Source organism: Mizuhopecten yessoensis, unplaced genomic scaffold (assembly GCF_002113885.1).
Source record: "Mizuhopecten yessoensis strain PY_sf001 unplaced genomic scaffold, ASM211388v2 scaffold4411, whole genome shotgun sequence".
NCBI lineage: Eukaryota > Metazoa > Mollusca > Bivalvia > Pectinida > Pectinidae > Mizuhopecten > Mizuhopecten yessoensis.
This window is the reverse complement of record NW_018405533.1, coordinates 1,171,931-1,244,019: the sequence shown is the minus strand read 5'-3', so window position 1 is coordinate 1,244,019 and position 72,089 is coordinate 1,171,931. Positions and strand designations below refer to the sequence as shown.

The following is a 72,089-nucleotide window of genomic DNA, read 5'->3' as shown; positions in this document are numbered from 1 at the left end:
ATCTGATCAGTGCTTATTTGCCGCTATCAGATACTTTCCAAGATTACATAATTCTTTAATATTCTGGTTATGAAACCATCCAAAGGAAATTCTGTAGATGCGACCTTATGTCGGTCATTTAGTCAGCGATCTCTTCCATAATCAGGTTTAGGAAAGTCAATTTCATGTCAGTACTATTTGATTGGATCTTCTAATAGCACGTTATGTGCTGTACGGAACACTAAGTAGGTAAAGTAACAACAGTTGCCTGCGGCGGCCATCACCTTGTCATGATACGATCACATGAGAGACATTTAAATGTTTCCTCAACAAGTCTACAAATGGAATTTGATTTCAGTTAAAACTAATTAAGTTTTGTTACGGTAGAGTGTCCAAGCGCATTGTATATCTCCAACGAAGAAGAGTTCATTTATTGAGGGTGGTCGGGTGGTGCAGTGGATCGCGCTTTCGCCTTTCACCAAAACGACCGGGGTTCGATTCCCCGATCGGACGTGGAAAAGTATTGGGACACCTGCCCGACCACGTGTGTTTCTCTGGGTACTCCGGTTTCCTCCCATATTAAGAGCCCCGCGCGCTAACCTCAGGACTAACAAAAGTGATTAATATGAGTTATATAACACTTGTTTCGCAATTGTTGTAAAATATATAGTTTCATTTAATTTATTTATAAAAATCGATTTAACAGACATGAGGGTTCAGTTACGAAATCGATACCAGTGAAAACAATAATAATGTAAAATATTCACAGATAAAGACATATAAGAAATATAAAATACAGACAACAGTGAGATATACAGTAAATAGTCATATAAACACGCTGCCTTTAAGTGACATAGTACATTCAAAGGCAAAGTCCAACATAAAATAGTCTCTGTAAAGGATCGCTGTCCCACTGCATTGTGGTGTTTTGTATATACAGTTACCTCCCCTTAATTTTCTTTTGGATTCAAACATTCGGGGCCAAGTCACTTCCACTTGCCAGGTAGTTCAATCGCTCGAGCGATAGTTTAACAATCTGAAGACCTGGGTTCGAATGCCGGTCTAGCCCCACTTACACTCAATACACTGTTGTTGGGTTTTTTTTGTTCATTTCATGTTTATTAGTTTTCATAAAAGTCCAGCGACATATGGTTTTCTTTTCCTATTTTTTTTTATCAAAGCAATAGCTATGCCCGAAAATCAGTTTCCTATATGAAAATTAGTTTTTGTCAGTGGTACGAGTATCTTTAAAATCTCTGATAGCACGGTGACAAATGTTGAATTGTCTGACATTTGCGCTGCTTTTTGCACAGTAAAAGTGTAACGTCTACGTTCTCCTGGCACTGAAGTACCACTTTCTCTACTAGGTACCTGGTATCTTGCGAACGAGGATTAAAACAATTGCAGATATGGGGATGCGAAGCAAGAAGAAAGACAAAATTTACTTTAAAAATAAGAATTTGAAAAATAAATCTGTTCAGTTTCAATTTTGTTTATATTTGTATTGTATAGTTTGATCATGTATATTCCGTCTTTTCGTATTGCAGAGTTATCTGCACTTGTGAGCAGGTATTCAGGTATTGATTGTTACGTCATAAGTTTATGTGTGAAAATTACGTCGTTTTCTCAAAAAGTTTATGACGTTACTCTCACAAACAAATGACGTAACAACCAATACCTGCTCACAAGAGCAGATAACTCTGCAATACGAAAAGACGGAATAAATGTTGATAGATAAAATATTTCATCAAGAGTGTATACATGTATATATGACTTACATTTAGCTTTGTTGGGTAGGATAGGAGTATCAGGGGACTCGTTATTCCTTCATCCTCGTTGGTTTGATTATTTAGTCACAGTGTTACTATTTTTAGAAACAGCAGGTTCATATTCACTTTGTGACGTCTCTCTTCAATGCTCTCCGTCAAATGAAGTACCTTACTTTGTAAAATGTCAATCTTTCTTTATTATTAAAATATTATTTAGCATCTAATAGGTCAAATTAGAAACTTTATTTCTTTGAAGATATGGTTATATGGAATATTTCCCTTCGTCGAGGTCAATATCACTTCCTGAGGCTATATGTTCATAACTGATCAATATCATTTCTCCATTCACACAGAGAGGGTGACATTGACCGAAATACCACACCAGCTGAGAACCAAGAGATCAACCGGTCAGTTTCCGGCCGAACTACCACTTCATCTGACGCTTAAAGGACAGGACATCACAATCAATTTGAATCGCCGCTCTCTCCCAAGCACACTATATTACTCGACTGATGGTGACGTCACCAGCAAGGTCGATATGGAGCGGGTACGAATCAACTTAACAATGAAACTAGTGTCACATACATGTACAAGTACAAGTACTGTTAGGCTGCGGGAACCGTAGTTTTTTATCCGATCGTTTTACATTTTTGTGTTCTGAACGGACCAGGTATACTCGGTAAATCTATTCTATCGTGTGTAAATAGATTTTGATAGCGTGCAAATGTATTGTTTGTGGTTAATTTTATAGTTGGACGTCGTTATCATATTATAAATAACTAAAGCATGTAAAAAAAAAACATTCATAATTTTCTTCAACAAAAAACAGCATCGGTTGTTTTTGGTGATTTCACATCGAATCGTGAGATCCGATTTTGTGTTTTGAGGACCCTGTTGTCTGTTTCGTTTTGTCTATTTCGTTTCGTTTCATTTCTGGTGTTAATTTTTATTATTATCAGCATTACGGCGCCTACCAGTCCAACGGCGGAGCCGCCATCACTCTCTCGTGTGACGACGACTCGCTTAACTGTATCTATGTAAGTAAAACAGCTGATACAGATAAATAAATCTGGATTGCTCGTGTGACAACGACTCACAGAACTGGATCTATGTACGTAAAACAGCTGATACAGATAAATATATCTGGATTTCTCGTGTGACAACGACTCACAGACCTGTATCTATGTAAGTAAAACAGCTGATACATATAAATAAATCTGGATTTCTCGTGGGACAACGACTCACAGAACTGTATCTATATAAGTAAAACAGCTGATACAGATAAGTAAATCTGGATTTCTCGTTTGACAACGACTCACAGAACTGTATCTATGTAAGTAAAACAGCTGATATAGATAAATAAATCTGGATCTCAAACATACAGAGGTTCCCTCGATAAGTGATGGCTGATTACCATTCTTACCTAATAAAGTTAATTTGAAATTGTGTTAAGACATGCAGTTTACCGAGTGTCTTTTATAATGTGAAATTAACCAATGGTGTTAAGATCAACACGACAACATACTATCGCAAGTTTGGAAACTTTTATTCTCCTTAGACGTTCAGATCATATAAAGGAAACCTAATGTTTCACTCAGAAATGTGTATTATTTTTATTTATGAACGGGATAAATGCTGCCATGAATCAATACGTCACAAGTTAAGATGACGTCGCAAAGCATGGTAACATGACGTCATAATTCAGGGATTGACCAATTAAATAACGGTAATGGTGTCATCCGCTAGTAGGTAACCAAATGTTTACCAATTCCAAGCAGGTTAACACAACGAGTAAGGAGTGAGGAAGCCTATAGTAGTTGTGTGAGGAATGCATTTCTGTACTTTTTGCCTTCAATATTTTTGGTAATTTTCCATTTTTGTATTAAACTGAAGCGTTAATGTACCAATCTCTGAAATCTAAGCACACATTGTCAGTAATTAGATTCCATAGCCTTCACAATAATTTGTTTGAAATTACATAAATAATTGCAGAATGCCTGAGTAAACGTATGACGTAATTTGACATGAAGTTGTGTTAAATGAATTTCATTTGTTATGGAGCAATTTTCTAACTATTTCCACGGGAAACAGACGTAATCACGTTTATTTTAAATTGTCAGGCCAGTTGCTTTACAAACATCAATTTGATCACATGACCAGACCTAAAGTAGCAGCCATTATCCGTCTGTTCCTGACTTATGGTAGCAGTCCAGAATTTTTGTAACAAAATGTCATCCGACATAAATCTGGCCAATGGTCGCAGTTCAGGCCTAGGTTAGATTTTGTTTGTGCTATCCTCATTTTAGATCACAGTCCAAACTTAATCTGGCGTACGCTCATATTAGGCCCTAAGTTCACACATTGAGTATCTCATTAATGGGAATTATATATATATATATACATATGTATATTATAAAAAGAATTTTTTTTAACAACGAGTCTTTAGTACTTTCATCTCTTCTAGGAGATTCTTCAGACTGTTTATTTGAAGTATATGCTGTGACGTCATAATACATATGTGTATATATATATAATATGCTGAGTTAAAATTTTACATAAAGGATTCAGTGTAAAGCGAAGTTCGTAGATTAAATTGCGTTAGATGTGTAACTATTTGAGAGATATTTATCTGTGATTTTTTTCGGAAATAGGATGCGAGTAATTGTGAATATATGCAAAATAATGCTACATGTATATTTGCTTTGAGGAAACTTTTCTTTTTATCAATTTTTTGAAAACCCATCATTTGCAAAAAAATACAGGAAAATGTTGCATGTTCCTTTATTGTTCTTTTATTGTTCTTTTAATTGTGTTCTTGAAATATAGTTGGAATTTCAACGTTAACTTGTAAATTTCCTTAAAATCACAATATAATTTCAAGTAATACCGCATAATGAAAGCGCAATTATTATGTCAAACTTTCTATAATCTTTGATAAGATTCTTTAACATTCGTATTGACTCATCTGTATAGTCGCTATGGATACGTGACCAGTTTAAAAAATACAATGGAACCGGAAGTGATCAATCTACTTAATGCTCTTAACTTTAACCAAGCTATTCACTGACTTGTTTCAAAATACGAATTCTTGTTTATTTACAGAGTGGAATATTTCCGTTTGGAGGTGATATGTATAGAATTCAACACCTGCGCGGTAGTGACCATACCAGCTACGAAGTTTTCCACCTAGCCAATATTGCCGACGATTCAGTGTTTCCAATGCCCTTAAGTCGTGGAGGTGATTACATATACGTAGTATCTATGCTTACACTAAGATTTCATTTTTCCATATAAGTAATAGCTATGCTTACTATAATATTTAATTATAACATATAAGTAATAGCTATGCTTACGCTACGATTTCATTATTATATATAAGTAATAGCTATGCTTACACTAATATTTCATTATTATATATAAGTAATAGCTATGCTTACACTAATATTTCATTATTATATATAAGTAATAGCTATGCTTACACTAATATTTCATTATTATATATAAGTAATAGCTATGCTTACACTAATATTTCATTATTATATATAAGTAATAGCTATGCTTACACTAATATTTCATTATTATATATAAGTAATAGCTATGCTTACACTAATATTTCATTATTATATATAAGTAATAGCTATGCTTACACTAATATTTCATTATTATATATAAGTAATAGCTATGCTTACACAAATATTTCATTATTACATATAAGTTATAGCTATGCTTACACTAAGATTTCATTACTATATATAAGTTGTAGCTATGCTTACACTAAGATTTCATTATTACGTATAAGTAATAGCTATGCTTACACTAAGATTTCATTATTACATATAAGTTATAGCTATGCTTACACTAAGATCTCATTACTATATATAAGTTGTAGCTATGCTTACACTAAGATTTCATTATTACGTATAAGTAATAGCTATGCTTACACTAAGATTTCATTATTACATATAAGTAATAGCTATGCCTACACTAAGATTTCATTATTACATATAAGTAATAGCTATGCTTACACTAAGATTTCATTATTACGTATAAGTAATAGCTATGCTTACACTAAGATTTCATTATTACATATAAGTAATAGCTATGCTTACACTAATATTTCAATATTACAAATAAGTAATAGCTATGCATACACGTGATATACCTGCTATCAATGATATATTCTGATTACAGATAAGCCCAGAGACAGATCTAGAAGGAAGAGGGCAACTCCAGATATAGGAGACTACCTCATTGAGTCCTTCATCACCATGGGACCAATCATGCGGTCAGAATTTACCAGGTGACCATATCCATTCATTATAAACTACGTGGAAATAATTGTTGCTTGTTTCATTCCACTGTATGATCATATGACGCAATTTATGTGGGAACTCTGCAGAATCGACGGATTTTGGACTTTGATAAGGGGTGGGGGGGGGGGGTAACTTAAAGTAGTCTGTTATGCCATTGATTGTAATATTTATCTTTCGCCCAGATACTCCCATATATTGCTTTCACTTCATTACGACACATGTTAACGCCTCCACTTTACGATGTTATTGACCAATAAGCAAAGTCGTTCATGTAATACTTTTTGTTTCTGCTTTGGACGAAACTTTATACAAATATTTGGGTCATTAACTCGTTAGATAAGATTTAAAAAATATCAGAAGAAAGAACAGGGGTCTAGACTTGTATTGTATTTATTCAATTTTACAAGACGAACGATACAGTTATACCTCCTTAAAAGTGATATTGTTAGAAATTTTGTAGCCATACTTTCACGTCGCTTATTTTTCGTATTTCTGTTATAAATTTTGTAGCCATACTTTCACATCGTCTATTTTCGTATTTCTTTTATAAATTGTATAGCCATACTTTCACGTCGCTTATTTTCGTATTTCTGTTATAAATTTTGTAGCTATACTCTCACGTCGCTTATTTTCGTATTTCTGTTATAAATTTTGTAGCCATACTTTCACGTCGCTTTTTTTCGTATTTCTGTTATAAATTTTGTAGCCATACTTTCACATCGTCTATTTTCGTATTTCTTTTATAAATTGTGTAGCTATACTCTCACGTCGCTTATTTTCGTGTTTCTGTTATAAATTTTGTAGCTATACTCTCACGTCGCTTATTTTCGTATTTCTGTTATAAATTTTGTAGCCATACTTTCACGTCGCTTTTTTTCGTATTTCTGTTATAAATTTTGTAGCCATACTTTCACATCGTCTATTTTCGTATTTCTTTTATAAATTGTGTAGCTATACTCTCACGTCGCTTATTTTCGTATTTCTTTTATAAATTTTGTAGCTATACTCTCACGTCGCTTATTTTCGTATTTCTGTTATAAATTGTGTAGCCATACTCTCACGTCGCCTATTTTCGTATTTCTGTTATAAATATTGTAGCCATACTTTCACATCGTCTATTTTCGTATTTCTTTTATAAATTTTGTAGCTATACTCTCACGTCACTTATTTTCGTATTTCTTTTATAAATTGTGTAGCCATACTTTCACGTCGCTTATTTTCGTATTTCTGTTATAAATTTTGTAGCCATACTTTCACATCGTCTAATTTCGTATTTCTTTTACAAATTTTGTAGCTATACTCTCACGTCGCTTATTTTCGTATTTCTGTTATAAATTGTGTAGCCATACTTTCACATCGTCTATTTTCGTATTTCTGTTATAAATTGTGTAGCCATACTTTCACGTCGCTTATTTTCGTATTTCTGTTATCAATTTTGTAGCCATACTTTCACATTTTCGTATTTCTCTTACAAATTTTGTAGCTATACTTTCTCGTCGCTTATTTTCGTATTTCTGTTATAAATATTTTAGCCATACTTTCACATCGTCTTTTTTTCGTATTTCTTTTCTAAATTTTGTAGCTATACTCTCACGTCGCTTATTTTCGTATTTCTGTTATAAATTGTGTAGCCATACTTTCACGTCGCTTATTTTCGTATTTCTGTTATCAATTTTGTAACCATACTTTCACATCGTCTATTTTCGTATTACTTTTGTTTTAAATTGTGAAGCCATACTTTCACGTCGCTTATTTTCGTATTTCTGTTATAAATTTTGTAGCCATACTTTCACATCGTCTATTTTCGTATTTCTTTTATAAATTGTGTAGCCATACTCTCACGTCGCTTATTTTTGTATTTCTCTTATAAATTGTGTCGCCATACTTTCACATCGTCTATTTTCGTATTTCTGTTATAAATTGTGTAGCCAGACTTTCGAGTCGCTTATTTTCGTATTTCTTTTATAAAGTATGTAGCCATACTTTCACATCGCTTATTTTCGTATTTCTGTTATAAATTTTGTAGCCATACTTTCACGTCGCTTATTTTCGTATTTCTGTTATAAATTGTGTAGCCATACTTTCGAGTCGCTTATTTTCGTATTTCTTTTATAAAGTATGTAGCCATACTTTCACATCGCTTATTTTCGTATTTCTGTTATAAATTTTGTAGCCATACTTTCACATCGTCTATATTCGTATTTCTGTTATAAATTGTGTAGCCATACTTTCTCGTCGCTTATTTTCGTATTTCTGTTATAAATATTTTAGCCATACTTTCACATCGTCTATTTTCGTATTTCTTTTCTAAATTTTGTAGCCATACTCTCACGTCGCTTATTTTCATATTTCTGTTATAAATTTTGTAGCCATATTTTCACATCGTCTATTTTCGTATTTCTTTTGTTATAAATTGTGAAGCCATACTTTCACGTCGCTTATTTTCGTATTTCTTTTATAAATTTTGTAGCCATACTTTTGCATCGTCTTTTTTCGTATTTCTGTTATAAATTTTGTAGCCATACTTCACGTCGCTCATTTTCGTATTTCTGTTATAAATTTTGTGGCCATACTTTCGAGTCGCTTATTTTCGTATTTGTGTTATAAATTGTGAAGCCATACTTTCCCCTCGCTTATTTTCGTATTTCTGTTATAAATTTTCTAGCCATACTTTCCCGTCGCTTTTTTTCGTATTTCTGTTATAAATTTTGTAGCCATACTTTCACGTCGCTTTTTTTCGTATTTCTGTTATAAATTGTGAAGCCATACTTTCACCTCGCTTATTTTCGTATTTCTGTTATAAATTTTGTAGCCATACTTCACGTCGCTTATTTTCGTATTTCTGTTATAAATTTTGTAGCCATACTTTCGAGTCGCTTATTTTCGTATTTCTGTTATAAATTGTGAAGCCATACTTTCACGTCGCTTATTTTCGTATTTCTTTTATAAATTGTGTAGCCATACTTTCACGTGGGTTATTTTTGTATTTCTGTTATAAATTTGTAGCCATACTTCACGTCGCTTATTTTCGTATTTCTGTTATAAATTTTGTAGCCATACTTTCACGTCGCTTATTTTCGTATTTTTGTTATAAATTGTGAAGTCATACTTTCACGTCGCTTATTTTCGTATTTCTGTTATAAATTGTGTAGCCATACTTTCACGTCGCTTATTGTCGTATTTCCGTTATACATTATGTCATTACTACCGGAGTTATCGATATTAGGACGTGACATTACTTGGATTTGAACTAGATTTACATAGCGAGTGTCATCGATGAAGCAGACGACGCTTACACTTCCGAAACACCTGGTCTTATTCTTCTTGTACTTTTTAAGGATCTCCATGTAAAACTTTCCTTTGTTCATATTTTGTCCTAGTTTTACCGATTTTGAGTTCAAATTATGGTTGTATTGCCACTTCGGTTTTTTTCTTCTTATTTTACGATTTGTAGCCAATAATACACCAAGAGATATGACAAGTAACACTACGATAACGTTGTTAATTTGTTGTTAAAGCAAAGATTGAAGTATTGTTTTGAAATACCTTTTTATTAATTGTGTTACAAGTTATTCTTTTAACATTTACAGTTTTGTCAATTCCAAGCTCGCTAAAGTTCTTTGTAAAGGAGATTTGAAATTTAAATTTTGTATTTCTCTTTTTGGATTATGTTGATAGTTACAAAAACAAAGGGGTTTGTTTGATTGTTTATTTGTACAATACATCTCCGGCACACACGCATGCAAACACACATAGGGAGATATTAGCAAAGTGGCGTAGGACTAGTAATTAGCGCCTGATAATTTGTAAAAATTGTATATCTATGTCCTGTAAAGCGCTTTGGAGTGGCTTATGTAAGCTAGATAGGGCGTTATATCAAATGTTGTATATTATTATTATTCTTTCACACGATCTGATATGTTAACACTGATTTAACTGCCTCTGTTCACTAGCATCAACGAAAAAACCGATTTTATAGCTGGGTTATCAAACGAGGTAAGTCTTTTTTTTCATTCAAACATATTGTATGAAAGGAAAACAATCAAAGGGATTGGGCACAAGTTCTGACAACTTACTGACACACAATAACACTTAAGTTATAACACGTGATGACAAAAAGTTCAGCATATATACATAGACAAACTACTTATTGATACGAGGGAAGTAAAGCAGGAGAAAGGGAAGAAGTGAGGGAAAAGGTGAAAGAAGGGACAGGATGGGAAATGTTAAGGTTGCAATAGTTGTCCACTGGTTTGTTTTAAACCTCTTCGTTGATTTTATAAATGATTGTACAGCAAGTACGATGTTGTCATTTATATGGAATGGAATATCCAGTTGTGGGACTGGTTGAATACCAATGTTTAAAACAGCATCGAATGATATTACTCGAGGATTTGAAAATTGTATACAGACAAAATATGTAAGGTAAAAGAATGGCCTTCACGTCCGTGTGTTGTTTTGAACATAGCTGGGATTTTTTAAACATTATTAAAAAATAATCTACAATTATACAGATCAGAGGAGTCTTATCATACCATCTGTACTGAAAATCAATATCCTCATCTCAGCTGATCACAAAGGGTTTGTACGAACTTAAACTCTTACCGTATGGTTGTTGAATTTCGCAGGGTTAAAATTCGCGATTTTGTGTCCAGAACTTATTCGCGGGGGTTTAATTTCGCGAATCACAATTTTTGTCTATTTCGTAACACCTCGCCAAGACTTCCGAGGGTTTTTCACCACGAGCAACGAGCAGTAACGTGGTGTATATATTTGACGTGTATAAAGCACATCGAGGTGAAAAGTTACGGGTGAAGCATCGGTGTAATGGTGGCGATCTCAAAATAGTCACGAGGGTTTTAATTTTGAGAATTTCGCGAAATTTGCGAAATTAAAACCCTGTAAAAAACATGGATCTTTGACGCTCCTTCTTCACATTTTACTTACTGCTAATCTCCTACTTTTCGCGTGTATGTTTTTTATTGAACTATCCGGGTATGTTTTTTTCGAGAATTCGCAATTGAAAATATGATATTACAATATTGGTAGTTAATACATAGACATGTTATATTCCTATTTACTTCGTTCAACCAAATATAAAATATTTATGAAATAAACTCAACACCAATGTAGGGGCGTGGCCTTCAACGGTCAAGTTGTTTTCGAATTATTGAATTAAAGATTGGAAATATAATACTTCAATAATGGTCAATTATATATTTATCAAATAATATTTGCAAAGTATTTTAATTTAAGAAGGGACCCCTTCAAAAACTATTGTGAAAATTGACCCTTCGAGTAAAGAAAAACGTTTAGTTCTGTAATACATGTATAATAAAGACATGATATGATCGGTATATGTCCGTCAAGTTCTTTTGCGCTATAAATCAAATATTCTGTCAGTATTTCTTGGCGAGTGTAAAGTCACTGCTTAATGTAAGATAACATAATATAGACTTGATATAATTGTGAAGTCATGAGCATGAAGCCTCAGTCACACCGTATCGTACGACTGGTGGCAATCTGGGGGATGTACGACCGATCGGCAATGTATACTGCGATCTCAATTGGTGATAGATAGAATACTGAGATTGCCCTTGGTGGTAGGTCATCGCACGACTGGGGGTAGGTCATCGCACGACTGGGGGGAGGTCATCGCACGACTGGGGGTAGGTCATCGCCCGACTGGGGGTAGGTCATCGCACGACTGGTGGGAGGTCATCGCACGACTGGTGGTAGGTCATCGCTCGACTGGGGGTAGGTCATCGCACGACTGGGGGTAGGTCATCGCACGACTGGTGGTAGGTCATGGCACGACTGGTGGGAGGTCATCGTACGACTGGTGGTAGGTCGTCGTACGACTGGTGGTAGGTCATCGCACGACTGGTGGTAGGTCATCGTACGACTGGTGGTAGGTCGTCGTACGACTGGTGGTAGGGCGTCGTACGACTGGTGGTAGGTCATCGCACGACTAGTGGTAGGTCATCGCACGACTGGCGGTAGGTCATCGCACGACTGGTGGTAGGTCATCGCACGACTGGGGGTAGGTCATCGTACGACTGGTGGTACGAGTTGTCGTGCGATCACCAACGATTGGACAAGATCAAACGTAAGTAATCGTGCGATTAGTCGTAGCGATCAGCGACTGATCGTATTATCCATTGTGACCACCTGGGACCACTCGTGCGAGCGATCGCAACCAATCGCAGCAATTCGCAACCGGTTGTGTGATGGATCACTCGATCAGACGACTTGAGCCAGCGGTTGACTAGTACAAATTGTGTTTTCTGGTGTAATTTCGGTGACAATTATTTTTGTTTGGGACAATGAAAGATATCATTGCATGTTTTGTTTTGTAAATACAATGATGACACAACGAAATTGAAAGTTTACTTTATAATTTGAACATTTGATAATTTCCTCAAAAACTGTGCTATATACATATTAATAGTACATTGTACATTGTGTAATACAGGAAGGTCCAAGACCCTTATAAAGCCTCCTGTATTGGAATAATGTATTAATCATAACTTTATATTTTATCTACAATATCGCAATATTCAGAAAACATTCAGCGAAAGCCATTGTGACGTCATATTTCATGGCGGGAAATATGCATAACCGGTCTGATATATTGTACTGTATCAGGCAGCATTCGCATAAAAAAAAGACTGATGGCACCACCTATCGTACAACAAGTCAGGACTGGTGGTACCACCAATCGAACAACAAGTCAGGACTGATGGTACCACCAATCGTACAACAAGTCAGGACTGATGGTACCACCTATCGGACAACAATTCAGGACTGGTGGTACCACCGATCGTACAACAAATCAGGACTGATGGTACCACCTATCGAACAACAAGTCAGGACTGATGGTACCACCTATCGGACAACAATTCAGGACTGGTGGTACCACCGATCGTACAACAAGTCAGGACTGATGGTACCCCCTATCGTACAACAATTCAGGACTGGTGGTTCCACCAATCGTACAACAAGTCAGGACTGGGGGTACAACCAAGCGGACAACAAATCAGGACTGAAGGTACCACCTATCGAACAACAAGTCAGGAGTGATGGTACCACCTATCGTACAACAATTCTGGACTGGTGGTACCACCAATCGTACAACAAGACAGCACTGGTGGCACCACCAATCGTACAACAAGTCAGGACTGGGGGTACAACCAAGCGGACAACAAATCAGGACTGAAGGTACCACCTATCGAACAACAAGTCAGGACTGATGGTCCCACCTATCGTACAACAATTCAGGACTGGTGTTACCACCAATCGTACAACAAGTCAGGACTGATTGTACCACCTATCGTACAACAATTCAGGCCTGGTGGTACCACCAATCGTACAACAAACAAGTATGGACTGGTGGTACCACCAATCGTACAACAAACAAGTATGGACTGGTGGTACCACCAATCGTACAAGTCAGGACTGGGGGTACCACCAATAGTACGACAAGTCAGGACTGGTGGTACCACCAATAGTACGACAAGTCAGGACTGGTGGTACCACCAATCGCACAAAAAATCAGGACTGATGGTACCACCTATCGAACAATAAGTCAGGACTGATGGTACCACCTATCGAACAATAAGTCAGGACTGATGGTACCACCTATCGAAAAACAAGTCAGGACTGATGGTACCACCTACCGTACAACAATTCAGGACTGGTGGTACCACCGATCGTACAACAAGTCAGGACTGATGGTACCCCCTACCGTACAACAATTCAGGACTGGTGGTACCACCAATCGAACAACAAGTCAGGAATGGTGGTACCACCAATCGAACAACAAACAAGTCAGGACTGGTGGTACCACAAATCGTATAACAAGTATGGACTGGTGGTACCACCAATCGTACAACAAATCAGGACTGGTGGTACCACCAATCGTAAAACAAATCAGGACTGATGGTACCACCTATCGAAAAACAAGTCAGGACTGATGGTACCACCTACCGTACAACAATTCAGGACTGGTGGTACCACCGATCGTACAACAAGTCAGGACTGATGGTACCACCCATCGTACAACAATTCAGGACTGGTGGTACCCCCAATCGTACAACAAGTCAGGACTGATTGTACCACCTATCGTACAACAATTCAGGACTTGTGGTACCACCAATCGTACAACAAATCAGGACTGTTGGTACCACCTATCGAACAACAAATCAGGACTGATGGTACCACCCATCGACCAACAAATCAGGACTGATGGTACCACCCATCGACCAACAAATCAGGACTGATGGTACCACCTATCGAACAATAAGTCAGGACTGATGGTACCACCTATCGTTCAACAAGTCAGGACTGGTGGGACCACCAAGCGTACAACAAGTCAGGACTGGTGGTACCCCCAATCGTACAACAAGTCAGGACTGGTGACCACCAATCGCACAAAAAGTCAGCACTGGTGGAACCACCAATCGTACGACAAATCAGGACTGGGGGTACCACCAATCGTAAAACAAACAAGTCAGGACTGGTGGTACCACAAATCGTACAACAATTCAGGACTGGTGGTTCCACCAATCGTACAACAAGTCAGGACTGGGGGTACAACCAAGCGGACAACAAATCAGGACTGAAGGTACCACCTATCGAACAACAAGTCAGGACTGATGGTACCACATATCGTACAACAATTCAGGACTGGTGGTTCCACCAATCGTACAACAAGTCAGGACTGGTGGCACTACCGATCGTGGGATCGTACGACAGGTGTCACGACCAATCGCATGGATCAGTAGCAGACTGGTGGTGCCACTGATCGTACAACAAACAGGTCAGGACTGGTGGTACCACCAATCGTCCAACAAGACAGGACTGGTGGTACCACCAATCGGAAAACAAGTTAGGACTGGTGGTACCACCAATCGTACAACAAGGCAGGACTGGGGGAGCCACCAATCGTACGACAAGTTAGGACTGGTGGTACCACCAATCGTACAACAAACAAGTCAGGACTGGTTAAACCACCTATCGTACAACAAGTCAGCACTGGTGGCACCCCCAATCGTACGACAAGTCAGGACTGGTGGTACCACCTATGTACGACAAGTCAGGACTGGTGTTACCACCTATCGCACGCCAAGTCAGGACTGGTGGTACCACCTATAGTACGACAAGTCAGGACTGGTGGTACCACCTATCGTACAACAACCAGGTCAGGACTGGTGGTACCACCAATCGTCCAACAAGTCAGAACTGGTGGTACCACCAATCGTAAAACAAGTTAGGACGGGTGGTACCACCAATCGTACAACAAGTAAGGACTGGTGGTACCACCAATCGTACAACAAGTCAAGACTGGTGGTACCACCTATGTACGACAAGTCAGGACTGGTGTTACCACCTATCGCACGCCAAGTCAGGACTGGTGGTACCACCTATGTACGACAAGTCAGGACTGGTGGTGCCACTCATCGTACAACAAACAAGTCAGGACTGGTGGTACCACCTATAGTACGACAAGTCAGGACTGGTGGTACCACCAATCGTCCAACAAGTCAGAACTGGTGGTACCACCAATCGTAAAACAAGTTAGGACGGGTGGTACCACCAATCGTACAACAAACAAGTATGGACTGGTGGTACCACCAATCGTACAAGTCAGGACTGGGGGTACCACCAATCGAACAACAAGTCAGGACTGATGGTCCCACCTATCGTACAACAATTCAGGACTTGTGGTACCACCAATCGTACAACAAATCAGGATTGATGGTACCACCTATCGAACAACAAGTCAGGAGTGATGGTACCACCTATCGTACAACAATTCTGGACTGGTGGTACCACCAATCGTACAAGTCAGGACTGGGGGTACCACCAATCGTAAAACAAACAAGTCAGGACTGGTGGGACCACCAAGCGTACAACAAGTCAGGACTGGTGGTACCACAAATCGTACAAAAAGTCAGGACTGGTGGTACCACCAATCGTACAACAAGTCAGGACTGGTGGCACTACCGATCGTGGGATCGTACGACAGGTGTCACGACCAATCGCATGGATCAGTAGCACGACCAATCGCATGGATCAGTAGCACGACCTATCGCGTCGATCAGTAGCACGACCAATCGCGTGGATCAGTAGCACGACCAATCGCATGGATCAGTAGCACGACCAATCGTGCGACTACTTGATCCGCGATCATGCGCGACTGGTCGTGCGACCATGTAGGACCTGTCTGCGACCTCTTACGGTTTGGAATCGCGGGTAGGAAGTTTTGAACATGACCGTCGACCTTGCTGCGACTGATTTCGATCGTGCGAACACCCACGAACTCTGCGACTAGTCGTACGATCTTTCTACGATTTGCCCTCGATACCAACATTTTTCAGTCGCAGCTACATATGTAGGTCGTATCCTGGTCGCAGGCCCGGTGTGACTTGGGCTTTAGTCATGCAATTATGCAGGATACAACGTAAATATGACCTTTGAAAATAAATGTCTCCAACCTGTCACAGATGTGACTCCCATTTTAGCCGAGACAGATCAACGTATCTCCTCCTTGAGAGAGTTATCCTTTTGCGGAATAGCACGCGCTAATTTATGACGTCATAAAAAATAATTGGCGATAGTGACATCATAAAATGTAATTGACTAGGCTATATTGATATACCGAATGTCAATTGCTAACAAACATGCTAGACTACTGTTGGTGGAGTTGTGAATGAAATAATAGGATGAAAGAAAAACAGCAAACCCTACCTTAGGGTAAAACAGATTGATTACCAACCCGTGGGGTGATTATTTGTTGGTTTAACCCCTGGGAGAGCCTTGGATAAGACATTCAAAACAATACCCTCTATTGTTTGAGATTTACTATGACACGTGATCAAGGTATGGACTGTGATGTTTTTACCGACAAACAAACAAACATGTGCTTTGGCAATCTCCAAGCAGAGTAATGGTTCTTGCAGTGTGATTGAAAAGCATCGACAACTCTTGGTAGAGATTGGTGCTTTGGTCCGTGGCCATTTTTAATGAATTCCACAATGCAACAGTACCTTATTTACGTGATTCTAAAACGAGCCCTGGATGAACATGCACATCTTTGAACCGACTTCACTACCGGGATGATTCTATAAGTGATCTGTTAAACCGAATCTACATTACGACGGGTGTCAAAAAGTCGTTAAATGCAGACTAGACAAACCAGTTTAAATGTATATCCAATATTCATCGAGAAATATTTTTTAAGTAGATAAATGGCAGATTTTTATTTTGTTGATGGCTAATGACTTTACATACCAGACCGGAGGCAAAGAGCAAGCAAGAAACGTGTTGTATGTTATAGGTACATGTATATAGTATGATGATATATAAATTGTTTATGTTTTCGTTTTATTATTTATTCTTATTTAAATTGTAGGTTGACTCGATATTTCAAAATCTGGCCTGGGCTGGCTTCGATGTCAGGGCGTATTTTGCAGGATTCATAGAATGCACAGCAGTCGCGGTATGTATTACAATACACATTCGGTTACCTCCCTTAACGGGTAATTAGATACACCACACATTCGGTTACCTCCCTTAACGGGTAATTAGATACATCACACATTCGGTTACCTTCCTTAACGGGTAATTAGATACATCACACATTCGGTTACCTTCCTAAACGGGTATTTAGATACGTCACACATTCGGTTACCTCCCTTAACGGGTAATTAGATACATCACACATTCCGTTACCTCCCCTTGGTTTACGAGATATGTTAAACATTTTTGATGAAAATTAGTTTTATACATATATAAACTAAATACTAATACCCATTAAGTTGCCATTGTAAAACTGTTCACACATAGATAACGTCAATGATGATTCTCAACGCATACAATGAATAAACCAATACTTTCTGTTTATGTTTAGTGTGTATCCTTGTCTGAGCTGTCTTATATGTAATTCTTTAATTGTTTAATAGTCAGAGATTTAATTATGAGTATTTTTCCTTCCAATAATAAGTTTCCTATAGAAAAGTAATGTTAATAAGGCATCAAAAGAAACCTGTTATAGAGACGAATCAAAAAGTGGCCTTACCATGACGTATACAGATATGATTTGTAGATAAAATATGAATATATACAAAATAATTCACTAAGAGAAACAGGCTTGGAATGCCTTGGGTTGGTATTGGTTACGAACACTTTTGTTTTGTAATGTACTTTTTTTTATTGTCCCACAACATTATGTTTTGGAATACTGCCAGGGTAAATAATAATAATAATAATAATAATAATGGTACTAAAAGTCAATATAAATGCCTTTGTTTATAATCGTTTTGTGTTTCCTTATAAAATATCAGGGGAGCTAACTACGTTACGTAGCCACTGCCGGAAACTGTTGTTACTGTAAGCATAATATTATGACAAAACCGTTTGGTGTTAATCTTTATATATGCAAATTCAACAACACAACATCTCTTGATCTGGGCCCGTATTCATGCAACTGTTCTCATGCTTAAGCATGGATTCTGTGCATAAGCCAGCTTTCTTTAAACCACCTAAATCATGTCAATGATCAAAAAGTCAAATTTAAATATTAAAAACAGTATTCGGCTTCAAGTTCCTTCAATTTTTGTCCAAAACTTTATCAAAATAAGTTTTTTTAAATAATTTATAACTGGAACAAGAAATTGGGCGCAAAATCCGTGCTTGAGCATGAGAACGGTTTCATGAATACGGCCCCTGAGTAATTTACCTAAATTATTTTTTCATTGCTACATGATTGGCAACATATTTTCAAGTCTTTATCAAAACATCCTGGAAAGGGGATATTGAAGAACAAATTTTATTTGGTAATAACAGAAATGTCTTCAAAAGAAATCAACTTCTTTTTTAAATTGGTCAAAATCGGATTTTACTAAAAGATTAAGGACATCTGGGATGAATCGAATAATGATTAGAGACACTATTCCAAAAGCTTGACCAAATTAATCGATCTATACCTTAAGCTTTGATAGCAAAATTGAAGACAAACGATTTTATACAAAATGACAATAGTTTTGTTATAACAGGAAACTTAATAAGGTTATAAAATAAAACTTGAAAAATATTATCAACCCAATGCTCAATAAAAATGTATAAGTTTTAGACAGGAAATTTTATTCTTTTTCATTCAGTACTACCGTCTAGTCCTAAATAGTCGAAATGATTATATGACACCAAAATGATGATATGAGGTCCTGTATCAGTTTAATATTGTCCAATCAGAACGTTATTTTTTATCACTGCATTCAAAACCGAAGATTATTTTCTGTTCAGCTACAGCGACAGTAGAATAAGTATTCAGTTACAGCGACGATAGAATAAGTGTTCAGTTACAGCGACGACAGAATAAGTGTTCACTTACAGCGACGATAGAATAGGTGTTCAGTTACAGCGACGATAGAATAGGTGTTCAGTTACAGCGACAATAGACAGGTGTTCAGGTACAGCGACGATAGAATAGGTGTTCAGCTACAGCGACGATAGAATAAGTGTTCAGTTACAGTGACGATAGAATAGGTGTTCAGTTACAGCGACGATAGAATAAGTGTTCAGTTACAGCGACGATAGAACAGGTGTTCAGGTACAGCGACGATAGAATAGGTGTTCAGCTACAGCGACGGTAAAATAAGTGTTCAGTTACAGCGACGATAGAATAAGTGTTCAGTTACAGCGACGATAGAATAAGTTTTCAGTTACAGCGACGATAGAATAAGTGTTCACTTACAGCGACGATAGAATAAGTGTTCAGCTACAGCGACGGTAAAATAAGTGTTCCGCTACAGCGACGGTAGAATAAGTTTTCAGTAACAGCGACAATAGAATAGGTGTTCAGTTACAGTGACGATAGAATAGGTGTTCAGTTACAGCGACGATAGAATAAGTGTTCTGTAACAGCGACAATAGAATAGGTGTTCAGTTACAGTGACGATAGAATAGGTGTTCAGTTACAGTGACGATAGAATAGGTGTTCAGTTACAGCGACGATAGAATAGGTGTTCAGTTACAGTGACGATAGAATAGGTGTTCAGTTACAGCGACGATAGAATAGGTGTTCAGTTACAGTGACGATAGAATAGGTGTTCAGTTACAGCGACGATAGAATAGGTGTTCAGTTACAGTGACGATAGAATAGGTGTTCAGTTACAGCGACGATAGAATAGGTGTTCAGTTACAGCGACGATAGAATTAGTGTTCAGTTACAGTGGCAATAAAATAGGTGTTCAGTTACAGCGACGATAAAACAGGGGTTCAGTTACAGTGACGATAAAACAGGTGTTCAGTGACAGTGACGATAGAATAGGGGTTCAGTTACAGTGACGATAAAACAGGTGTTCAGTGACAGTGACGATAGAATAGGAGTTCAGTTACAGTGACGATAGATGTTCATTTACAGCGACGCTAGAATTAGTGTTCAGTTACAGTGGCAATAAAATGGGTGTTCAGTTACAGCGACGATAGAATAGGTGTTCAGTTACAGCGACGATAGAATAGGTGTTCTGTAACAGCGACAATAGAATAGGTGTTCAGTTACAGCGACTATAGAATAAGTGTTCAGTTACAGTGGCGATAGAATAGGTGTTCAGTGACAGCGACGATAGAACAGGTGTTCAGTTACAGCGACGGTAGAATATGTGTTCAATTACAGCGACGATAGAACAGGTGTCCAGGTACAGCGACGATAGAATTAGTGTTTAGTTACAGCGACGATAAAACAGGCAGTTACAGCGACGATAGAATTAGAGTTCAGTTACAGCGACGATATAATTAGTGTTCAGTTACAGCGACGGTACAATTAGTGTTCAATTACAGCGATAAAAGAATAGGTGTTCAGTTAAAGTGACGATAGAATAGGTGATCAGTTACAGCGACGATATAATTAGTGTTCAGTTACAGCGACAATAGAATTAGTGTTCAGTTAGAGCGACGATAGAATAGGTGATCAGTTACAGCGACGATATAATTAGTGTTCAGTTACAGTGAAGATAGAATAGGTGTTCAATTACAGCGACAATAGAATAGGTGTTCAATAGTTGTTCAGTTACGATAGAATAAGTGTTAAGTTACAGCGACGGTAGAATATGTGTTCAATTACAGCGAAAATAGAGTAGGTGTTCAGTTACAGTCACGATAGAATAGGTGTTTAGTTACAGCGACGATAGAAAAGGTGTTCAGTTACAGTGAGTAACAGCGACAATAGAATGGGTGTTCAGTTACAGCGGCGATAGAACAGGTGTTCAGATTCAGCGACGATAGAATTAGAGTTCAGTTACAGCGACGGTAGAATATGTGTTCAATTACAGCGATAAAAGAATAGGTGTTCAGTTACATTGACGATAGAATAGTTGTTCAGCTACAGCAACGATAGAATAGGTGTTTAGTTACAGCGACGATAAAACAGGTGTTCAGTTACAGTCACGATAGAATAGGTGTTCTGTAACAGCGACAATAGAATAGGGGTTCAGTTACAGCGACTATAGAATAAGTGTTCAGTTACAGCGACGATAGAAAAGGTGTTCAGTTACAGCGACAATAGAATAGGGGTTCAGTTACAGCGACGGTAGAATATGTGTTCAATTACAGCGAAAATAGAGTAGGTGTTCAGTTAAAGTGACGATAGAATAGGTCTTCAGCTACAGCGACGATAGCATAAGTGTTCAGTTACAGGGACGATAGAATTGGTGTCCAGTTACAGCGACGATAGAATAGGTGTTCAGTTACAGCGACGATAGAACAGGTGTTCAGCTACAGCGACGATAGAATAAGTGTTCCGCTACAGCGACGGTAGAATAAGTGTTCAATTACAGCGACAATAGAATAGGTGTTCAGTTACAGTGACGATAGAATTGGTGTCCAGTTACAGCGACGGTAGAATAAGTGTTCAATTACAGCGACAATAGAATAGGTGTTCAGTTAAAGTGACGATAGAATAGGTGTTCAGTTACAGCGACGATAGTATAAGTGTTCAGCTACAGTGACGATAGAATAGGTGTTCAGTTACAGCGACGATAGAACAGGTGTTCAGGTACAGCGACGATAGAATTAGTGTTAAGTTACAGCGACGATAGAATAGGTGATTAGTTACAGCGACGATAGAACAGGTGTTCAGCTACAGCGACGATAGAATAAGTGTTAAGTTACAGCGACGGTAGAATAATTGTTCAGCTACAGCGACGAAAGAATAAGTGTTCAGCTACAGCGACGATAGAATAAGGGTTCAGCTACAGCCACGATAGAATAAGTGTTCAGTTACAGCGACGATATAATAAGTATTCAGCTACAGCGACGATAGAATAAGTGTTCAGCTACAGGGACGATAGAATTAGTGTTCAGCTACAGGGACGATAGAATAAGTGTTTAGCTACAGCGAGGGTAGAATAAGGGTTCACTTACAGCGACGATAGAATAAGTGTTCAGTTTCAGCGACGATAGAATAAGTGTTCAGCTACAGGGACGGTAGAATAAGTGTTTAGCTACAGCGACGGTAGAATAAGTTGGTTTTATTGACACTTTTGATGTATACACTGATTATCAACATTACATGTATTACATAGTTCATAAACTTTTGTAATCAAATCGTTCATGTTCCAGCTTATAGCATAGCATGTACCAGCTAGTAGCAGAACACGGTAGAATAGCATGTACCAGCTTATAGCAGAACACGGTAGAATAGCATGTACCAGCTAATAGCAGAACACGGTAAAATAGCATGTACCAGTTAATAGCAGAACACGGTAGAATAGCATGTACCAGCTTATAGCAGAACACGGTAAAATAGCATGTACCAGTTAATAGCAGAACACGGTAGAATAGCATGTACCAGCTAATAGCAGAACACGGTAGAATTGCATTCCAAATTGCTCCCGGTAATGTCAAGCGTGATGTAATTAGAATATTGCGCCAGAGATGATTAAATCCTTCACTTTGTTGGTGTAGTGATATTTCCGTCTTTGCAATTTACGAATTGCTAATCGGTCTTCTACTATGCTTCTGAATGTGTGTATGGTATTCATCTGACATTCTGCTACCAATAGCCCTGCACCACAGGGTCGCGGGTTCGAGGCCTACGTGGGGCAGTCGCCAGGTACTGGCCGTAGGTCGGTGGTTTTTCTCTGGGAACTCCAGCTTTCCTCCACCTCCAAAACCTGGCACGTCCTTAAATGACCATAGCTGTTAATAGGACGTGAAACACAAACAAACCAAACCAAAAATCAACGGGAAATCATTCAATATCCTATGTATGCTACATAGTAAACGATTTGCGTTGCCGAATTGTTCATCTTATCACGAGTTGAAAAAATGGGCCCAGATGAATTATTGTAAAAACTATATATAGAATAGCTAATATATTATCAGCAATATTACCGCTTGATGTGCATAACTGTTCACGGTCTGTTACAGAATAGTATTTAATTAAGGTCCGTACTACCTTTTACTTGTAGTCTGGTTACTGCCGGATGTTTCAATCCGATGATGATAGTACAATACCGGAATCCAACCTACAGTACGCCGAAGCGTACACGGGGCCGTTTAGTTCTGGCCAGGATGCCTATCTAGCACTGACACAGTAAGTACAACTTGCACTATATTCTGAGTATAACTCACCACTATCCGATTTACGTTTGTTTATGAAATTTGTCTGTGAATCGTACGATTTTGGGAGAAGTTAGCTTCATGAACAAAAATTATATAAGGTAGAGTCGACTCCCTTACACGAAGTGTTCAAAAAGGCGGCGACGTCTTAAAAGTAATAGTCTCAAATAATCGAAAAAGTGAGAAAAAAACAATATCGCAAGAAGCGTTTTTTCAGTTGAAACTACTTTTGCGCATGTGGCTTTCGTCATAGATTTATTTTAGATTGATCAGAATCGTTGTTGGCGGCTATTTTTTGTTTAAATATTTCTTTATCTTGTATCACTAACTGTTGTACGAAATGCTGCAAATTATATAGAAAGAAAAAGGCCATCTATCTGACTAAAATAACTGTTACATTATTCCATTTCACTCCATTTATACTCATTTAGTCAACATTCTAATCCAATTACCGTATCACAATAGGCGTGACCTTCTGTGTTGGCAGTTCTTTACCGTGACATTACCAGATCGAATCTACCTGGACAATGCCAAGCTTAGCCTTGGTTATCTGTGTCTCTATACCTCCCCCTATAGGGACCGTAGCGCCAAATGATTGCCCATAGACGATAGTGTTAACGTTTACCACTGTCCTGGTTAAATGGGGTTATCCACACTGGTTCACCTGCCCTCATTTTGAAGAATGTCATCTCACACACCTGTAAAAAAACATTTAAAAATTCCGAAAATTGACCAAAATGTACAACAAATTACACACTTCAAAAACTCCCCCCGACAAAAACAGACTTGAAAAATATTAATTTTGTTTGATACATTTTACATCTATATATATTGCTCAACCCACACATAATTTTTTTGAAACTTCTGCCACCTAAATATCCAACCAGCAGGCCCCAAGGCATTCATTTTCCTATCAAATCTGCCCAAAAGGGAAAAACCCACGTCCCTATAATTATACCATATTGCTAGGTACAGCACCGAAGTTACTCAAAAGACCAATTTAACTACTGAAAAACACAGTTTAACCCAAAATTAAACAACTAGGACAACTAGGGCAAAACCTCTTCATCTTGGTCACTTGGTCACATATCATCTTCAGTAAGTAGTTCGACATCTTGGTCACTTGGTCACATATCATCTTCAGTAAGTAGTTCGAATGCTTGTTGGAGAAAGAAAACATTTTCCTCAGAGAAAACCTCTTTTTATAACCAATAATTAAGATTGAAACTCATCCAATACAACTACTTTACTCTAAACCTTACCAAATGAAAAGTTTCATAAATATTACGGCTGACGAATCACATCCATCCTTGCTCCAAAACTCCAAAGAGCTAAATGTCACAGTGCTATATCGATGTGATATTAAAATATCCACTAAACACTGTTGAATTCTTTCTTTGACGTTTATTCTGTATATTAAAAAACACTGCAAGTACAAAATACAACACATTACACATTCACTCAAATATCTCACATAGTCTATTCACGTCAAGGGACATAACTCTCACATATATACTTAATCATGAACTCCATATAAAAATAAGATATTATTTTTACTATGTACATATCAATAATACTGAGTTTATTTCTACATATCAATACACAATTGATATGGAATCATATAATACTATTTTACAAAATATGTCTAAATTACAAAAGATCTACTTAACCCACAGATCCTGCGGGGTTTGCAGACTTTCCCTTTGTCTAACAGGCGATGTATGACTGGCAGTTCTAACACTACTACTTAAAATGAGAGAAATAAATACCTTATAAAAACAATACTAATCACTATATACTTTATAATCTGGAATAAAGAAATTGTATACATGTAGATCAACTGAAATCTTACACTCCATCCATTTCTGTATATTTAATCAGAATATTATGATTAAATAGTAAAATAAAAAATGTAAACACTACACAATACCAATATTCTGATAAAAACATTACAGAATATACATTTAAACCATAATAATAGAACATATATGGTTAAAAACTCACCCAGTTCTCTCATTCTTTGATTATCACATTGGAAAACCTCCCAATATCCAAAAGTGGTCCTTTATCCTTCAATGCCTTGATGCTGAGTGATATAAGGCAGGTTAAAAATCATGCAGTTGTTAGCTATGACCAATACAAACGTCCTTTGATGTCACGTGACTAAAAGTACTCACATTCCACCCATTCTTACATACGGGTAATACACAAACATTAAGGGTCCTCGCACCACATTCTTTCATCACACAACTTTACTACCACACAACCATTTAAGGTTCCTTACACCAAGACCTTTCGTGATTTTAAAATCCATTCAAAGTCTTACACAACATAAAGATATATACATGTATCCCTGTTACACAAAGACGGACAACCCGAAAGTATAAAACAATTAGCGAACTAAACTAATTTCTAATATAAAACCACTTCAATGGCTGTATTACAGATCATACAACGGAGTACGAGATATACGGTGAATTAAACCACTACCATACTCATACAACGGAGTACGAGATATACGGTGAATTAAACCACTACCATACTCAAACCTTCTATATGTATTACAGATCATACAACGGAGTACGAGATATACGGTGAATTAAACCACTACCATACTCATACAACGGAGTACGAGATATACGGTGAATTAAACCACTACCATACTCAAACCTTCTATATGTATTACAGCTCATACAACGGAGTACGAGATATACGGTGAATTAAACCACTACCATACTCAAACCTTCTACATGTATTACAGCTCATACAACGGAGTACGAGATATACGGTGAATTAAACCACTACCATACTCAAACCTTCTATATGTATTACAGATCATACAACGGAGTACGAGATATACGGTGAATTAAACCACTACCATACTCATACAACGGAGTACGAGATATACGGTGAATTAAACCACTACCATACTCAAACCTTCTATATGTATTACAGCTCATACAACGGAGTACGAGATATACGGTGAATTAAACCACTACCATACTCAAACCTTCTATATGTATTACAGATCATACAACGGAGTACGAGATATACGGTGAATTAAACCACTACCATACTCATACAACGGAGTACGAGATATACGGTGAATTAAACCACTACCATACTCAAACCTTCTATATGTATTACAGCTCATACAACGGAGTACGAGATATACGGTGAATTAAACCACTACCATACTCAAACCTTCTATATGTATTACAGATCATACAACGGAGTACGAGATATACGGTGAATTAAACCACTACCATACTCATACAACGGAGTACGAGATATACGGTGAATTAAACCACTACCATACTCAAACCTTCTATATGTATTACAGCTCATACAACGGAGTACGAGATATACGGTGAATTAAACCACTACCATACTCAAACCTTCTATATGTATTACAGATCATACAACGGAGTACGAGATATACGGTGAATTAAACCACTACCATACTCATACAACGGAGTACGAGATATACGGTGAATTAAACCACTACCATACTCAAACCTTCTATATGTATTACAGCTCATACAACGGAGTACGAGATATACGGTGAATTAAACCACTACCATACTCAAACCTTCTATATGTATTACAGATCATACAACGGAGTACGAGATATACGGTGAATTAAACCACTACCATACTCATACAACGGAGTACGAGATATACGGTGAATTAAACCACTACCATACTCAAACCTTCTATATGTATTACAGCTCATACAACGGAGTACGAGATATACGGTGAATTAAACCACTACCATACTCAAACCTTCTATATGTATTACAGCTCATACAACGGAGTACGAGATATACGGTGAATTAAACCACTACCATACTCAAACCTTCTATATGTATTACAGATCATACAACGGAGTACGAGATATACGGTGAATTAAACCACTACCATACTCATACAACGGAGTACGAGATATACGGTGAATTAAACCACTACCATACTCAAACCTTCTATATGTATTACAGATCATACAACGGAGTACGAGATATACGGTGAATTAAACCACTACCATACTCATACAACGGAGTACGAGATATACGGTGAATTAAACCACTACCATACTCAAACCTTCTATATGTATTACAGCTCATACAACGGAGTACGAGATATACGGTGAATTAAACCACTACCATACTCAAACCTTCTATATGTATTACAGCTCATACAACGGAGTACGAGATATACGGTGAATTAAACCACTACCATACTCAAACCTTCTATATGTATTACAGCTCATACAACGGAGTACGAGATATACGGTGAATTAAACCACTACCATACTCAAACCTTCTATATGTATTACAGCTCATACAACGGAGTACGAGATATACGGTGAATTAAACCACTACCATACTCAAACCTTCTATATGTATTACAGCTCATACAACGGAGTACGAGATATACGGTGAATTAAACCACTACCATACTCAAACCTTCTATATGTATTACAGCTCATACAACGGAGTACGAGATATACGGTGAATTAAACCACTACCATACTCAAACCTTCTATATGTATTACAGCTCATACAACGGAGTACGAGATATACGGTGAATTAAACCACTACCATACTCAAACCTTCTATATGTATTACAGCTCATACAACGGAGTACGAGATATACGGTGAATTAAACCACTACCATACTCAAACCTTCTATATGTATTACAGCTCATACAACGGAGTACGAGATATACGGTGAATTAAACCACTACCATACTCAAACCTTCTATATGTATTACAGCTCATACAACGGAGTACGAGATATACGGTGAATTAAACCACTACCATACTCAAACCTTCTATATGTATTACAGCTCATACAACGGAGTACGAGATATACGGTGAATTAAACCACTACCATACTCAAACCTTCTATATGTATTACAGCTCATACAACGGAGTACGAGATATACGGTGAATTAAACCACTACCATACTCAAACCTTCTATATGTATTACAGCTCATACAACGGAGTACGAGATATACGGTGAATTAAACCACTACCATACTCAAACCTTCTATATGTATTACAGCTCATACAACGGAGTACGAGATATACGGTGAATTAAACCACTACCATACTCAAACCTTCTATATGTATTACAGCTCATACAACGGAGTACGAGATATACGGTGAATTAAACCACTACCATACTCAAACCTTCTATATGTATTACAGCTCATACAACGGAGTACGAGATATACGGTGAATTAAACCACTACCATACTCAAACCTTCTATATGTATTACAGCTCATACAACGGAGTACGAGATATACGGTGAATTAAACCACTACCATACTCAAACCTTCTATATGTATTACAGATCATACAACGGAGTACGAGATATACGGTGAATTAAACCACTACCATACTCATACAACGGAGTACGAGATATACGGTGAATTAAACCACTACCATACTCAAACCTTCTATATGTATTACAGCTCATACAACGGAGTACGAGATATACGGTGAATTAAACCACTACCATACTCAAACCTTCTATATGTATTACAGATCATACAACGGAGTACGAGATATACGGTGAATTAAACCACTACCATACTCATACAACGGAGTACGAGATATACGGTGAATTAAACCACTACCATACTCAAACCTTCTATATGTATTACAGCTCATACAACGGAGTACGAGATATACGGTGAATTAAACCACTACCATACTCAAACCTTCTATATGTATTACAGATCATACAACGGAGTACGAGATATACGGTGAATTAAACCACTACCATACTCATACAACGGAGTACGAGATATACGGTGAATTAAACCACTACCATATTAAAACCTTCTATATGTATTACAGCTCATACAACGGAGTACGAGATATACGGTGAATTAAACCACTACCATACTCAAACCTTCTATATGCCTTACAGATCATACAACGGAGTACGATATAAACGGTGAATTAAACCACTACCATACTCATACAACGGAGTACGAGATATACGGTGAATTAAACCTCTTCCATACTCAAACCTTCTACATGTATTACAGATCATACAACGGAGTACGAAATACACGGTTAATTAAACCACTACCATACTCAAACCTTCTACATGTATTACAGAATTTACTTCAGTTTCAACTTCGATGTTCTCAAACTTGTTTTGCAATAGTCAATTTATTCGTGTTTATTAAAGAAAAAACATTCATTATCATTCATTAATTATCAAAACAATGTTTGCTCAAATGATTGGATGAGGAAAAAGTATGTACCCAAGTAAAGGCAGAAATGCAAAAACGGTCTTATCAGAAGCATTTCGACCTGACCTTTATAATCTGTCTATTTTGGAGAACGTTTTTGTTCTAGTTTTACACGGTCGAGTTAGACACGTGTACATTGTCAGTCAAAATATGTTCTACAATGTAAAGCTACGGAAGTTTTCATTAAGTTTCCAAGTATCAAGAGATTGCTACTTTCAATTGTTAAGTAATAACACTATACGGATTGATTCCATGGAAGACTACGACAGACAATGTGCAAAACGAGAGAACTGGTTATTTTTTTCAGATAGGGCAAAATTTGTCACCTTGCAATCCAAAACGGAAACGAAACACAAATCTTTATTTCGTGTCCCCGTTGCCCAAAACCTGCCCAACGATCTGAATGATAAGTATGTGGTTGTATCTGCAGACACTTAGTTTGACTGCAGTCACAATTATCACATGTTCTGCTTGCACTAAACGAACTAGACGTTCTTGATAATCAAGGAACCCTACCCATACATTTTCCAATATCTCGAAGGAAAAGTACGACTTAAACAAGTTTGATACCATGTTTCGGTATCAAGCTTTCCCTAAAGTGTCTAAAGACCGATTAATGGTAAAGGTACGGACCTGCCTCGTTTGTTATGGATTTTGAATCTTAACACAAATATGTATAAGCAGCGTTTTGTCGCTGGCTCTGCTAGTGTCTCTACTATTGCCGAAACTTCTAATTAACTTCTAATTGAATTCCTTTGTACAATGCAATCATGGATACAGTCGTATAGTGAAGCTACATACTCCATAAACGGAACTCATGGAGTGTGGGTTTTGAAGAACAAAGAAGATCTTTTATTATTCTCGAGGATTCTCCCCACAAAAATATTTCTTCTACCAGTAATTTTGATTTTGTTTCACACATTACAATAGCATGCATCATACAAACTGAAGGAACGGATTATTAGATAGTTCTTTTCGTACCATTGAAATCTTTTTGGGGCAAGTTTGTGAAAAACAAGGCAAATGCTCAGATGTGACATACTAGTACTAAAATAATCGTGAGAGTGATTGAGTTTATGGATGACAATAGCTTTGTTCAATTCAGTGGCTTCGTTTCTCAGCGAGTGTTATTTGGGGGGAAACTTTGCCCGTCTTCTGGCATCCTCGGTTATGCTCGCTCACGCTCTCTGCACCCCTGGAATATGTAATAGCAAAATTGAAGGCACAAAGACAGCTGTTTGATTGGTATCAGGTAAAAAAAAACTGACCAATCGCTAGGTTGATACCTGTCCTTTGAAGCTAACAAAGAGACGACGTCTGACTTCAAAGCCTGTCAAGTTTTACCGTTACGTGACCGCGAGATTCTTTTGATGTACATCAAAGGATCGAACTAGTCTTCTTGTCACATCAACAAGGTTGCGCACTCTCAGCCTTCAATTTTGCTATGACATATTCCAGGGGTGCAGAGAGCGTACGTGAGCGCAACCCCTTGATATCGAGGTTTGGTCTTCTGGTCGACCTGTTTTTGTTTTCATGTGAGGCTGACTTTAGTTGAGGGCTTATCAGGACTTGTAACAACAACCCTGCTGTTTCCTTCTATTTCACACTCAGCTGTATGATCAAAGTGAGGATTTCGATTTTACAATTGTGAACTTTCCCTCTCTTGATAGTAACATCACTATTTCCTCAATCAAGAGTATGTCGTGATTTTTTCGCCTTGAGAATGTGCAATTACTTAGATTTCACATAGATTTACATGGCAGGAGTTGTCGGTGAAGCAAAAGACATTCTTGCTTCCGAAACATCTTGTCTCAATATCCTCGTTCTTGTTCTGGATTCTGCATTTAAACGTTTCAATTATTTTTTAACTTTATCGACTTACAGTTCGAATGCCTGTTTATTGACATTTAGGTTTCCTCTTCCTTTAAAATGATATATAATTGTCTTCAGTCTGATTGAAATATAATTATCATTGGAGACTTCTTATATCTAAAAATGATGTGGGACGAATTCGATTCATCCAGGAAAATACTGTTCTGTGTATTTATCCTTTCTTTGTAATATAAGTAAAAACAAAGTTTACATTTCGGTTTTTGCCGTAAATTAAACAGTAAAAAAGAAAATTGTCTTTAAATTACGCTTATCATGTATACGTATGTCTGATTGTTGTCACAAGGTAAGTAGTGGTGGATCTATGGACAATACGAGTGTCTGGATCACTAGCCCTCTACCATTAGGTCGCAGGCTCGAAGCTTGCGTGGGGCAGTCGCCAGGTATTTACTGCAGGTCGGTTGCTTTTTTCCAGGTACTCCGGCTTTCCTTCACCACCAAAACCTTACACATCCTTAAATGATACAAACAAACCAAACTATATAGGTATTGTAATGGTAGTGTTTACAGTGGCAGTCTTATACCTACTTACGTCGGGACATATGTTAATGTATCTATATTTTATGAAAGTACAGTGCTTTAATAAAATCCTTAATGTTTTAGGTATGATGTCACCACGGATGCTGGAGATACAAGTATACTATGTACGTGTAAATTTGATTTTAAGATAATCTAAACATCAAATTTTCATCATTTTGCCCATCTGGTAATCGTCTTCCTTTGTGTTTTACGTTCTGCTATATAATTTTTTACATACAGATTTTGCATTTTACTTACACTTGTATGCCCAAGATGAAATTAAGATAACAGCAATTACATTGAAAGGTTTTGATACAATTTTAGAAAACCAATTTCACATTTTAACCTTTTTCTAACTGCTGTCGATACAAATGATATTTGTTTATTTCATAGATGCTGCTAATACCGACTCAATCTGTAAGACAAGTGACCCGTTTGCTATTATAGAGTATGGAAAGACTGCCTTCCCAGCCTACTCCATAGCGAGGACACTCGGTACTATGTAAGTTTCAGTGGATCTGCTTTGCAAAATTTTGATATGAAATCCAATGTTGAAGTGAGATCATTTTTAAAACAAATATATTGATATTAAATTCCTTGTTGGTAATAGATACATATTGTGATATATAATGCTGGTATGCTATTGCACGTCGATACATGAGCATATATACTTATAATACTATATACAATGTTGATATGTGGGCTCATATTTATATTGGATCACTTATAATTCTATATACAATGTTGATACGTGGGATCATATTTATATTGGATCACTTATAATACTATATACAATGTTGATATGTGGGCTCATATTTATATTGGATCACTTATAATACTATATAAAATGTTGATACGTGGGATCATATTTATATTGGATCACTTATAATTCTATATACAATGTTGATATGTGGGCTCATATTTATATTGGATCACTTATTATACTATATAAAATGTTGATACGTGGATCATATTTATATTGGATCACTTATAATACTATATACAATGTTGATATGTGGGATCATATTTGTATTCGATCACTTATAATGTATATAAAACGTTGATTTGTGATCTCGTGTTCATATTCAATCACCTATTATTTTATAAAAAAAATGCCAATTTTTATTTGATCACCTGTTGCTATGTTATTTCCATGAGGTAGGCTTGGAATTACTGATGATAGCTCGTGTGGTGAGGGCGGAACAGGCAAGGTGATGGATATTCAATCCAGCCCAGTTAGACAAGAGTTCGGCACTGGGTCAGGCAACTCGTTTAATTGGACCAGCTGCTCAGCGCAACAGTTTACCACAAGGCTAGCGTAGGTTGCTTAACTTTCGTCTATAACAGTTATGATTGTTATATATAACGGTGAATCTGATTGGATATTATTGATCAGGTGACTGTAAAAAAACGCCATATTTCGCTCGCGCGATTAAATTCCCCTGGTAATTTTTCCGTCAATGAAAGTTTCTCTAGAACAAAATGAGTAAAATGAATCACCCTTGAGTTCTGAATGACTCTTGCAGACGACAATAATTGCGCAAAGGCCTCAAATCTAACCATCCGTCATCGACCCAAGATCCCGATAACAGCCCGAGGGCTATTAGTATTTTTTACTTATGCTGGGACTTATTTTGGACTACCTTAAATGATAAATTATATCGTGCTGGGACAACTTTAGGGATATTTTAAGACATTTTCAATATTTACTTCTGCTGGGACAAATTTGGGATGACTCTAAGATGGAACCACCTTCGCATAAATTCAAGCTTGTTGTGAAAAACTGGCAAGCACTATAGGTTAAGGAAAGCAAGGCTTAAATTTAAGAGGAGAATAGACAAAATTACAAATTTCAATGGAACACTTTAGTTTCCGGAAGTAAATAAATAAGTAAGAAAGAAATTATGTGTTAATTGAAGGACCTAAATTCAGGAAGCCATTGATTAAATAGAAGACTTCAATTTATGGACTGTTGCAGTCTTTTTAAGTAAAATATACCATTGAGAAACATGTCTCAAATCGTTTATGGATTTTTTCTGGTTTTTGACAAAAATTCTAAGTACATTGTACTTGCAGAACATGAACGGGGAATCTCCTTTTTTAAAACCAAAGTACATCCCCATTCGCAATAAGAACAAACATGTAATCATGCAATGAGTGTTAAAAAACTATAATAATGTTCAGCATAAACCTATACGATGATAGATCGAAATCAATACTCCTACATGTCTTTGAGTAACGTAATATCTGATAATGATAGTTTTGTATATAAAGAAAATATATTATGTTCTTTAAATTAGATAAATCATCAATTTCTATTAATTATTCGGAAACCTGAATTCCAAAGAATAGTGATAATCCTCTTGATAATGGAGTAAGGTTTATTTAAATCTGGATATTAGAAATCGTAGTAAATAAATTTGGATATTCAGAGTAACGGTATTGTTCACACAGGTAATTGTACCATTGAAATTTAGTTATGTACTCAGCATGCCAACAATTAGTAACACAGCATGATACAGCTGTACAGAGGAGATGAAGAAGGTTGTAGTATATGTACTTTCTATAACCCTCAACAGATCGGACGGCGCATGTCTAAATAACTTGGCTCAGCCCGCTTACTATGATGACGATCGACTTTTAGGCGGTGCAGGAACAAGTATTTCAATTGATCGACAGTGTCAAATAGCCTACGGATTCGATTCCCCTGTGTGTAACGTAAGTACGTCATTTGTCCTGGTAAGCACTCTCAATCTTTGATATTCCGTCTTTTCGTATTGCACTGTTATCTGCTCTTGTGAGCAGGTATTGATGGTACGTCATTTGTTTGTGAGAGTAGCGTCATCAATTTTTGGGAAACGACGTAATTTTCTCACACAAACTAATGACGTGACAATCAAAACCTGCTCACAAGAGCAGATAACTCTGCAATACGAAAAGACGGAATAGCAACCTTGTAACCTATATTGTAAATGTAAAATATATTGTAGTCTGATGCACTTAAAAGCAAATATGAATACTGAAACAAAATACATAAGGACGCCTATGATCAACGAAAATCCAATTTCTCTAAAGTACATGTTCATTGATAAAGCCTTCAGCTAATTAATTAATCTGGGATCTCAAATCAAGAGAGTATTGGAATATAATGAACATTGAGGAGGAAATATCCACTTTGGAATAATTATGAAAATAAAATTAACATCCATTGTTTTTTCAAAAAAAAGACCATGTCTAGTATAATATGATTTAATATAATAGCATTGTATGGTGATTTATATGTGAAAAGAAATCTGCAGAGTAGGTACCACTCCATTCCATGTGTCCAGTGTTCTCCTGTATAGTAATTTAATTACGGAATAGCTCTTTACGATACATTTCTATTTATTACATCTTCATCCATCCTCGATACTTCAGGGGTTCGCTTTCTGCACCCATGGATATGTCATATCCAAATTGAAGGCAATTTTAATGTCATAAGTTTAAAAGTCAAGGTCAAATTTTGCATCTTTTCACTGATTAACATTGCATGACATGATGAAACAAGGTTGATCAGAATAAAACGAGAAGTCAACTAACCAAGGTCATCGTGTCAGAGGTCGACGTCACTGGGTCAAAGGTCAAGGTCAAATTTTGTAGCTTTTCACTAATGAGCAATTTATGATATTATGAAGTAAAGTTGGTCGGAATTAAACAAGGAGTCAACTGACAAAAGGCCAAGATCATTGGGTCAACGGTCAAGGCTAAATTTGGTATATATTCACTGGTGAAAATTTCGTTATGACACTTTGAAGCAATGTTGCTCAGAATAAACAAGGAGTCTTTTGACCATAAGTTCAAGGTCATTGGGTCAGCTGTCAAGGTCACATGTTGTATCTTTTCACTGATTAACATTTTGGTAAAACATTATGAAGATGTTGGTCGGAATTTAACAAGGAGTCAACTAACTTAAGATCAATGTCACTGGGTCAAAGGTCAAGGTCAAATTTTGTAGCTTTTCATTAATGAGCAATTTATGATATTATGAAGTAAAGTTGGTCGGAATTAAACAAGGAGTCAACTGACAAAAGGTCAAGGTCATTTGGTCAAAGGTCAAGGTTAAATTTGGTATATATTCACTGGTGAACATTTCGTTATGACACTTTGAAGCAATGTTGCTCAGAATAAACAAGGAGTCATTTAACCAAAAGTTCAAGGTCATTGGGTCAGCTGTCAAGGTCACATGTTGTATCTTTTCACTGATTAACATTTTGGTAAAACATTATGAAGATGTTGGTCGGAATTTAACAAGAAGTCAACTAACTTAAGATCAAGGTCACTGGGTCAATGTCAAGGTCAAATATTGCATCTTTTTACTGATGAACATTTTTGTTGTGCTATTATGAAGCTAAGTTGTTCAGAACATTTTGTTATGATATTATGAAGCAATGTTGGTCGGAATAAAAGAATAGGTCAACTAACCAAAGATCAGGCTCACTGGGTTAATATAAACTTTATTTCATTCCAAATTAAGTTGCATTACATCACATAACATACAAAGTACAGAGGAATGGGATCCGGAAACAAGTTGAAATAACTCACTGGGTTAAAGGTCAAGGTCATTTTGGTCCAAAGGTCAAAGACAAAGTGGATCTCTGACTTTGACCCTGGTTCTTGATGGGGGAGGTATTTAATGTTTAATAAAACTAATCAAAGCTAACAAATGAGTATTGCACCGGTATTTACATTTCTGTTAGTCCAGCAAATATGGAGGTGGAAGGAATCAAGACTCACATCATAGTACATGTAAAATGTATATTTTGCTTCCTTGCGATTCTTTTTTAAGTCCAAATGCCAAATGTCAAGCTCAGCTATATGGGCAGATTGCTTCTAGATGATGGGGGATATATTGCCACAAGACGGGGCCCTTACTGAACTGTCAGTGTTCTAGTTTTGTCTGATATTTTCCTTGTTTTCTTGTCTTCGAAGTCTCATACATTAAGGTGTGTTTGTTTTCACATGTGTCTGTCTTTACGGGTACTTACCAACTCAATATGTCCTTGAAGTTTTGTTTCAAAGGTACATCTTCTACCTCATTACGTCCCTAAACTTTGCTTTCAAATGTGAACCTACCTACTCTCAACAACCCTAAGCTTTGTTTTCACAGGTAGCTGTCGGTTAAAATATAAACGTTTTTTATTTAACAACATTTATGAAACAAAATTTTATAACTTATACTTATCACTCGCGTGGGCCCGGATGTTCACCGGAGCAGATAACTCTGCAATATAAAAAGACGGAATAGCAACCTTGTAACCTATATTGTAAATGTAAAATATATTGTAGTCTGATGCACTTAAAAGCAAATATGAATACTGAAACAAATTACATAAGGACGCCTATGATCAACGAAAATCCAATTTCTCTAAAGTACATGTTCATTGATAAAGCCTTCAGCTAATTAATTAATCTGGGATGTCAAATCAAGAGAGTATTGGAATATAATGAACATTGAGGAGGAAATATTCACTTTGGAATAATTATGAAAGTAAAATTAACATCCATTGTTTTTTCAAAAAAAGACCATGTCTAGTATAATATGATTTAATATAAAAGCATTGTATGGTGATTTATATGTGAAAAGAAATCTGCAGAGTAGGTATCACTCCATTCCATGTGTCCAGTGTTCTCCTGTATAGTAATTTAATTACGGAATAGCTCTTTACGATACACTTCTTTCCTTGTTTTCTTGTCTTCGAAGTCTCATACGGTAAGGTGTGTTTGTTTTCACATGTGTCTGTCTTTACGGGTACTTACGAACTCAATATGTCCTTGAAGTTTTGTTTCAAAGGTACATCTTCTACCTCATTACGTCCCTAAACTTTGCTTTCAAATGTGTACCTACCTACTCTCAACAACCCTAAGCTTTGTTTTCACAGGTACCTGTCGGTTAAAATATAAAACTTGTTTTATTTAACAACATTTATGGAACAAAATTTTATAACTTATACTTATCACTCTTGTTGGCCCGGATGTTAGCGCGGGAGGAGTTGGGGGGTCTTAAGGTTGGGGAAACTGAAGTACCCAGAAAAACCCACGTGGTCGGGCCGGTGACCCCCATACCTTGTCACGTCCTATCGGGGAATCTAATACCGGCCGTCTTTGTGATAGGCAAGTGCGCAATCCACTGCGCCACCTGACCACCCTGTCGATTCTAGTCATTGTAAAACTTTGTTTTAACAGGTACCGACAATGAAAATGTAGAAACTTTGGTAGCTACATCCTTAAGATTCGCATTCACAGGTATTCATAGCCTTTGTATATCATATTGAGCTTTGCTTTGGCAGGTACTTTACGACTCTTTTTATCCCTTAGCTTTGCTTTCAAAGGTGTATCTACCGACTCTCAACATCCCTAATCTCTGTTTTCAAAGGTATATCTACCGACTGTCAACATCCCATATCTCTGTTTTCAAAGGTATATCTACTAACTCTCAACATCTCTAAGCTCCATTTTCAAAGGTGTATCTACCGACTGTCAACATCCCTAATCTATGCATTCAAAGGTATATCTACTAACTCTCAACTTCCCTAAGCTCCGTTTTCAAAGGTGTATCTACCGACTGTCAACATCCCTACGCTTTGCTTTCAAATTTGTATCTACCGACTGTCAACATCCCCCAGCTTTGCTTTCAAATGTGTATCTGCCGACTGTCAACATCCCTAAGCTTTGCTTTTAAATGTGTACCTACCGACTGTCAACATCCCTCAGCTTTGCTTTCAAAGGTGTATCTGCCGACTGTCAACATCCCTAAGCTTTGCTTTCAAAGGTGTATCTGCCGAATGTCAACATCCCTAAGCTTTGCTTTCAAATGTGTATCTGCCGACTCCCAACATCCCTAAGCTTTGCTTTTAAAGATGAATCGACCTACTCTCAACATCCCTAAGCTTTGCTTTTAAATGTGTACCTACAGACTGTCAACATCCCTTAGTTGTGCTTTCAAGGGTGTATCTTCCGACTGTCAACATTCCTTAGCTTTGCTTTTAAATGTGTACCTTCCGACTGTCAACATCCCTAAGCTTTGCTTTCAAAGATGAATCCACCGGCTCTCAACATCCTTGATCTCTTTTTTCAAAGGTGTATCTGCTGACTTACAACATTCCTAAACTTTGCTTTTACAGGTGTATCTACCGACTGTCAACATCCGCTAGCTTTGCTTTTACAGGTGTATCTACCGACTGTCAACATCCCTAAGCTTTGCTTTTAAATGTGTATCTGGCGACTGTCAACATCCCTAAGCTTTGCTTTCAAACGTGTACCTACTTACTCTCAACATCCCTAAGCCCTGTTTTCAAATGCGTATCTACCGACTGTCAACATTCCTAAGCTTTGCTTTTACAGGTGTATCTACTAACTCTCAACATACCTAATCTCTGCTTTCAAAGGTGTATCTACTGACTGTCAACATTCCTAAGCTTTGCTTTTACAGGTGTATCTACCGACTGTCAGCATTTCTAAGCTTTGCTGTTACAGGTGTATATACCGACTGTCAACATTCCTAAGCTTTGCTGTTACAGGTGTATCTACTGACTGTCAACATTTCTAAGCTTTGCTGTTACAGGTGTATCCATCGACTGTCAACATTTCTAAGCTTTGCTGTTACAGGTGTATCTACTGACTGTCAACATTTCTAAGCTTTGCTGTTACAGGTACCTGTAGACCCTGATACGTTCTGCACAGATGGTATCACCTGCTTGAACAGCACCAACGGGGAGTGTGTGAATATGTTTGTGTTTGAGGGGACCTCGTGCAACAGTTCTCCTGGTAACGATTATGTAAGTAAACTGATCTTATTTCACACAGATGTACACTTAACTTAGCTTCTATGGCAAACTGGCATTCAATATAAAACTTTCTTCTACACTAGCCGAAACAGTACCTCATTCACCTTTGGTATCTTAGTAGAATGGCCTGCCAATGTGTTTTGGACTCTTATTAAATGGTAATCATATGGTGCTTGTATTTTCGTTTTTGAATGGCAGTTTGGTGTGTTATCTATTATTTAAGGAAGATGTTTTTATTTTACTATGAATAAATGATTTGTTAGTTTGTTGTTGAATAGCATTGTATATTTTGCTGTTTTCTTGCTCTTTTTTTCTTTTGGAAGTTAAGTTGAGTATTTTATGGTGGTAGGATGACTGTTTGTATGATGATGGTGCTTTGTTTATAGATTGGTACCAATTTTTGTAATCTTTGTTATTTTGTAGTTCGTCATACGTGTCACATTTTTTTATTCATTATTAAAATTTTAATATATATGTCTTTTGAAAAAAGGCTAAAAAATTAAGGTAAGTGAGGAAACCAAATATACATTAACCTTATTATGTATTATATCTTAATTAAAATTGCAATGTTATTTTGAGGAAAAGTGATTCTGTACTTCATATGTGTCTGCATGTATATGTGCAATAATTATTCCAGTGGTGCCAGGATGGTTTCTGTGTCCTGGAACCACGAACAACTACCACTACCAATCCGACAACTACCACTACAACCCCGACAACTACCACTACCACTCCGATAACTACCACTACAACCCCGACAACAACCACTACCACCCCGACAACTACCACTACAACACCGACAACTCCCACTACAACCCCGACAACTCCCACTACAACCCCGATAACTACCACACAACCCCGACAACTACCACTACCACTCCGATAACTACCACTACAACCCCGACAACTCCCACTACAACCCCGACAACTACCACTACAACCCCGATAACTACCACTACCAATCCAACAACCACAACTACCCCAACAACCACAACTACAGAACGGACCACATCGAAAGTCACAGCCTCAAGTCCAACAGCTACTTCCACTTGGCCAACAATCAAACCGTCAGTTAACTCGTATCCGTCCTCGCCTTCCTCTCTCCTTTCCACATTCTTTACCAAGTATCCTGTGAGTGGCACTACACACGGGAAAAAGCCAAAGAAACCTAAAGGCGTTATGTACGGCTCCAGTTTCTACAACACAATTACAAAGGCATCACAGGGGGCCAAGACGTATACACGGATTTACTATTAAACGCACAAATCTAGTCCTACTTCAACTCCCACTAACTAGTCCTACACCACCTCCCACAAGTCCTACATTAACTGCCACTAGTCCTACGCCAACTCCCACTAGTCCTACGTCAACTCCCAATAGTCCTACATTAACTGCCACTAGTCCTACATCAACTCCCACTAACTAGTCCTACACCACCTCCCACAAGTCCTACATTAACTGCCACTAGTCCTACGCCAACTCCCACTAGTCCTACGTCAACTGCCACTAGTCCTACTTTAACTGCCACTAGTCCTACATCAACACCCACTAGTCCTACGTTAACTCCCACTAGTCCTACATTAACTCATACTAGTTCTACATCAACTCCAACTAGTCCTACATTAACTCCCACTAGTCCTACATAAAATCCCACTAGTCCTACATCAACTCCCACTAGTCCTACATTAACTCCCACTAGTCCTACATTAACACACATTAGTCCTACATCAACTCCTACTAGTTCTACATAAACTCCCACTAGTTCTACATCAACTCCCACTAGTCCTACTTCAACACCCACAAGTCCTACATCAACTCCCACTATTCCTACATCAACACCCACAAGTCCTACATCAACTCCCACTAGCCCAACATTAACTCCCACTAGTTCTACATCAACTCCCACTATTCCTACATCAACACCCACAAGTCCTACATCAACTCCCACTAACTAGTCCTAAATTAACTTGCACTAGAACTATATCAACTGCCACTAATCCTACATTAACTCCCAATAGTCCTAAATTAACTACCACTAGTCTATTATTAAATTCCACTAGTCCTACAACAACTCCCACTAATCCTACGTCAACTTTCACTAGTCCTACATTAACTCCCATTATCCTAAATCAACTCCCGCTAGTCCTAAATCAACTCCTACTAGTTCTACACTAACTCCCACTAGTCCTACATTAACTCCTACTAGTTCTACATCAACTCCCACTAGTCCTACATTAACTCACACTAGTCCTAAATCAACTCCCATAAGTCCTACATTAACTTCCACTAGTGCTACACCAACTCCCACTAGTCCTACATTAACCCGCACTAGTCCTTAATCAACTTCCACTAGTCCTTAATTAACTTCCACTAGTCCTACATTAACTTGCACTAGTCCTAAATTAACTCCCACTAATCCTACATCAACTCCCACTTGTCCTACATCAAATACCACTAGTCATAAATTAAATTCCATTTGTCTGAAATCTTTTTCCATTATTTCTTTTTTCACTAGTTCGTTAGCAACTTCCGCTTGACCTACATCACCTCCCACTTGTTCTTCATCAAATTCTTCTAGTCCTACATCAACTTTTGCATGCCTTTTGACCAGGGGTCATTCTTTATGGATTCATATAAACACCATACTTGAGCTTCAAAGGAGAGGGAGAAACCTATCTTTTACGCGAATGTATTGTTGGAAAACTTCAATATCGATACTTAAAATACTTGTATTAATAACGCAAATTTTTTAGTGCATTTCTGATCTTGTGGAGATTTATTAAATACTTAGTAATTTCATTTTGATTGTTCTTAATTTTTTCCCGGGACTGACAAAATGAAACCGGAAAAATGGAAAAGATCACGCTTTTTTAAAACCCGACCCAGGTTTTTGAAAAAGTTCATGCTGAGAAAATACAACATGGCCAGAAAGTGTTCTAAACGTTTTCTTCAGGTTTGGTCAGTTTGGGTTGTATAAAAGATCATATAACACAAGTGATTATTCATGTGACACGTTTCGATGACTATTAAGACTTTAGTGACAAAGATGAATAATGTACATTAGTGAAATTATTCAACTCGAACGCGCCTTTCATTTCTTGTCTACGAAGACTTTAGTGACAAAGATGAATAATGTACATTAGTGTTATGATTCAACTCGAACGCGCCTTTCATTTCTTGTATACGAAGATTTAGTGACAAAGATGCGTAGAAGTGAACACAATGTAAATCAGTATAAAAACCAATTTGTATTATAAATGTATTGTACTGTCCGCCGGACATGTTATAGCTTTATCTGTTTATAAAATAAATGTAGTATTTTTCTTATTGAGCAGTTCTTGCTAAGATCATATAATACCTATTACATATTTCCAAATACCTGTCTCAACAAGAACCCATATTCAAAACTTTAACCTCAACCGGCATTTTATTTCGTTTTAATTTTTCAAACCAACATTCACACATTTACAACAACCATCAAAGTAAAAGGTTTGGATTTCAATATCATCCATTGTTGTTCCTGCAGTCATGTCCAGATCTGTCTTCAATACCACGGCAGTTGTCAGTACTTGGTTTGTCATACACCTACACCCGTCACAGCCAACAGCCTGGCTAAATTATAAACAGGTGGAAATGAAATTATCTTCTGTTTGCCATTAACTCACCCTTAACTCACCCTTAACTCACCGTTAAATCACCCTTAACTCACCGTTAACTCACCGTTAACTCACCGTTAAATCACCCTTGACTCACCGTTAACTAACCCTTAACTCACCCTTAACTCGCCCTTAACTCACCCTGAACTCACTCTTAACTCACCGTTGTCGACGTCATACTATGAGTCAGTGACTACTACTGACTGGTGTAACTGGTACACACTCACGGTCTGTACCTCCCGCTCTGTAACATGCGGGGCTATACAACACATCTTTCGGTAAATCAAGCAACTATTCTCTATAACCTTATCAACAATACACAAAATCAAAACAGAATTGATGTATAAATTATACATTAAATTTACCTTTAGACATCTTTACATTTATGTTAAAAAGGGCTAAAATTGTTGTATTAATATCGTTACCTGCAATTCTCGATTTGGAAAAACTGTCTGGTATTTTTAAGCTGTACCAACGTTCTGGCTTGTCCCTCGATATTTCTCTGTGTCGTCGGGCTAATATGATAGAAATTTCTGTAAATATAAAGTCATTTGTTCTCATTTTATGAATCATGGGGAAAAAGAAGAAAAACGTTTTCGTCATTTCTAGAGCACTGAAAATTAAATCAATTAACACACTGAAAGTATGACTAATCAACAAAATGTTTAGCTGAGAGATTAGGTTTTGAACATTGTTTATATTGGTATTGTAGTTAAAGGCAACTGTTGATCAGAATTGAACCTCTTCCTAACAAGACCAATCTGTTATGGCGTCGTTATTAACTACACAGCATGGTTTATACAGCAAGATAGCAAATAGAAAGCGGAAGAGAAAACAAGAGGAAATAATTAGTTATGAACAAGTTGCATGCATTGTCATTTATAATATTATGATCATTATTTTCATTTTGTTAAAAGAAATTAACAATGGATAGTTCAGAGCTCCAATACGTTTTAAATCATTTCAAACGCAATATAAAAAGTGTAAGTAGGTTAGTGAGTAAATTGATAGTAATTACGTTTACAAATACTGATTATTATGAAAAGTGTCTCAGAGATTTTAAAATTTTCAAAACGGTAGATTTGCATGGACAGTTGGAACTAGGGAAAACGATGTTATAATTAATACTAGTTGTCATCTATGCACGCAAGTGACTATATAACCTAAGGTCAACAAAATACAAATCAACAGATCACTTCAATTCACTGAAGGAAACATCACAAAGCGAGTTATAGCATCTGTTTACTTGAACCTCAAATAGTAAATGACCTACTCATTTTCTTTTAAAGGACAATTCAGTATAATAAACATTTAACGTGAATGAAATACAAATAAGAAACAAACATAACAAGAAACAAGAAACGAAAGGCATCCTGGACACTCCATGGGTTTACGCTCACTTTTACTCTCTTCACCCCTGGAATATGTCATAGCGAAATTGAAGGCACGCGGCTAGCTATTTGATTGGTCGCAGGTAAAAACAAAAACTGGTCAATCTCTAGGCTGAATAAAGATTTTGCTATGCCACATTCTGGGGGTGCAGAGAGCGAACGTGAGCGCCACCCCTAAAGTATCGGGGACGAACGAAAGATCGACAAAAAAAGGGTTGAGACCTTGACGACAAAACTCAAGGCAACACAGTGCACCAGTAACATTAGAACACAATATATCACAGTGTACCACTTACGACACACAACATCCGTGATACAAGGAATTATCTGCATATGACATTGATGACCTTTTGTTTCGTATTCTAGGCATGCGCGACACGCCTGTGACATTTGAAGCCATCATTTTTGCTCGCACTGCATTCGGGTGCATGGTCACTGGCGACATAGGTTTCGGAACACCTTGGTTTGGAGAATCGCACGAAACGCTACATGTTGTAGGGACGTCGATAAACCTTTTAACTGGTTTGAAGTCCTTGAATTTGGGTTTGATGCCTATGACGTCAGTTTGTTGGTCCATGGTTCGGAACATACCAGGATATGCAGACATTAGCGCTTCCGGATTCACTAAGACGTTTCCTTGTACATTCGGGTTACTGCAAATGAAAAAATAACTAACAAAGCGTTTTGCAGGAATATATGTAAAATGTATGGCCATCAAGGCTGCCTAAAAACATCCACTAATAAAGGCCTACGTATATAACAGAAATGCCATAATGACGAAGATCTTTTTATTTCACCAGTTTGTTTGGATTTTACGAAACATATAAAAAATTATATATCTTTACTGATATTTTTAATACCAACACGTCAAAAATACATTACCTATCCTTTCGGCTTATCTCCCTTATTATCAGAACGGTGACAGCAGCAATTGTGGTCATGATGAAGAAAACGAGTAGTACCAACTGTTAAATATTGAGAGAGAAAAAATACTTATCAAGTATTCTGAAGTGTCATAAACACTTATTTCGAACTCAAAATCGATAAGACTTGAACCAGATTCGAACAAATGAAATATGTATATACAAATAAGACCATTTGTTCCGCAAGGGTAAGCGTCTTCCGTATTCTTATTTCATTAATATTTGTTACTCGTGGTTAAATACTCATTTGTATTCATCTTTATTTCTGACCCACGGTAAAAATGAGTTACATACACATATCTTACACACAGTGACAACTCGTATGTTTCTTACACACAGTGAAAAAAATCCATGTCGCTTGAATGTTTGCTGTTTGGAATAAATAGTTAACACGTATTTTGTCACATTTAATTTGATATGGTTACCGTCTAGTATGAACATTTTAAAACATTTGCTCGATACACTTGTGAAGAACGATGTTTTTTTCAACTTTTCTGCTATATTTAACCTTAACATTTTATTTTTATTTTAGAGTTCTCTCCATCACCGTACAGTATTTTAAAAAAGTAAATAACATCACAACCAGTTTATTTCCATACCATAATATCTTAGTAGTGTGTGAAAGTTACGATGGTGAAAAACCTTCAAGTACACGAAAAGGAGCGGTGTTTCTAAGCAAAACTCAAGGTCGTTAAAATTTAGCTTCACCAAGACGGTCGGAGTTTGAATCCCCGATCGGACGTGAATAGGTATTGGGTCACCTGCCCGACCACATGGGTTTACTCTGGGTTGACATTAACAGAGAAGATTTGTACTTACGATGGTTAAATGTGGGCGACAACTTAAAGGCTGTTTATGTTCCTCAGGTACTGGGTGCTGACGTCGGTAATTCCGAGCGCCATCTGTTGGCAAATGTTCTTCCTTGTGCCAATGAACGTGTTGGAATACTGTATTCGGTTGCCATGGCTGTATACAAGATAGATAAAGGAAAGATTAGTTTTATATATTTGAATACAGTTATTCATATTTACATCTCTCCCTTCATCAGCTTGGTAAACTCTGACTGCGTATATTTATACTCAAATAAAAAAGGCTCAGCGGTTTGATACCTGATTCAAATTTTGCGCTGTTCACACTTCAGCGAGATAACTGTTCGATGACAGCCATTGTTTGGTTCCCTCATCATCTAGAAACATAGAACATATTCGGAATCCATTATGTCTGATTATACAATAAAAGGGTGCTGGCACTTCTTATGCCATGTATGCACATCCAAAAGTCTTCAAATGTAAAGTAAACAATGGCGGCTTCCCTTTTGCGACGTTCGACCGCGTCACTACCAGAGCAGTTTTAATTTACTTGATATACACAAAATAAAGTTATAACAATATAATGGAGCATGCTATACACAACCGATATTGATAGAAATATGTATAGTCATACCGGAATACGCTCATTGTACTTTTCTTTTTATTGCTCCACAACATTTTTTGGAATACTGCCATATTTGGAGCTTCAGATTCAATATCCTTACAACAAAATGTCCTCATGCAAGAGGGCTCTCATTCATTCATTCTTTCATTCAGTCTTTTAATTATTCATTCAATTGTTTACTTATTCATTCATTCATTCCTTTTCATTACATCTTTCCTTTTACATTTAATCCGTGTTTACATTCATTCCTACATTTATTATTTCCATTCATTCACTCATTTCATCTATTTATTCATATATTTTGAAGGTTTACCATTCTTAATATATGCAAAGTTACTATATAATACTTAGTAAATGTACTGAGGCATGACACAGATGAGGCAGGAAGGAGGGAACCCTCTGACTGGCCAGCTAGGCACCAAAGATGTCAAAGATTTTATTTGTTCACTCAGTCGGACTAGTGCGAAACAAGAGGTCATACAGTTGGTACAATTTAAACATGGCGGGACATAATATGATACAGTAGGAAGTTGGTATAATAAAAAGTACGTTAAATAACAGAACTACCTTAACTATGTACATATAACTATGCTTTCAAAATTCTGCCTAATTTATCTAGAGATCTACTAATACGAGTGAAAACTGGTGTATTACAAATTGAGAAAATACCTTGCATTTTCGTCAAGCTTGGAATTTTACAATAATAATCTGGTATGTAAAATTTTCAAATATTGCATATCAAATCATATTCACATTTTAATAAATAGTGAAACTCATCCCCAATTTCCACATTACATAATGCACACTTTCGATCCTGGCGTGGCAAGCCAGCCCATCGGCCTGTTTCGATTGGTAAATGCATATTAGAAGTACGGAACTTTGCTATATATTTTCTGTCTGGTATTTAATTCCAAAAGATATTTTTCAAATTGAAATTGTCTCTTGAAAACAGAGTGCAGCTGTCCTCCAGAGGAGATTTCAATATCATTAAACCACTTTTAAATGAATTGGTCTTGTAACAGTTGTTTCAAAATTAATTTTAGATATTCTATTCTCGTCGTGCACGTGTTTTGATAATCCCAAATATTTATAATAATTAGGCCAGTTTGATACAGTATGTTTCTAATAAACTTTAGCCATTCAAATTCCATACTTCCATTTTCCTGTAGCTGAAACACCAATTTGTGATTTCTACTTGATAAGTTTTTATTAGATATGAGTTTATACCAAAAGGATATCTGCCAATTTCACCATATACCATGAAATTCGGTACTGCTTCGAAGATTTAGAATTCGTTTGCAAAATTGTAGGTGAATTTTCTCAATACATTTTGTGTTTTCGTAGCCCCAAACGTCAGCTGAGTATAATAAAATTGTCAGTACAAGGGAATCAAAAATCTTAAGTTGAAGGTCTAATGGCAAAATAATATTTCATATTTTCCTATAAACAGCAAAAAGTGTTTCTTTGTATTCACAAACGTGCCGTTGTAGTTGAAAATAACTCCAAGGTAAGAATACGATTCCGTTCTCTCAAGCTCCACATTGTATAATAAAAATGTAGGGTAACTCTTGCACTTTCTTTTCGAGAAAATAACAACTTTAGTATTTTGTATGTTGAAAGTAAGCTTCCAAAGTTTACTATACTTTTCAAATGCGTTAAGTGCATTTTGTAATCCAGTATCATCAGCATATAAGATGATGGATAATCTAATAAACAAGCCAATGCTATTACTTATTGACTCTACTGTTTGTAAACAATTTACTTCATTTTCCTGAAAAAAGTCTTCCAAATCATTCAGATATAGATTGCAACTAAGAACTGTGATAGATGTTCGCCTTGTTTTACGCCGATATTGCTTGCAAACATATCTGAAATCTCATTACCTTTTTCAACACAGGATTTTGAATTATCATACAATTTAACGATCACTTTTAAAATTAAAAGATACACCACTAATGAGTATGCGAGGGTAGCAAACATTTCAAACTAATAAGGGGAGATAACTACTAAAAAAAAAAAACAATTTAAGTAATATTTAAAATAAAATTAATTAAGATCGTTCTTATTAAAAAATGTTCGAATGGACCCCATTTATTTTGGAAGGGTAATAGAGATTTATTTTTCAACGCAAACTTCTGTACTTTCATTGTTTATGCAAAAATAATCTTACACATTTCAAAATTTGGAATGGAGTCTTTAATGCGACTACAGTATATATGATGTTTTATTAGTATCAGAAAATGGTTTAATAATAGTCCAATCTTTGAATTTCTAAAAAGGATATCTATAACTTTAAAAAATCAATAAATGGGTGTCTATTATCATGCTCAGTATACCAAACATTAAAATCATCCAATAATCTCTGTACATAATAGCATTGAGTAAAGATGTGTTGCAATATTTATATTTTTCTCTGTTACAGAATGTACATAATTGATTTGTTATTAATTTCATTTTTACTAGCTCTTTGTTAGTTGGTAGAATCCTATGATTGATTTTGTATTGGAAAGTTTGTAATTTTGTTTCTATTGTACAGTTCAATGCATTAATATAAATATCTTGCCAGTTTAAATCCTCGTCCATTTCAAAAACTGATTTCCATATTTCTTGGCTATTTTTGGGCATTTTTATGACATTTGCAACAAACTTTCTATAGATAAACTTTAAATCCTTGTAACTAAACATGAGCGAGACATTATCTTCCTCTCTAGTTGGTATTAAAACTTCATTATTTTCAATTTTGTTTCTGTATGTTTGCTTCCAGTTCTTATCAATTTTGTTTACTATGGAATAGTACTGAATAAAGTTTAAAGAAGGAATAGTTTCCGAATGATTGAAATCTCTTATTATGCCATTATGAAAAGGATCTCCAACTGTATCAAGACCACCTTGTGTTTTCCACCTTCTACAGAGCTTCATTATTCCATGTGGTAGCACTAAATTCTTACTGAGGTATTCTGACAAGGTATCCGGCTCACTCTGGATCTCAGACGAAGCATTGAGGATATCTCTCCGAAAAGGATTTCTAATAACGCTTATTGTACTTATAACACTACACACACAGTAAAATTATGAAACGATGTAATGGGGATTAGTTATAATGCATAACGGACATTGATAACAACATTCATTAAATAGTCATAACGCAACACGCGAATTGAATTCATAACGACATACGCAGTGTAAAGTTATAACAGTATACATTACATATATTCGTAACAGTTAACAAACTACCCTGTCAACAGTTATCAAACATTAAGTCATACCAAGATACACGTAGTCTAGTTGTTATGATAGACATCAACATTCAGTAAACTAACATATTTTAGCGGGATTCAAATGTTAGCGCTAATTTATGATTGCGGAAATCAAAGTTTCTGTATATATATATATATATACTTTGCTATCACATTAATTTTATGAGTTCATCGATTCATAAATGCGCTAATCTGTTAAAATTCTATTAAAATACGGTGACATTTGTGCACGCTAAAATTAGTGTTCTTTAAAGTATATCCTTAGTTTCCACAACATTGAGTTGCAATAAAATAAACCAAAGTAATCATAACACGCATACTGATGACTGGATATTTGATATAGGAGTTAATACCGATAGCTAGATGTGTAAGTACATATATACTGTACACGTATGTTTACCTGTAGCCTTATTTTAACGCTCTTCTCACTTTAGATTTAACGCTAACAATCGAAATCCCCTTATATTGTTTTCCATTGCATATTATGTGGGATCGCCAATTCATCAATGCGCTAATAGTCTTCAAGTTCAAGTTTATTTATTTCCTTAAGCTTTACAGCTCATCAGTTGTTCATATATCAGTGCAACACACATACACACCACTTCCGCACCTACTCCTAGAAGTGTAGAGAGATATCTTGCACTGCTGAAAATAATGTAATTAATAATAGAATAATATTTGGTGATAAGGACATATTAGTGTATTACTGACAAGCACTAGATACACATGACTTAATTCAGTACATGTTGTCGTCTTCCACTAGCTTTGTTAAAATTCGTTAATGCGCTAAAATTTGAGTGCTCTAAAAACAGCAGATTTACAGTATTGTGTTATCTGTGTCCGCCGTGGCTGACCTTCACGTATATATGTACCTGACGTCTGCGTATGTAGCCTTTTGATCGATAGAGCTACAGACGTTAAGGCGGTGATTGACGTTTATATTAGAATACATGGTATGGTCAGGTTGTTATGGGACCAAGCATTCAACTTGTCACTGTATATTGTCCGTGCAATAATGTGTGGCCATGCGGAATCAATAATGTCGATAAACATAATCATCCTTCGCAAAATGACATTCATGGTTTTATTTATTCCTTGATTTTTCTTTGTTTTCCTTTTTTAGTTTTTTTGTAAATGTTTATATTTTTTATGCAATAAAAGGTTTAATTTTCATAATATATCGACAGTTATATTGAGTCGGCAAAATTAGATTTAGACCTCGAATTATTATTTTAGTTGAATAGATAAATGATTGTTCGTGGGATAAAAACATTTTCGTCTACATGAAATGTCAGATAGTGGCAAAAATGACGAAAATCGGGATTTTCTATAAAAAAAAAAACAACACCTTAGTTAAATTATCTGTAGGCTCGCTTTACGTAACACTCATTGCAATGAGCAATAAAAACTACTTTATTCATTTAGCAGTGTTGCTAGTGTCATTCTAATATAGTATAACAATTACATTTATATATTAATATTTATAGATATTGAGAGTCCATTGTGTTCTGTGATCTATGCTGTAGATAGATATTGACATTTTCATTTTCTTCTCTTTATGCAAAATGAATTTCGGTATCTTTGTCAAACATATTAGCTGAAACAGTAGCAAGCATGTTTACATAAGTGAATGTATGGATGCATCAAACCTACCTGGGAAAGTTTTGGTCTCGTCCACTGTAATCTGGGGTCCATGATGTACGGATTTCCGGTAAGCTCTGTGAAACCAAACATCTAGATCATATACACATGCACGAGGATAAAAAAAAAACGGTATATTGTACAGCGCTGCATTGTCATATTCACGTACAATGTAAAGTCGATCCTACCGAAGTTGGTGTCATCTAACTATGGATCGGGACTTACTTACAAACTACTTGCGTCATTTTATTAAAGCAGCAGAGTGTTCACAAGAAAGAAAAAACAAAAGTGTTAAAAAAATACAAATTTGGTTAGTTGTAAAGAGTGTAACGTAGAGGAAAAAAACATAGTTGTAGCCCAAAATTGATGACACTAGAGTGAAATATTAACAAAACAATATTTAAATTGGCACTTGAATACGTACAAAGAGAATAAGACCAGGTGTTCCGGAAGATTGAGCGTATTCTGCTTCATCGACAACGCCTGCCGCCAATCTGTGTCAAATCAAAATAATGCAACGTTCTCAAAGATGGAACAAGGGTATTAGAAAATATTACTTAAATTTAAAGACTCTCTATCTATGTCTAGCAAAACTAAGCACGTGACATCATCAACAGTAACGGAAGTTGACATGTTTGTTAGTGGACATGAAAAGAGAATATTTGTATATTAAACTTAATGTTGGCACTTTTTCCCGAAGGAATATACTTATATATTATATTAGATTAAAACGACAGAGAACTGTTGAAATATATGTTTTCTGTTTAGAATGACGTGTTTCATATTCGTAGGGCGTTATTTCATCATTTAATAATTGCATAACGAACACTATCATTGTAATTCCATCGTTAAGAGAACGATATGAACGTATGAATCTGGACACCAAATGAACCAACATTTAGATAGAGGGTTTTTTCGCCCACTGTTTGTGTAACTCTCTCGCCTTCTGTACTAAACTCTGAAGGACGCTGAGCTTTTGGTAGCAGTTAATACAAGCCTATGCAGTATATCCATAAGGACAGCACAGCACGTGCATTTAATAAAGTCAGTGAAATGATACATCAAGACTCTCGTCGGATACCGGAAAAAAACAGATACCGGAAGTCATCAGATACGCAGAATATCACAGTTATATGTAAATGTCGTGTACTAGAATACGACCCAAGTGATTAAGCTATCATTTTTGTAAGACTTTTTGGAGTTCGTTTGGAGTCTATCCATAGGAAGAAAACCAAAATAGCAGGTTTGTGTATTGATTGATTGTGATATGTTAAGGTTGTTATTTGGCATATTTCTCTATAATTGAATGAACGTTAATGGCTTTAGATACGTGCAATCACTAACGAGCTGGATGTAAAATAACGCGTCGTTATATTTGTCTACAAATCACGTCATGTTGTATGCATCTATAATTCGTAGACGCTTTATTCATCTAGAAATTAAAGATTTTTATATTTATATTTACTCTTCTTCTAGAATTCAACGAATTTTCTTTTATCTAGAATCCATAAAACGTTATTTACCTTGAATTCACATACTGTTATATGAATATTTTTTCACGGAATATGGTCTATTTTTTAAATCGCAATATATAATGATTATTTACACTGTTTTAGATACTTCAATATTGTAAAATCTATTATTAAAAAGTTTATACCTAGAATTCACATGATGTTGTGCACATCTAAAACTCCCATCACCGTTTATTTCTCGATCTCCAAGACTGAAATATGTGTGTTTATGTCACAGTATGTTGAAGTTTCACGATAATCAATTAAAGTGCTTTTGTTTACGGTCCAAGTAGTTGTACATCATCCTAAACGCCCACATGATGTTTTGTTTGTCTTGAAATCACAGGATGTTTCGGACAATATGTGACAACTTTGCCAGGAGTACGGGGACGGAAAGCCTCGTTCCCATAGATACCATAATACACGCCAACAGCATCGAACTATTACAAGTAGTGGTACAGAGACGTGAGGGCCATTACTCCTGGCAAACACACGTGCACACGCCTTACGACTTCAAAGTAAGTTACGCTAGGTGGTTGTATACAGGGTTTCCAAACAAAAAGTCACACTGTACATTGAAAATGCTGAACTACTTGTCATTTAAGGTACAGATACAGATAGTTTATTAAAGTCTCATCTTGCGCATACATATATACAATGATACAATAAAATATACATAAAACATATGACGAACGCCACTGAAAAAGAGTTACGAGAGACTTACAACAGTTTAAATGCATGCAGACGCATTTTACTTTTAAAGAAACTTGCTTTAAAAGGCTATAAGAGAGAGACTAATACATGCCATAAAATCATATCGAAATTTCAAACTTCAATATAAAATAATCAATGATATATTAAACTATTAAGACGTTTAAGAATTTTAGGAATACGACTTTTGGATTGCAGTTTTATTAATTATCCGGGTCAATTAAAGGTGGTCAACTTTAGCTCGGTGATTCAGTATTTGTTCTGTTTGTCTGTGTTTCACGTCCTATTTACCCTTTCACCCCTATGTAACTTTAATAGACTCTACCATGCATTGATCTGGATGAGTCCATTATGGTCTACAGTGGTGAAAAGGTTAACAGCTATGGTCATTTAACGACGTGCCAGGTTTTTTGATATATTATTTTATAACAGAGATTCGTTGAGTGAAAACTATTCACCTTCCGGATTTACATTTTCACTCAGTATTTAGCCAGAAATCAACGATCTTCATTGCTCCGACCAATATTTTCATGAAAGGTAAAATGATTTGATCAATTACAGATATAAAATGCAATATATTTGTAAATTATCTATTCTACATAGATAAAATAACATCACAAATGTTACATGATTTTCACAGAGTGTCTAGCTCAAACTTACGTTTAATTACAGATAAAAAATATTTTGGTAAATTACAAAAAGAAGATGAAGATTAAGAAAAAGACTTCCAACTTTTGCTCCTGGAGTAGGGAACTGGAAATATCACTTGGTGGGAAGTTTGGACGAGCAATTTTTGAAGATCTGGGCGAAAGAAATCTCTCTCCAAAAGACAAAGTAAGGATAGAAGCAAACGTCGGGGAGACCGAGATGGATAAAGTCAATCCAAACAAAATCTACAGGAAGCTTGTTGGAAGGTTGGCATAATTTATATATTAATGTATATTTCCCTACATAATTATTGTATATTTCCCTATATATTTATTTAATGATATATTCTTTTCACTCGTTTATTAATTTAACTTAAGTGACAATCGTGTATTAATTTGATCTCAATCGTGCAAACATTGTATATTTTTTTGAGTAGTTTTTCTCATTAGTATCATCCTTACAACTGGTTGGATTTCTTTCTATTCTATTTTCTTTAAACGATTTTCTTTAACAACTAGCTAAAGGGAAACTCCCTCTATCCGAATCAGTAACCAGTAAGTAGATGTTCAGCTCTCTGCTATAACAACATCAATAGATTTTTTTTGTAATTAAAAACTTTTTGTTCTTATATTAATTTAGCAAATGTCTTTGAAAAATGTTTACTTGGTTCCTCTTTCTGCATTGAGAAACTATCTTCCTCCTTTCGTATTACATTGTAATTACATACGTAACCCACACAATACTGTATACCGGGAAATATTTGCCGAAGTTTAACGTTGGCGAATTTAAGTACACAACATACAATACATAGGTATGACATGTGAAGGGCGAAGTTAACGTTAGCGGGCGAATATGGATTCTATCGGAAAAGTGTCCCTGTATACAGTTACTAACATCGTATCTGTTCCAGGAAGATCAACTTAGAACACCCGTGGGTACAGCAAGTATGTCAGGACAAAAAGAACGTCATATGTGTTGTCCAGTCTATCGTCAAACTGTCTGGAGACGCTGAAATAAAAACCACCTCAATCAAAAGGGTACGTCTCACGTTGTTCCACCTTCTAAGTTAGCTGAGCTTTACCAGATGAAGCTCGCTAGAAAATGCTTTATACCCCGGAGCTAGCCAAAATGTATATATTACATGATTACTGTAATTCCCGCTGTTCTAGCAAATATCTTTGACATTTTCATTGAACTATGAACTCGTCACACCCTACCGAGTAGCACGACCTTTGCTGATCAGTAAGATCTCTCGTGATATAAGGTCTCGGTCAAAACATCTCATTGCGTTGTTCTTGATGGAAAATAGCGTTCCTTAAATCTTCAATAAGATTCGTCAGCTTGGAAACATCTAATATCAACATTTTACTTCATGCACAAACAGTGTACGTATTAAACGTGTCGCAACGTTCCAAGGCATGCATACGCTCCTAATGATAGGCGAACGTCCCGGGTCGAGTGACATCAGAAATATACAACTTCGTCACATCGTTGTACAGGTAAACAATACAAATCGCTCACTCAGTCATAGATTGACAACAAACCAGTCGTTGTTGAACCGTTGCCACACGTTTGATACGTATTTCGTTTGTGTAGAAAGTAAAACTTTGATATTAGCTTTCCTTAAGATATTAATACCAAAGTTTTATATTTCTATTCAATATGTCCATTCCTATTTTTTCTTGGAGACACAAACTTTTGTTCTCGATTTACGATAGGAGACTTTAGCATCTATTGACCATTCTTGTGTAACGGAAAATTAATCATTATGCTACTATTCTGCAGACTTCCGATCATAATTATGTCCGTTCAAACAGATTCCCCAGGATTGCAGTAGTTTCCTGGCACACAGGTCTGATAGAGTTATGGCCCTTAAACATTCTTAAAGAAATATGACACATGTGTTTAAAGACGTCTTAGACGAATTATGTTCCTTGTGCGAAGATTTTCTTTGAGTCACGAACATTGTACAAGTATACTGGCGCCCATATACACAACTGACAAACAGTACAAATATACTGGCGCCCCGTATACACAACTGACAAACAGAACAAGTATACTGGCGCCCATATACACAACTGACAAACAGTACAAGTATACTGGCGCCCATATACACAACTGACAAACAGTACACGTATACTGGCGCCCATATACACAACTGACAAACAGTACACGTATACTGGCGCCCATATACACAACTGACAAACAGTACACGTATACTGGCGCCCATATACACAACTGACAAACAGTACACGTATACTGGCGCCCATATACACAACTGACAAACAGTACACGTATACTGGCGCCCATATACACAACTGACAAACAGTACACGTATACTGGCGCCCATATACACAACTGACAAACAGTACACGTATACTGGCGCCCATATACACAACTGACAAACAGTACACGTATACTGGCGCCCATATACACAACTGACAAACAGTACACGTATACTGGCGCCCATATACACAACTGACAAACAGTACACGTATACTGGCGCCCATATACACAACTGACAAACAGTACACGTATACTGGCGCCCATATACACAACTGACAAACAGTACAAGCTAGACTGTTTAAAGTCACGTTGCATAGCATACTAGCTTGTTAAAGAGTTATTTCCCTTGTGTACGTCAGTCTTTATTTCCCTTCGTATACAGAAGTCAGGGGAGGAGGAAACGTCGGATAAGAGTAAGGACCTGGGGCTAGTGAGCGGTACTCCCATAGCCTATAAGGTGATGGCGCTCCAGGTTGGTGTCCGTACCGGCGTCGTCGTGCCCTGTATGGAGGTCAAGGTCAAAGGCGGCTTCATGGAAGATTCCAAGATCCTGGGAGTTCCCACCGAAGGGACGGCGGAGGACTCGTACGAATGTGAGTTTATTGTTCTTCATGATGCTCGGTTATATTTTACATATGGTAAAATATGTAATTACAGAAAATTTGTGAGAATGTATTTTTCGAACGATCAGTTTTTGAGTAATTATTCGTTACCTGTTATGAATCACAAATCAGTTGGAAATTATGTATCTATCATAGAGTTATGGACAACAAACAGTTTTTGAGAAACTTTTTTTCTTTTTTTCTTTTGAGAAAGTACTAGAACATATATGTGTAAAAAAAAAATAATGAATATTCGTGAGGCATTGTAAAAATATATGAAAGTCCAAGAGTTGTTCTAGCGTTTCGTGGAAATGGTACAGCAGTGTTGAATTAGCGATTTCAAAATAGCTACATAAGTAATATTTCTCTTGAAATTAGACCTAGTTTATGTCGTTTTAAATTTGTGGATTAAACATATCCAGAAAATTGTCGCTGTTGAAAATGATGGTCACAAAATATAAATGATAAATACATTTAATTTCGTCTGGTAAATCAACGTTTCGTAGAGAGTTTGTCAAGAGATCACTTCAACATAAATTTTACAACAATCATCTAAATGAAATTCTTTATTTCATTTCTGAATCCTGAAAAAAACATGTTTAACTTTATATAATGATTGCATACAGGAAATTATTGAAAGTTTGGTACTAATTATTAGCATGTTAAATTTTGAAATTACTATATTTGATAATATGCTGATGGTAAAGTAAACAATACAGTGTCTCCCCCAGTTATCTCGTTTTCCTTTTACATTTATGAATACAGATGTCAGTGTCTCGTATGACATTGATTAAATACTCAGGTATCTAAAAGAAAGTCGCCCATTGCTTGTAAACGTATCAGTGTTAACTTAGGTAACAATCCATTTACAGAAGATCTCATTGATCTCATTGCAGTATAGCGCATCAGAAGTAAACAAATAAACATGATTTTATTCAAATTTGTCTCATAATTTAATTGTGTCCCCTATTGTTTAATTAAAAGCCGAAAGTGAGGATGAAGATGAAAATGAACCTAATCCGTCTCAGGAGCCGGTTCCTGAATCGCAACCGGAACCGGAAACGACTGCTGAACCGGAAGCTGACGCTTCGCAGCCGAATGAAGGTGAGGATGTACCGCCAGCTGTAGAAACGTTAATAGAGGGAGATAACTCCAATTACCTTCCGCCGTTTCCGTCAGCGCCACCGATGCTGCCACCTGACGGACACATTAGTATTGACCCGTCTATAGGGGAACCGCCTGATGATTTGCCGCCCTATCCTTTAGCTAATACCATGCCAGGACCTGCTGACGTCTCGGACGAAATACAGGCTAATTTGATACAGGAGTTTTCATCTAAACATATAGATGAATAGTTTTCAGTAGCTAAGTAGTCCTAAGTTACCCTACGCTATATAACGCCTGAACATTTCTAAACAAGTGTTCAGGCCTTGTCGACTAACACGCTGGACAATTTCATTAAAACCTCAATATAATGTCCAACAGCTTTGCCACTTTGCTTATCGCCAATATATTTCAGGTTCCCTATTTCCATATTGTTCTTTACAATCCCCTTATTCTTCACGTTGATGTATCGCTTTACCCCTTTTATAACGCTAAAATTGCTTTTGAAAATGATGGCAATATAATGAGGTTTTACTGTACTTGACACAGCTCTGTTCCATTGTATAGTACAAATGTTTACTAGCGCGTGCAGATCAGTGGTTTTTAGGACTGAATTCTTTGAGTCCTGGACTTTCGATTTTGAGGAACTGATATATCTCTTTGTTATGAGACTTCTCAAGTTTTCGGAAATTTTGTTCAGGACCCGCTTTAAAAAAAAATCTGGAAAAATTACTGATGATTAGTTACCAGACACTCTCAAGGCGGGGTACCCCGTATTAATCGGGATCGTGTAACGTCAAACTTTCAGTCATGTAACTATCTACAAGCCTACAATCCTACGAAGTGTGTGTGTTTATACAAAAAACAAACATTTTAATTGAAGACAAACAAAATATTAGTGTTTCAAATTATAACATTATTTGATCATAAACTTTGCATGATATGTTACGGATGTAATGAAATATTGAACTATTTAATTTTGATCTTAAAACTTCCCATTAGCATAACAAAATGTTGGTTATTGAAAATATCTAGACTTAAATTGATAGTAGACGATCATTGCACATGACGTCAGCTTGCTGTCTGCCAAATGTAGTACTTTTCACTGGACAATTGTCTTGTTTCGATTTTGTGTAAAGATTAAACATCATAATTCTCTATTTTTGATATATAAATGCATGACGTTTTGTCACGTGAATATGGTGTTATATGGACTTAGACTTTGTCTCCATAATCTAGTGTTAGGTTCCTCATAGTCAACTTAAACAAAGTCTATAATATTTGTTAAACTTGTTTTTTTGCATCTTTTACTTGAACCATCACTCAATACATAGACACGGTATGCGAGACACGATTGAATGTTTTCGAGGCAACAAGCCCGTGCGATTTTGCCAGTGTAGCTAGGTTTGTAAGTCATGTACAGTTTTTTGTATTTGAAGTGACGTCATCATTCCATGCTTTACATGTAGGTCTCTTTGTAGCAAAACAAAATAAATTCAACTGTAATTTCTTATTCTGTTTTTAACTTACTTTTCTTAAAATCTCAATATGACCGACAAGGAACCAACAGCGTTCCATTTTTGCATCTGTTACATTTAAACAGGCTATCATATTGATATTTGGACCAAACAATAGTGAACAAAGGTGTGGTCACACAATTTGTTTACACCGTTATGGTCATATCAGCATAAACAATATAGTGGATGCTATTACAGTGACCAGGTAGATCCTGATTCTTAGTCTGGAATTAATTTAAAAACAATATATTTCATTGTGGGGGGGGGGGGGGGGGGGGGGGGGGTTAAGAGAGAATGAAGTTTGTGAATGTTTATATGTTCTTAAAAGAATAAACGTTTTCATTGAAATGAAAGATGCTGTTTTCGCTTTTATTTTTTCATTAGATTATTTTATTTTTCCTTCTAAATTGTGACGTCATAATTTTAATTCTTCGTTACCTGTTAAAATGAAACAAAAAATCAGTTTTTAAAAATCACTGTAGAATTAGATTTATCTCCCTTACTTTGTACACAATGTTGTGTTATAATAATAATCATGCGATATGTATGCGTATCTAGAGCGTTGACAACGCAAATGTAAATATTAAATATGTTGTTGAATTACACAAGAATATGAAGATAATTCCGCAACATAAATTTGCGTTCTTGTTCGCATTCGAAGCTGGCGATACAGGAAATGACGTTTCACCAGAGCAGATAGTCGGTGTCCTCCAGCCATTATTGGACTTGCCGGAAACGGAACGACAATCTTTCACTTCCGTTCTCAACAGCCTGCTTCCGGAGGATATTGGGATACTAGACAAAATTGTAAGATATCAATAAACTTTCCAACGAGCATGAACCTTCTGATTAACTGAACATTAAATATGTTATGATTGGTAATCAAACAATAGTCTAATGCATGATATTATATTTATTTTACTGTCAAACAATTAATTTCGCTAGGTATGTATTACGCTGTTCCATTTTTTAAGAGCTTTACATGAGAGAATAAAATGAGTGCATCTTATTCATCTTTATCATGTTAATAAGGAAAAGAGTTATCAAAGTCAGCTTAGTTTAAACATATCTCCATGATATAGCAAAACGGAACATATTTACATATGTTCCGTTTTAATCTAAACGTTGGTGGCGTAACTAATTTGGAAATGGTAACTGGACCAAAATAAAGGGAAAGGTAAGGCAGGAATGGGTGGATAGAAACGTCACTTTATTTACATTCACTGTTTTCTTTATAATATGGATAACATTTTCTATAATGACGTTTTTCTTCCTCATCAGTGCTTTTTTTCGTATTTAATCATAATTTATGTAATATTCTTCCATTTTCCCCATGACTGTTTTAGTTTCTTGAGGCTAATTCGGGTACAGGCGAGACAGTGATAAACACTGGGGACAAGGCGTTCATGGATAGAGACTCGTGTTACGTGCTGCTGAGGCTGGCCGGCTTCACCGAGAAGGTACTCTCTGTCATCCGAAAATCTTCAACATAATTTCACAAATTCTGTTTATACGTTATTAGTTATACAGGTCTTTGGCAGGGTAAATCGTCTCATGTTCGCTGTCAGGACCTTATGTACCCCCAGCCGATAAGGTCCTGACAGCAAACATGAGACCATGTACTCTGCCAAAGACCTGTATAACGAATTTGTCATACTGCAAAGCCATTTATAGGTTGGGACTCGTGTTTGCCAGAAAACAGATACTGTGTAGGGAGGTAGTACGGGAAAACAGAAAAACAAAATTTGTATAATTCCAACAATTTAATAAATTTTTAAATTATAATAAGTCAAAAATATGGTTTTGAAACAACATTGAATACATCTCTTTTTGTTCGTAGGCATAAGTGTAGCCCGTTTTGTCTCAATTTCACTCTCCGTGTGGCTTACAAACCGTTTCGCCATTTTGTTGATTGTTGACATTAGCAGACGAACGTTATCCGGTGTGTTCGATTCGAATCTTCGAGTAATCTCCTTTACAACAGGCGCGCGTGCTCTTATGTACACCGGCAAGGATACATAGCTTCAGGTACCTTGGCAATTCGACCAATCACATTTTTCTTTGCAGTATGACAAAGCTTTTTGTCACAAAGTAACAAATTTGCACATTCGCTATTTTGTTGGTGAAGTTCAGTAAAAAGACTAGAGCTACTCTTCTTCTTCTCCACGTAAGTTGGATACATCCTTCCGTTCTATCGTTAGTTGACAAACCTCAAAATGTGACATGGCAATGTAAATGACGTCACACTATTTAAGAAGGTGAATGCATTTTGACGTCATTTAAGTGGACTTGTCCATTTTGGAGTTGTCAGTCAGTGCTTTAGACCCTAAGTTATTGTGTTAAGGTCTGTTGACACACGCTAAATATAATGAAAACGAGCGCTACATTCTGAAAATTAATAAATTGGTTCAACTATAATATCGGAAGTTCTTGGTTGATTTCTTCAAACGAATATGCTGACGTGCTTTGTCTTTTGTCAAACAGACCGATATCGAGGTGACCGTCTCAGATCCATCATCTGCCATGTATAAAGCTTGTGGTCGCGTGATCGGTGCCATGACGTACCTCTATATGGAACTCCTGGAGCTCGTTCGCGCATGTCTACCAGAAATAGCGTCAAGTCTACTACTACTGGTAAGTGGGGTTTTTTAGTTTGTTTTGTGTTTATATAGATGGAAGAAAAAACGGTTGATTTTGATTACTGTTGCTCCAAATATAACTTAATTGTATATTGATGAGGTTTGACGTCAGCCACGTGCAGAGACCCGTGGTGCGATTGGCTGGAAGCGCAGCCATTTTGTCGCTTAACCAACCAACACTGCATGTTTCGGCACGAGGCTGACGTCAACCTCATTGATATACAAAAAAGTGGCACGATGACTGCGAAAAACTTTGAAACTGAAATGGCGTGTGTTTTTGGAGGAACGGATATCATGTCCGCGGAAGGAGAATACATTTTATGTGCATATGGGAAGTTTTTATAAGAAAAAGTATCCATCTTTCACGCGGTACTAAGCATTTTCCCGTAGATCAACTAGAAATGTTGTTTTTGATGCAAGAAGTTAGGTGGAGTCGACTTTTCGACATCAAGAGCTTTCCGCCCTTCTCGTATTTATGATCATTGGGGTGTCATTTTTACCGAAAGTCGATCTAAACCCATAAAACATGTAAAATTACCCTGAACACATTAGTTTAGGTCCATATATATAGCTGTCACAAATTCGCAGGTCCCTGTTGCCGTGAACGCTGATATCTCAAAATAAGTGTCACCCATGTAGCTACAACGTATGTCTACCCAGCGGTAATCAGATCACGAAAGCCATTTATTCTGTAAAACGCCTGCGCCTCGTACTTATTTTTTTTTAAATTGGCAGACCAAGTGAGAAAAAAAACGTTATTCACCAGAAGAAATATTCTTACATGTGTATCAAAACAACAGGAAACCAAACAAGTCGTTTAATTGTAATTTATTTCATAAAAAATTAATATCATTATTTTACAATATGACCCATAACATACACAATCCACCTGCAACAAATGTAGGAAGCAAGTTCAAGGTCGCTCATGTTCCATTATCGTTCATTCTTTTAGCTTGGAAAGGCGCTGAAAGGAGAAAAGACTGTGATAGTCGAGAACGTTCAGACACTGCGGGACAGCAATGTGGGAGGCGATCTACTGAAAATAATGAACATCCAGGCAGGCTCGGATTCTGCTAGTATACCGGAAGTAGTTCCAGAGGTTTTGGACAAAGTATTCTGGGTATTATTCGCGATCCATGGAACTTCGGAGGTTACCGCAATATGGTAGATCCATCCGTCGTGGAGTGGGATTGTAAGGGAGACAAGTTTGGCCCATATTTATAAAAACAAAAAAGGTGTTCTGGAAAGAATGACATTGTTAAAAGTGTATGTGTTTATATGCCATCTGAAAGAGGAACCCCATACCTTTTATGCAATAACAACAAAAAGGGGAAAACGTTCGTATCTTATGAAATGTGGATTTTTTCTCTCTAAAGATATGATGGCCGAACATGCCCCCGCCTTTGATCAATTTCGGACAGACAGTATGGGATAAGTAAATAAGTCAACATAATTATGACGTCAAAAGTCATACAACGTCAGATTTCCCGCCTCAGTGACGTCTTACCGTAGGATTTGCTTCTTTCGAAGAGTATCCAATGTAATGTGATATCGTGGCAGTGAGTGTTTTGTTTAAATAAAGTTTGATTAAAATCTTTCAGACTTTCTATATATTACCAAAGTGGTAATATTAGTATTCATTATTTTGTACTTTTATATAATATATCTTTAACGCTATCTATTTTAATACATGTACTTGTCAAACCTGTTTGTGCAGTTCACACGTCCACCTGAGTATTTTTAACCTGCATTGTATTATCATGTTAATGTCTTGTCACGTGATTGCGTGTTCGTACGTGTATCCGTGAGTTTTACCGGCATTCCTGCACTTGACAAGGAGAGTACCTGACATACATGTAACACGTTCTCGTACAATCTATACAGACTATGAATTTCAAGTGCAGCAATATCTTAAAGTTAGTATTAGTACCATTTTAAGTTATGCTATCAATAACCTATACGGAATTATATGTTTTTCAATTAGAGGAGGCTAAATTATCTTTCCTTTATTAGACATATTTTGGGTGTGATTCGTCATACTTTTTATAATGAGAACGAATGGTATTTACTGGACCTATTTCATGAATTATTTACTTAAATAAGATGTTCTATTTTTTCCCTACAGATGAATTGAATATATAGACGACAGGCCATTATAAGCATTGTCATTAAAACCCCTGTCGGATTGATAGGGTAGGTATTTGTTAATATATACGCTATGTAATTTATGGGACTATTGAAAATAATGTATATTAACTAAATGGATAAATTGTGTAATTTATCATGAAACAGAATGATATATTTATTATAAAGTCGTACTGTTAATTGTAACCGTTACGGGGAATTTGTATTTAATATGTATGTGATAAAGTATATTTCTCGTGTAGTGTACAAGAATATCGCAGACTAGTTTGATCGTACTTGTTCTTATGTTGTATTTGTGTTATTGTAGGGTCTTCTTTGTGATATGAAATAAACCACTAAAATGTCAATTACTCAATTTCCACTGGTCAATTGTTTTCTTTTCATGCATGTGGGGATAAACTAATAGCTACAACCCCGCAACTACTTCCCGTAACGTTAGGGAGCAGGTCCCCCCGCCCCATGCCACCCAGGGTAACGTTAGGGAGCAGGTCCTCCCGCCCCATGCCACCCAGGTTAACGTTAGGGAGCAGGTCCTGTTTCCCCATGCCATTCCCCTCATTTAGCGGATACTAACCTTCCAGCAGGACAATGTCAGTCCACACGGTACAAGGGCGTGTCTTGATTTTCTAGCCCAAAACAGTTGGCCCGGCTGATGCAGGTACTTTAAGAAAAATGGAATAATATTCCAGCTTAAAGAATAAACAGGTTGCTAGGTTCAATGGAGAGGAGGATACAGTGATCTCGGGCCCCGGAGGTATCACGCATATTAGCGAATACGTGGCTGTGTAACGGGGACACTGGTTTGCCTTGTCATAATCATGAGACCATTTACATCTATATACATATATACAGGTCCATACGTACATCGCAACACTATCACCCTTTAGCCACACAACTCACATGTTGTCACTCCAACGTTCGTACCACAACTACCTCTCCGAACACACTAATTTATATCATACTCGGACCACACACAAAATTATGTACCCAGGTAATTCTCAATCAACATTTCTCATCAAATCTCACGTCCAAACTGTCGACATTGAAATTGCTCCATTCATCAAACCATTTAACTTCATTTAAATTTCACTCCCTAGCTAAAACAAATACACAATCTCGGACCCTCTCAAGCCGCTCTCTGATTTACACAGCTGTCCAGCTCTCACACTGGCCCTCTTATCATCCACTTTATCGTTAATCACTGACACCCCGTCACACCATCTAATTATTTCTCTCTCCTTACTTGACACCGCGGCTTGTGTTACCACATCTTTTCCCCATAAACCAGCCAGAAAGAATCCACTTAACTGTTAAACTTCACTCTGATAAAAGATCTTCAATAACCTTTTCGAAATTTACCACCGAATATTTATTTTTTATACAACCTAGATGAAAACTAGAATTTTTAAACATTAGAATATTCTAACAACTACATGTATAATATTTTGATTATCTTAATTATAACTTTTGATATTAACATTTGTACAATGTTCAAAAGAATGATCATTTTGATGAAAGTCATCTTTTATTTAACAGAAGATTATGCACATTCATTTCATGTTCAGAAGTACGAGTAACTTCCCTTGCCCAAGGTTCTTTTACGACGACTTTAGCCAAAATAATGTAATACGTACATGAAATGATAAATATAGGAGCACGTCAAGATTTTGAATTGTTCCTGTCTCCGACAACAAATCGTACGACATCAGCAATCAAATCTTACAATCTCATCACTAAAATCTTACGAAAATAAGCAATAGTAATGTGATGGTAGCAATTACAGGGCCCTGAGAATTTGTAACTGCTGTATTTGGACCTTACACGTTTTAGGGGTTAAAACCAACTTTCGTAAAACGCTACACACAATGATATATAAACATATATATATATATCAAAGCTTTTACCTCTGTTTCCCCTGAAATCCTTCTACCATACAGATGAAGGGGGACTTAAATTTTAAATTTGTATAACACTCCCCTCCCCATCTCATGTACCTTGCTGTAATATATATGTGCAAACAGGTCAACTCTTTCTCATAACTGCTGTCTTGAAAACAAACGGTTACAAAAATAAAAAATAGAAAGGTAGGGAGAAATCCATAAATACGTGTTACATACCTTTCATTGATCTACCTTTTCTATGAAGGAATTTGTGAAATGTTATCATTTATTGTATCACTGGATGAATATCATGAGCAATAAAAGAAACGATCACATGCCTATATGAAATGATCAACACTTTTATAAATATCACTAGCGACCGTTTGTTATGCAATGCCATTACGCTTAAATATTGATTAAATGATATCAATTACTGCCTTGTTTGTATATGACAACGACAGTCGTTTGAAGAGCCAACAAACACCATCATCAAAGAAGAAAGTAAACAATATTATCTTCCCTCTATTTCTCAAATTATTTGATCCTATGTTGCATAACGTTGGATCATTCAATCAATTTCAAAAGATTTAAGACACTTTCGTGTTGTATGTAGGCAAATAAGGAAAGCAATGATCTGTAGACACTGGTATCTGTCACACCCAAATAGACAAAGATACTGTCTAAATCAGTCATTGTAGACATCTTCCGGCTTCCTCCTTAGTCGTATCGGGGAAGATTAAAATCAGGTGTTAAACAAATAAAAACGGACAATGGTCTGGTTTTTAAATGTACTGTTAAACCGTGAATAAAACTTTTCATTTTATTTTTTATTTTTTATCCAAAAAATCTTAATTTTCAAACAATTAGTTGGTCGTTTTGAATTCCTAGCATATGAATCTATTCATACTGTCCATTTCTACTTCATATTTGTTGCTAAAATCATGCGTAAATAACTCCATTTATCATGTTATGAATAATCATCAGGAAAATCAGTATGTTCCTGTGTCTACAGTATATTTGCAAGTTTACTTTGTAAGCCAATCAAATTTCATTTGCTGCCATAGCATCCTGAGCGCAAGTGGTGTCACGTGATGCCGCCATTTTATAAAATTATTGCTCAGTGTGACGCACCGGTAGTCCTCTTCTTATTTAATAAGTCTATGAATTCTATGACTTTAAATTAGTCGACATAAATAAATAAACAAGATATTATTTGTAGAATATTATCCAAATAGATTACAGAAAGCTAATTTTTAGGGCGCAGTTGCTCACAAGGTGGTTATCTTAATAATTATTTAATCACTTTTTTTAACCTCAAGGTCAATATACTGTGCACTAGGTACACTTTCACTCAAATGAAGTATTTGCTATCATCTGAGAAGCTTTAACTCTTTATGGTTGCATTTTAAAGATACACAAAAACTAAAGTTATCGGGGAGTTATCTTGGTACGATCTGTGAACAAGTTGTAAGTACCATCAGTAGTGTTTGTCCTGTAGTACCATTACCCTCAGTAGTGTGAAGGGTCACACGGCCTCAGCGGGGATTTAGAATAAGTTGTTATATACATTTCTAATTCATTTGACTACTGGTTTAGGAGATATGGCAATTCAAAGACAGACATAAACCCGCAATTTCATCACAAATTGCGTGAATGTCGTCTGTTGTGCGCTATTTAGATGGAAATCGGCCATTTTGAAGGAAAGAAACTAAACAATTTTTAAAAGCCTCCGCATGCAGCAAACAAATATATATTTGACATACTTAAACATTGTTATAACAGTGTTCATAAGTAAAAATAATTGTTAGTTTGTCAAATGCTGAGGCTTTCTTTTTTGCATGCTAACTGTCCAAAGACACCATATTTTGTCTTTTTTCTGCATAGCAACGCAATGTTTTGTTGCTATGGTAGGGCATCTACGCATGCGCATTGGAAAATATATGCACCGAGGAAGATAGTCCCAATTAGCCAATATGATGTGTATAACAGAGTTTGGTCAGTAAATTCAAATTGAAATGTTTACATTTTATGAGGCAAAACATTACCCATAACGCCCAAAGTCCTTTGCGCTAAGCAATGATTCAACTGCTCCTTGCGTGTACTCCCGTGTTGGGGCACAGATTTAACGCGCGGTAGGTATGATTGTAATCGTCGTACCGATCAGAACACAAATACCTTACATACAAGACACTGCAGATATAGGTCATGCACCACTTTCTAATGCGATTCACGGATTGCGTATATACTCATTCGAGTTCATACCGACATGGCAATTAAGAATACATCTGGACCCAGTTTTGAAAGATATCACAAAATTTGAGTAATAAGTCTATGTACATACGTCTGAAGGTACTGCGCCTTTAGACAACTGGACGGCCCCTAAATATGAACTGATTGATTACAATTGCAATTTTAAACCCATTATCGATTGTTCCATCCAAAAATTAGTTCACATACCAAAAGTTACCCAAAACTGCATGTTTGAGTTGCAATTTATATGAAAAAAATGTGATTTGATGTCTGAGACTGCTACTACTGTCACACTCTGATAATACGGACGCTTGACCGATGACATTTTGACATGTAATACAAGCGTTATCGTCCACTTTACTTTAATCTGACGTTATCTGACCCAAGCAAGAAACCAGCTGGAGCGAGAGAGAATGGGTATTTGATTGAGCATAAAACCCGACGGTCAATGGAGCCCCTGACTGGGAAACCCCGCGCATCCCTCGACACCCATCCTCGATATCCAGGGGTTACGCTCAGAAAGCGAAAGTGAGCGTTAAACCTGGATATCCGACAATATTACATCCGCCTCTCATGGGAGAGGGAGGGTCGTTCGTTATTGTAATGTATACGGGTCATCGTTATCAAACTGACCGACGTGTCAGCTGGGATTAATCGTACGGCCGCGGACTCCGTGCAAGCCGTATAAATTAACGAAAACTACCGAGACAGTTTGAACTACTCGGTAGTGAAGCGGACGATAAACCTCCCAAACAAATATAACAACAATGAGATAATGGGTGGTTACACGGAATTAGATAAGAGGGAAAGGCAACTGACTCTGTGTCAATGGAGATATATCTGGTGCGCTTCGAGGTTGCGAGAAACTGCGAGAAAGCGCGGAAATTTACGTGATCATCGTAGAAATTGATTGCCGTTTCTGGGGGATCCTGTACCGTAACATTTTTCCCGAGTTCAAAGTAAATGGTCTTTGATTTACTTCTGTCTTCGTTTATTAATATTCGTTGTGTCGAATACTAGTAAAATGTCTCAGAATGCGGAAGTTTATAGTGACCCTACACCGTTGCCAACTTTAATTATTTTATGGCTTCCAGCCGCCATATGCCATCAACGTCTTTTGTTTAAGGAATGTCGTTCTAATAAATAGATTATTTGTCATACGGACTTAACATATTTGCTTTTTGATATGTGTTCTATCGCAACATGTGGTTTTAAGTCTTGTCCATGGTGGTTATAAGCCTTCGCGGCAATATGACACTTTTCCGTTGGTCAGTGTAAGCGAAATCAAAAATAATTCAAAAATATGTTTTGTTACGTTGAAGCACGGAATAAGATTATCTAAGTCCGTGGTTGAAGTAAGATTAATTTCGCTCCTATCAAATTATGTTTAAGCATATTAAACTTTAGACTGAAATGATATTTTAATTGTTAAAACGTCTTTCTCATGATGAACTGCTTCAGAAAACAATGTACTGAAAACAACGTTAAGTCGCCACACAATTTACATATATAACCAGTAGATACATTTCTGCTATTTCAAAAGTTTTATTTTCGTACTTCATACACAAGCATTCATGTTTGACAAAGGTCCCATGTTATATCAGCAAATCCAATATCCCCCAGATGGACGGAGACCACTACATGACAGGAGTATGATTAATTATAACACAACAGTTCTTGCCCACGGCATATTTTGTACGGATGTAATACACGTATCGCGATACTTTATTGTGTATCGCATTGAATTGTTTTATTTGTCTGTATTGCGATACTTTATTGTGTATCGCATTGAATTGGTTTGTTTGTCTGTATCGCGATACACTGACAATACTGAAATCCTCAATTATTTTGTATCAAACTCTAAACAATGTGGTCTTTTGAGGTATACCATTCGGAACACCTCGGGTGATTCTTTCATCTATCGATGGAAGAAACTGTAATCGAGGTTGTGTGTTCCGAATGGAGGTATGCGTATATCGTTGAAGCCCTAATATTTAGCGGGAAAATTCAGTCAGATCAACGAAAACACAAGATGATTTCCTCCTCCTCTGTCCTATCTCGAAAAGTCGGTTTTATTATCGCTCTAAGTCAACTAAACCGAACAAACTATCTCGCTGCAAAATGTATGTGCAGTATGGACCATTGTTATATGCACATAAGATAAATGTTAATTAATTTTAAGTGCCCTGTCTCGCACTCAGACCTATAAGTACAGTGTACAAAGTTCAACAGCTTTGTGTATAGTACTGATCATGAAGTAGAAAGGAAATCATCTACTTGGGTACTTTGGAAACTTTTTTGGGGGG

At 36.6% G+C, this 72,089-nt stretch overlaps 2 protein-coding genes across 3 annotated transcripts; one reads left to right on the top strand and one right to left on the bottom strand.

Annotated features, from left to right (window-relative positions):
- The first annotated feature begins 23,615 nt into the window (after positions 1-23,615).
- Positions 23,616-42,981, top strand: LOC110449018 (salivary glue protein Sgs-3-like). Its single transcript, XM_021495594.1, has 7 exons — positions 23,616-23,657; positions 32,450-32,490; positions 32,759-32,867; positions 33,528-33,683; positions 34,945-35,083; positions 40,054-40,179; positions 40,826-42,981. Coding segments are annotated over exons 3-7 (672 nt in total). The 5' UTR covers positions 23,616-23,657; positions 32,450-32,490; positions 32,759-32,865; the 3' UTR covers positions 41,075-42,981.
- A 634-nt stretch (positions 42,982-43,615) lies between these two features.
- On the bottom strand, positions 43,616-52,546 carry LOC110448972. Of its 2 annotated transcripts, none has more exons than XM_021495512.1 (6): positions 52,503-52,546; positions 46,978-47,124; positions 46,118-46,200; positions 45,532-45,888; positions 44,270-44,377; positions 43,616-43,800 (listed from the first exon to the last, which is right to left on the bottom strand). In XM_021495512.1, exons 1-6 carry the CDS (start codon positions 52,542-52,544, stop codon positions 43,626-43,628), a joined length of 912 nt encoding a protein of 303 aa, XP_021351187.1. In that variant the 5' UTR covers positions 52,545-52,546; the 3' UTR covers positions 43,616-43,625. The 2 variants fall into 2 exon arrangements, with proteins under 2 accessions (XP_021351187.1, XP_021351189.1); XM_021495514.1 differs by having other exon boundaries at positions 45,583-45,888.
- Positions 52,547-72,089: the final 19,543 nt, after the last annotated feature.

Excerpts from the sequence above, each read along its gene's own strand:
- LOC110449018 (XM_021495594.1), top strand. Across the intron at positions 33,684-34,944 it reads CAGTTTACCACAAGGCTAGC|ATCGGACGGCGCATGTCTAA; the intron begins GTAGGTTGCTTA and ends AACCCTCAACAG. Across the intron at positions 40,180-40,825 it reads GTTCTCCTGGTAACGATTAT|TGGTGCCAGGATGGTTTCTG; the intron begins GTAAGTAAACTG and ends TAATTATTCCAG.
- LOC110448972 (XM_021495512.1), bottom strand. The coding sequence starts at position 52,544 with ATGGACCCCAGATTACAGTGGACGAGACCAAAACTTTCCCAG. Across the intron at positions 47,125-52,502 it reads CGAGACCAAAACTTTCCCAG|CCATGGCAACCGAATACAGT; the intron begins GTAGGTTTGATG and ends TCTTGTATACAG. Across the intron at positions 44,378-45,531 it reads TATCACGGATGTTGTGTGTC|AAATTTCTATCATATTAGCC; the intron begins GTAAGTGGTACA and ends TTATATTTACAG.